This window comes from Panthera uncia, chromosome D2 (genome assembly GCF_023721935.1).
Source record: "Panthera uncia isolate 11264 chromosome D2, Puncia_PCG_1.0, whole genome shotgun sequence".
NCBI classification, from domain to species: Eukaryota; Metazoa; Chordata; class Mammalia; order Carnivora; family Felidae; genus Panthera; species Panthera uncia.
In genome coordinates, this window is record NC_064818.1 from 12,588,157 (window position 1) to 12,649,233 (window position 61,077).

The window sequence follows — 61,077 nt, forward strand, 5'->3', positions numbered from 1 at the left end:
AATTCATTAGATATGTACTAAGTGGAAAACTCCCATCTTCCCTGAGGTTATAAAAATGAGCCTAAAAATTCCCTATTCTCAAAAGAGCTGGTAGTCTAGAAAGGAAGAAAATATACAAGCACCGTTGTTTGAATACCAGAGTACAAAGTCTAAGATGTTGAGGACGATAAAAAGTCTAGAAGCATCACAGTGATGGAGGGTGGGGCTCAGCTCCAGGGACCAAGGTGGCAAGCCAGGTCAAGACACTTTTGTTTGAGAGGGTAGTAGCATCTGAATGAGACCCTGAAAACGTGTAAAGCAGCTTTTATCAGGAAGAGTTGGGGTGGTGAATAAATAAAATAATGAAAGCAAACGATGACTGTGGAAACATTCCAGGCACCAAAGAGTAAACTCAGGCAGCCAACTCTAGGTTTGGATCGGAATTACAATAAACCTTGGTTTGCAAGTATAATTCGTTCCAGAAACATGCTTGTAATCCAAAGCACTTGTATATCAAGGCGAATTTCCCCGTAAGAAATGGAAATTCAGATGATTCATTCCACAGTCCAAAAATATTCACATAAAAATGATAATACTGTAACATAATTTAGAATAATAAAGAAAATATAACATACATAGAAAAAGAAATTAATTAATTCCACTTACCTTTGAAAACCTCCGTGGCTGGTGTGAGGGAGACAAGACGGAGGAGGGTGATCGTGTAGGACAAGTTTCACTGTTGCTAACGGAATCATTGCTGTGGAGTGGCTCAATGGAATCTTTTTCTTTTCTGTGCGACTTTAATAAGGAAACTATCCAACGACACTTGCTTTTGCCTCCTTTTGAGGATTTTGAGGAAATGTGACATTGCATTGTCGTTAAACAAATTCATTGCTTGCACTGCTACGGCCTTATTTGGGTGGTGCTTTTCTATACAATTTGCACTGTTTCCCACATTTTACACCTCTCCCTAATCTCGTTCGAAGTGAGGGATTCCTCTGCCTTTTCCTCCCCCTCCCCTGCAGACGAGATCTCCTCCGTAACCTCTTGGGGTTGCTTGCGATGCAGATCCGGCAGTGTGTCGGTGGTCAGCTCCAGGCCATGTGTCTCCACCAGCTCCCAAATGTCATCCTCATTCACCTCCAGTCCCATGGTCTTCCCCAAGGACACAATCTCAGTGACAACCGGTGGCTCCCGTTCATGAGCAAGCCCCTCCACGTCATGCCCAAGAGCACAATCAGGCCACAGTTTTCTCCAAGCAGAATTGAGGGTTCTCTTGGTGACCCCATCCCATGCTCTATTGATGATCTTGAGGCAGTTCACGATGTGGAAATGACTTTTCCAAAACTCTCAGAGGGAAAGGTTTGTTCCTTCGGTCACCTCGAAGCATCGCTGAAATAATGCTCCGGTGTAAAGCTTTTTAAAGTACAAAATGACCAGCTGGTCCATGGCCTAGAGGATCGGAGTGGTGTTGGGAGGAAGGAACTTGACCTTAATAAACTCGAGCGCTTCCAGTAAGTCATCCTCAAAGCCTGGAAGATGAGTAGGAACATTATCCATGACCAGAAAGGCTTTGAGTGGCAGATTCTTTTCAAAAAGATATTTCTTCACTGCAGGACCCAAGACCTCGTTGATCCACTAATCGAACAAGATACAAGTGACCCAAGCCTTGCTGTTGGACCCTCCACATAACGTTTAACTGGCTCTTCTGCACATTGCATTTCTTTTTTTTTTTTTTAATTTTTTAATGTTTATTTTGGGAAGACAGAGCATGATTGAGAGAGAGAGAGAGAGAGAGAGAACAAGCAGGGGAGGGGCAGAGAGCAAGGGAGACAGAATCCTAAGCAGGCTCCATGCTCTGAGCTGTCAGCAGAGCCCGATGTGGGGCTTGAACTAATGAACTGTGAGATCATGACCTGAGCCGAAGTCGGATGCTAAACTGACTGAGCCACCCATGCATCCCATGCACCTTCATTTCTTGAAGGCTCGTGGATCCTCTGAATGATACACGACCAGGGGCTTGACTTTGAACTCCTGACTTACGTTAGCACGAGAGGGTGAGACAGTCTTTCATGGGTTCGTGACTGGACATTTCATTCTCTTCTGTAATGTAGGTCCTCTTTGGCATCTTTCTCCCCCCAAAAAACGCCATCTCGTCACAGTTAAAAACTTGCTCCTTCAGGTAGTGCTTGGAAACCATGAGTTTCTGGAACTTGGTGGTGAACACCTCAGCTGCCTTAGCATCTGAACTCACAGCCCCACCGTGCCTCACAACAGCATGGATGCCACTTCTCCTCTTAGTTATCAAACCATCTTGCCTTGCAGCCTTTATTTTCTGTTGACGTACCTGGCAGTTTACTTACAAGGTCGGTGTACAAGGCCTTTGCCTTCTCCCAGATAAAGTTCTCGGTCACAGTGTCACCTGCTAGTTGCTTCTCATTTATATAAACCAGAAGCAACTTTTCTACATCTTCCAGAACACGTGGCCATTGCTTTGATATTCTCGTGACTCCTTTGGCTGCACCTAGCCCCCTTCTTTCTTCTTTCTTCTTTAATATTGTGCAAATTGTCAATCCAGACTTCTTATAAAGTCTTGCAATGCTGGCCACTTGCATACCTCATTCGTACTTGTCAATGATTTCCTTCTTAACTTCTCCTGTAATCGTCTTCTTGCCTCCTTTCTTTTCAACCCTTTACTGCATGGGGGCCATTATATACACTCACATGGATGTTGACTACAGTGCAGTATTAATAAACTCTTGTCATGCACTGTATTTCATGTAACCGGCAATAGTGTGGCAGAGGAAAGGGTCTATATCTGCAGGCAGCCTGACCTAGAACGAAGCAAGCATTCGTAAGCTCACTCTTGTCTGGAAAAGCAAAGGACTGTCCACAGGTGCTTTGAGGTGACAACAAATACATCAGTGCCAGTCGTGGGCACCTTCCGACGTTCTGAAAAATCACTGATTTCTGCCAAACACCACAGCCTGAGACCGAGCATCTGAGCATGGGAGGTGATTACCCACAATCCCGCAGTGAGAGAGAGACAGAGAGACAGAGAACAACCACTGCCTCAGTTGTGATCACGTGACATTCGGCGTCACGTACTACGCGTATCACAAGACGTCGCTCATTTATCAAGTTACAATTTATTAGAAATGTTTGCTCGTCTTGTGGAACGCTCGCAGAACAACTTACTTGCAATCCAAGGTTTTACTGTATTTGATTTTGAATATTGTAGGGAGGAAGTTTGGTACCAATTTTTTAAAGCCTCTCATATTTGACGTTTCAGAAGAGTTCACGCACCATTACATTAAATATGGTTTCAGAAATAAAATCAAAACAGCTTGATCTGAGCCTCTGCTTTTTCTTGCCTTATATGAACGTCAGCCTCACCTATTTTACTAATGAACTCCTGTGTGAAAAATACCAAGCAGGTGTTAAACTTCATCACTTCCAAATAGAGCAGATGCCATTTCTGCTCAGAGAGGGATTTCATGGCTGTTTCTGGTCCTGCTCAGTTCTGTGAGGGGGGCGGGGGGGGCACTGGCATAATTAACATGAGGGCACTCTGGCTGCCGCGGGTTCAGTCACAAAGATTCCAAGGAAACAAGCCTTCAAAGAGGCAGCTGGTAATAAATGACTAGTGAGCTACAGAGGAGGCCAGATGAGATGGTGAGAGCAGGCGCCCTTGACCAGGGACTTGCATGAAGCCCCAGAATCAAAGGAGGCTGAGGACTCGGATCACAAAAGTGGAGGGAAGCCGCTGAATGAAGCACACGGGACAGGAAGCTGGGCCTGCAGCAGGGGAGCCGTCATTAACACGGGCCACCGTCCAGCGCCGTGAGTCAGAGTGAATAGGGCTGGTGTGAACCTCAATCCACAAACTCTGGTGCGGGGGAGAAAGGCGATTCTTCTGATTTTCCAATAACTTGACTTTCACTGAAGCATGCATCCTTTTGGCTGGCAAGGAACTTTAGTCTCAGTTTTTACCAGGTGTCCCCAGCCTCCCTGGGATTGCCTCAGGGTCTCCCCAGGACTTAGGAAAGGCCAGGGTGTGGGAGAGGTGCCCCCTTGGTCCTCGAGGCATCTGTCCACCAGGTGACCAATGAGACACTCACCAACTGGGCATCGGCCCGTGAGGTGAGTGCCTCTTGGTGGCCTCGGGTCCTGCCTGGGGGCACAACACTCCCCTCTGGGACCCTCTCTGCTTCAGAGCAGTAGGCGGCCAGTTTGTTTTTGGGTCTTGCCACCACCCCCCCCCATGCCCCACCTAAGACTCCCACCCCCAGCCCCAGCCACGCTGGCTGTTGGTGAGGGTTACCCTCTAGTCCTGGGGCAACTCCACTCTTCGCCCTGCTCTGGTGAAGGCATTGCCCTCCTATCTCCTGAATTCTTTCCCACCTCTGAGGCTCAGGCTTTGGAAACAAAAGTCTAAGACTCTTGGGCGTGTCTGTCGTTTAACCTACCACACCGGTTCCTCCATGGATTGGGAGGTGTAGGTCAACATCTGTAAGTGCGGTACGATCCCTGTGTTTGAGGTTACTTGATTCGGGTTTTCTTTCAGGCTTCACCCTACTCCAGGCAGCCTGGCTTTCCTCCCTGACAGGTTAACACACACAGAAGGCTTGCACTTCCTGACAGAGCCCTGGGGAGAGCAGATGGTCCACATCACAAGCCCCCTGGCCCAGCCTGCTCCCGCGTGCCTCCATCGTACTGATAACTGCCACTTACCGAGGCTCCCACCCCCACCCCCACCCCCACTGTGCCAGGCAGTTTTCTAGACCCCTCACTCACATGATCTCATTTAATCTTCAAAACTGTGCCATGAAGGCAGGTATAATTACACCTCATCCTCAGAGGATTTTTAGGGCGGTGAGACTATTCTGTGTGACACTCTAATGACGGCCATGTGTCATTATACATTTGTGCAAACCCATAGAAGGTATAACACCAAGAATGAACAACGACAGTGTGAACTGTGGCCTCTGGGTGCTAATCATGTGTCAGTGCAGGTTCATCAGTTGTAACCGATGCACCAGGCTGGTCAGCGGTGCTGGTGGTGGGGACGCTGTGCAGGTGTCGGGGTGGGGGGGACACAGGAGATCTCCGTACCTTCTGCTCAGTTTTGCTGTGAAACTAAAACTGCTCTGAAAAACGAAGTATTTTTGTTTAAAAGAGGTTGAGAGGGTGGCAAAAGAAGGTTTGGAAGGTGGGAAAGAGAAGTATAGTCCTAAGCAAGAGGAGAGAGACCAGGGAAGGGGCCGCATGCCTGGAGCTGTGTGTAGGGCACAGGATCATCCTGCCAGAGATCCTTTCACCAAGATCCCTGAATACCTTTGTCATGCGGGGGCCTCACCTGCCTTCTGGTCGTTCTTTTCTGGGTCCTGCTGGGGGCTCCCTCCCAAGTCAGCTCTTCCCCAGGGTGAGAAGGTCAGCAATGTGTTACAGATTTTCCAAGAGCTGCAATTTACTAATAGTCTTCCTCTGAGGGTCAGGAGCCTGTTTGCCAACAGCAGTCTTGACCAAGACAAAAACAGGTTTCTAGAGGTGAGAGGGAATCGTGATGGAGACAAGGACGACAGAGAAACCTTATTTGATCTGTCTTCCCACTAAAAATCTTACAGGAAGCCAATGAGGTGGGAAATAAGTTTGCAAACACACACACACACACACACACACACACACGATGTAAAGTTAAATCCTGATGCTTTGGAACAAAATCATGTCATTTCTTAAAAAGACTAATGTGCCAGTTAGTGGCTTGCTGAAGAATGTTTATAGGAAAATTCATTATTCTTGAATAATGCTCAGAGCTGAAATAGGACAGCGTTTGTCCTTTCCTCAATTAAAAGTCACATGGACAATTCAAATGTGTCATTTTTCTCTGACAGTCAGACACTTCCCACCTTGTGAAAATAGCTTTTCTGTTGAAATAATGTCGCGAAGATGGGATTTGACATAGTCTGAAGAACCACACTGTCTTTCAGAGGACTCGCTTGGGGCCCATGACCGCTTTCTTCTTTCTGCTTTCTCCCTTTCGGCCTGAAAAAGTCTCTCCTAGGCCACCGTTGTGTTTTGGAAACAGATAACTTGTCTGATTTCACGGGTTCACAGCTGGAGTGGAGTTTTTGCCTCAGGATGAATCATAACTCACGTCTCCTCCATACTTGATTTAGATGAGATTTTATTTTTTTTAATTTTTTTTTTAACGTTTTATTTATTTTTGAGACAGAGAGAGACAGAGCATGAACAGGGGAGGGTCAGTGAGAGGGAGACACAGAATCTGAAACAGGCTCCAGGCTCTGAGCTGTCAGCACAGAGCCCGACGCGGGGCTCGAACTCACGGACCGCGAGATCGTGACCTGGCTGAAGTCGGACGCTTAACCAACTGAGCCACCCAGGCGCCCCTAGATGAGATTTTAGAAGAAGATTAAGACTTTGGGGCTGTTGGGATGGGGGTGAATTTACTTTTCATGTAAGAAGGACATCAACTTTGGGGGTCCAGAGGGCGGAGTATTATGGACTGAGTTGCATCCCCCACCAAATTCAGAACGTTACAGAATGTGACCCTATTTGGAGAAGGCCTTAAAAGAGGTAATTAATGGGGTCATGTGGATGGGCCCTAATCCAATGTGACTGGTGTCCCTATATGAAGAGATTAGGACATGGGGCGCCTGGATGGCTCAGTCACTTAAGCCTGTGACTCTTGATTTCAGCCCAGGTCATGCTCTCACGGTTTGTGAGTTCGAGCCCCACTTCAGGCTCTGCGCTGACAGTACAGAGCTTGCTTGGGATTCTCTCTCTCTGCCCTTCCCCTGCTCCCACACACTCTCTCTCTCTCTCTCAAAATAAATTAATAAACTTTAAAGAAAAAACAAGATTAGGACACAGACACACAAAGACAGAGGCCATATGAGGACACAGCAAGATGACCGTCTGTAAGCCAAGGAAAGACACCTCAGAAGAAACCAACCTGCCAGCACGTTGACCTTGGACTTGTGACGCCCTGAACTGTAAGAAAATAAGTGTCTGTTGCATAAGCCCCTTAGTCTGTGGTACTCTATTATGGCAGCCGGGGCAGACTGATACAGCTGGAGAGTGCCGGAAGCGAGGCTGAAGGAGATAGGGAGGGGCCGGCTGTATATCAGGCGTGGGTGAAAGGGTCACACACCCTCTTCCCCTGCTGCATAAGAACCCAGCCTTGTTCACCACCTAGCTCTCTTACCCTGCCTTGCAGCTGTAACAAACAACCACAGAATGAGTGGCTTAAAACAATCTATTCATCATACTGCACTTCTAGAAGTCAGAAGGCGGAAAAGGGTCTCGCTGGGCTAAAATTAAGGTGTTGGCAGAATTGCATTTGTTTCGGCTCTGAAGGAAAGCCTGTTTTCTCGCCTTTTCCAGCCTCCAGAGGCTCCATACGTTCCTTGAGGCGTGGCCCTCTTCCATCTTTAGAACCAGCAGTTAGCGTCTTAAAATCTCAGACTTTGACACTGACTCTCCCACCTCCTTTTCTCCCTTATAAGGACTCTTGTGATTGTATTGGACCCATCCACATAATTCAGGATAACCTCCCTATTTTAAAGCCAACTGATTAGAGGCACCTGGGTGGCTCAGTTGGTTACGTCTCTGACTTTGGCTCAGGTCACCAACTCTCGGTTTGTGGGTTCGAGCCCCACATCGGGCTCTGTGTTGACAGCTCGGAGCCTGGAGCCTGCTTGGGATTCCGTGTCTCCTTCTCTCTCTGCGCCTCCCCCATTCGCACTCTGTCTCTCAAAAATAAATAAGTGTTAATTCTTTTTAAGTCAACTGATTAGCAACCTTAATTCCATCTGCTATCTTAATTCCTCCTTGTCATGTTACATAGTGTATACACAGGTTCTGGGAATTAGGACATGAGCCTCTTTGGGAAGCCACTCTTCTGGCTTACTCCGGAAGCCAGATAAGACAGCATATGTCAACTGTATTGTCAGGCAGCATCGTTCGTGGTAAAAACGTGCCCTGATTGGTAAATTACTTATGGACCGGAAGCAGCCATGAAGGAGCTTCAAACACCTGATGTGGACACGATACTTTGGCTTTCCCAAGTGTTTGGTGACTTCTGTAAGTGGCATGTCCCTGCGGGGACCCGGAAGCTCTTTTGAAGAGATGCTGCTTCTGCGGGCAGGGCTCTGTGGCCCCAAGGTGGACCCTGCCCCTCCACTGTACATCTCATCCCTGAACGCCATATAAACTGCAGTAGGAACTTCTGAAGGACTCCTCGTGCATGTGCCGATACTGTTGTGCTGGCCAGCTGGGGCTTCTGTCCTAGCTTTCGGAATAGATTGGTCTGTGTTGTGTTACAGTCACGTGAGTCTGAAAGTGTGGTCGGTCGTCAGCATCGTACTGGACCAAAGTGGTTGGCTTTCCTCTTATGACCAATGAGGAGCTATAGTCGCCTTCCTTGGCCACCAACAGAGTACCACAGAACAGGTGGCTCACACAGCAGGAATTTATGTTCTCACGGTTCTGGAGGCTGAAGTCCAAGACCAAAGTGCTGGCAGGGTTGGTTTCATTTTGCCGTGAAGAACATTATTGGTATTTTTTGTTTGAACCTTGCATGAAGTCTGAGGCATAGATGAGAGCGATAGAGCAGTGCAAACTTCCTGCCTGGGACGGTCATATTGTGGTTATGGGAGAGAATGTCCTTGTTTTTCGGAAATGCATAATATTTTTTTTAAGTTTCTTTATAAATTTTGAGAGACCGAGAGCATGAGGCGGGGGGAAGGGCAGACAGAGAGGGAGAGAGAGAATCCCAAGCAGGCTCAGGTCCCAGGTTCGCGGAACTTGAACTGAGGAAGCATGGGATCGTTGATCTGAGTCGAAATCAAGAGTCAGATGCTTAAGCGACTGAGCCCCCCAGGTGCCCCAAGAAACACATAGGATTGAGGAGTAATAGGGAGTCAGCTGGCAACTCACACTCAGGTGGTTCAGAGAAAAAAAATCCTCTGTGCTACACTTGCAACCTTTCTGTACACTTGAGATTGTTACAAAATGTTTAAAGTTTGACATTAAGGCCACTCTTAAAAAGTAAGTGATGCCAACAAGCACATGAAAAGATGCTGGGCATTGTAGCCCATAGGCAAATGCAAATGAAAACCACAATGAGGTCCCACCTCACGCCTACTAGGATGATTATAATCCCCCCAAAATGGAAAGTAACAAATGTTGGTGAAGATGTGGAAAAATTGGAACCCTCCTACATTGCCGGTCGGAATGTAAAATGGTCCAACACAGGTACTCTGACAAATATAGGCATATGCCTGTTCAAAGCAGAAGTAAGCACAATAGTCAAAAGGTAGGGAGAGCTCAACTGTCCATCAAACAAAGTAAGGGCAAAAAATTGTGGTATATCCATACAGTGGAATATTACTCAGCCACAGAAAGGAACAAAGTACTGATACATGCTGCACCCTGGATATAACCTCAAAACATTACATAGTTCAGACACAGAGGGGCACATCGTGAGTTATTCCATTTATACAAAATGTCCAAATAGAAAAATCCATAGAGACAGAGAGCAGGTTGGCTGTTGCCAGGGGCTGTGGGGAGAGCCACTTAATGAGTATGGAGTTTTATTCTGGAGTGATGGAAATGCACCGAAACTAGACGGAGGTGGTGTTGTGCAACATTGTGAATGTACTGAATGTTCACTTTGAAATAGTTACTTATGCCAGGTGAATTTCACCTCCATAGAAATTCACGTCGAAATCCCAGCATTTCCCTGTAAATGGTGTCTTAAAAAATGGTTAGAGATAAAATGCAGTTGCCAGCAGCTGGAGTCTTTAGAAACAGTGTTTCCTGGAACCGGTCCCAGAGGTTGGAACTGCCTCATCTTCATTGGGTAGCTTGGCCTGTCGCCAAGACTACTGCTTCCTAACAGGACACAGGCTGTGGCATTTGAAGCCCATGTTAGAGTGAACCACCAGAGTGAGGCGAGAGGCCTGTGCTAGAAACCCTCCCAGAGAGGGAGGCAGTGCATCCGGGCTCACGATAGCCACTGGTTTTACTCAGATACTGGAAGCTTCGCCTGCACCCTAGAAAGATGGCTAAAATACCAAGGGGCGGAAAGGGTCTGGCTGAGAGAGGCCAACAGACAAATCGGCATGAGCTGCTTCTCTCCCATCAAAGAGCATGACCCACTGAATGTGTGCTGGCGTTTCTGATGGCATCGTGTGGGAGGCGCAGCATACAGCTGACCCTTGAACTGCACAATTTGAACTGTGAGGGTCCACTTCTATGGGGATTCTTTTCGACAGGTACAGTACCGTACTGTAAATGTATTTTCCTTATGATTTCCTTAAAAATATTTCCTCTTCTCTAGCTTACTTTACTGTAAGGATACAGGGTATAATGCATATAAGATACAAAATAAGGGCTAATCGACTGTTTATGTTACTGTTAAGGCTTCCGGTCAACAGTAGGCTATTAGTAGTGAAGTTTGGGGGGAGTCAGAAGTCGTATGCAGATTTTTGGTTGCACGGAGGGTTGGCGCCCCTACCTCCCACGTTGTTCAAGGCTCGAACGCATATAGTTCAGATCGTTCCCAGAGCCAGCTGCCTGCATGGCTACCTCTGTTTCTGCAAGAGCAAGCTCCACGTTCTACCCAATGGCCATGGCCAACAGCCTCATTTAAGACTGCGCTCTCGGGGCGCCTGGGCGGCGCAGTCGGTTAAGCGTCCGACTTCAGCCAGGTCACGATCTCACGGTCCGTGAGTTCGAGCCCCGCGTCGGGCTCTGGGCTGATGGCTCGGAGCCTGGGGCCTGTTTCCGATTCTGTGTCTCCCTCTCTCTCTGTCCCTCCCCCATTCATGCTCTGTCTCTCTCTGTCCCAAAAATAAAATAAACGTTGAAAAAAAAAAAAATTAAAAAAAAAAAAAAAAAAAAGACTGCGCTCTCTGTACCAACTACATAATAGCTGGGGCCCTTCGTGACCCAGAAGCTCTGCTGTCACTTCTCCATTCTGCAGAATTGCACTTTACGGAGCCTCAGACACAGTCCTAGCAATTCTGTGCCCTTTGGTCCATGATGAGTAACTTATTGGGTTTTTTGGTATTTTTCGCTTTTTACATTTTCTTGGCCACAGGGGAGGGGGCCTCCTCCCTGTCCCTTGAGGTATTCACAGTTTCTTCCACCACTGCAGCCTCCCCTGGGGGCCCAGGGGGCCGCTGGGCACATGGGGTGGGGTGTGTTCCCATGATCACAGACGGGCACTGGGTAGTTCTGGGCATGGCCTTGTTGATGATAGTGGAGTATTTGGTGAAGGGGCTGAGGGGGGGGGTAGAATTACAGCGAGCCCCCCGATGGCAAAGGACGCAACCAGCACCAGCTCCTTGGCCCAGGCATCCTCGCGGAAGGTGGTGCATCTCCCGGCCATCTTGGCCTGTCAGCCACAGCCAGTAATTTGTGGGTTCTTTTCAGTATTAAATCTTCTACAATTCTGAAAACACAGACTGAAGATCAAAGAAACAGAGCAGAGATGAGCATAGGGGTCTCCTTCCTGTGCCCAGCCCTGCCACGCTGGTTTGAGCCAAGGCTCCCACCTGGCCCTGCCTTCTGACTCCTGCCCCCTCTTCCTCCGAGCCCATCTTCATCTCAAGCTCACTTCTAAGCTGCATCCCCGTCAGTCCACCTGTCTGCCGGGCATGGTCTCTTCGGTGTCCTCAAGTCGCTCCAAGTGCAGCCTGCCCCACGTGAGCTCACTGCACACCCCTGAGAACCCCGCTTTCTCTTTTTTGAGCCTGGTGAGTTTCCCTGAAAGTCGGCCAGCCACCTTCCTTCCCCACCTTCCCCAGCGTTCAGATCCCGATGTCGTCCTCTCCGCACTTCCACCCCGGTACTAGCTCTCCATCACCCCCCGTCATCTCCCTGCCAGAGCTTCAGGTGCGCAGAGCGGGTCTCTCTTCTAGACTCGTGGAGCTTCCGAAGTGGTCTGCTTGTGTGTCTCATTCACCTCTCGCACATTCTCCACACTAGGTTGAGGTGATCTTTCTAAAATGTAAAAGCCGCTCATTACCTCTCTGCTTCAATATCCTTCACTTGATTCTAACTGCCTACTTGATTCAGGTCTCACCTCCTTCGAGTGGCATTTGAGACCCTCCGTGATCGGACCCTGGGCTCCAGGAATAAAGAAGCACGCAGCTTTTAGAGCATGCCAGGCTTGTTTACACCTTGCCTGCCTGTACACATGCTGTTCCCTCTGCCTAGTGGCCTCCTATTCGCCTTCCCAGGTTCAGAGTGAGGATGAAGCCCTCCCACTCTTCTTAGCACCCTGTCCACCCCAAGAAGAATCCATCCTCTCTTTTTGGGCCCCACTCCCCTTCACAGATTCTGTGGTGGCTCCTTGGATCTATGATTGCATATGCTGCTGTTAGTCTGTCTCCCACACTAAATAGAGGGCAACAGCCATGTTTGAATCACCCCCTCATTTCTTGAGTGTTGTGCCTGACATAGTAAAGGCTGAATGAATGACTAATGGGTGATTGATTTGAGGTTCTCACTAATTAGCTGCTTCCTGACTTTGGGGAAATAACTGGCTAGACCTCAGTCGTGTCATTTGTGAAGTAAGGGAATTGAGACGGACTGTAGGTGGTTACTTTTGTTCTACAGACTGCTTCTCAGTCCGTGCTCCCGTCACCCCAAGATGAGTTTCTTGCACACATCCATGAAACACCATGCCATTCTCAGAGAAGTGTTTCCTTATGGGTCTTACAAAGAACAAAACATAATGACTCTTTGTAAAAATGATCATAAACCTACGGCCACAGTCTTGGGTTCGCAGTGATCCTGGGTTGAATTCCCCTCCCCATTCCCACCCACCTGGAACATCACAGTGTGATATTATCCGGAAATAGGAGATGTAATTGGTGAAGATGAGGTCAATACTGGATTAGGGAGGGCCTTATATCCAGTATATGGTTGGTGCCCTTGTAAGAAAAGCAGGGGACACAGAAACTTGGAGAATCGGGGGCCGTGTAGATGGGAGCAGAGATTGGAGTGATGTGTTTATAAGCAAGGAATGCCCAGGATCACTGGGAGGCCCCAGACCAGGAAAAAGAGAGGAAAGATCCTCCCCTCAAGCCTTCAAAGAGAACGTGGCTCCACGTGGTCTTAATGGTCTTAACATGGGCTTCATTTCAAACTTCTAGCCTCCAGAACCATGGGAATAAATGACACCAGGTTTCAAGCCACCGAGTTTGTGATTTGTTATGATGGCCCTAGGACACCAGCACACTGGCCCGGCCACATCACCTCTCAACCGCCTCTTCCTCCTTGGTGCAGTGATCTCCCCACCAGTAGAGTCGCCATGAGACAAATGAAGAGTATCTCATTCTATATTGTAAGATACCACACACAGGACATGAGTCTTTGGGCATGGTCAAGGGCATGGTCCAGTTCGAGTAATGAGTTTGTAATCCGGCAGGCAGTAAAAGAATTAACTTCATACTCTATGAAGTCTGGTGGAAAAGCAACAGCTCTTGGCCCTTTTAATGCTTGTTCCTGTCAAATAAGATTTTGGGACCCTATCTGCAAAGCCAAAGAAATGATTGGAGGGTGGCTGGGGTGGCCACGTAGATGAGAGAGTGGGAAGTATTAAGGGTCACACGGAAGACGGACGTGGTTTCTCTTTCTCTTGTTTATTCTGCACCGACTTGTCAAATGCCCTTAAATATAGCAGCTGGTCTGCCAACCTTTTCTAATTTTCTTGACCTTAATCAGGGCCAGATAAGGAGGGCAGTCACGTGGTGACTGGTGACCAGCGGGTTCCAGCCTCCTTCAGACTCCGAGTGCTCTCCTAAGAATCTCTTGCCCCTTGGGTCCATTACAGTACGTGCCAGGCTAAAGGCTCCTTTAACTCTGTGCTTGTTTGGCATCGGTGTGATGAGATGTTATCAGATCAGGCAGATGCTGTCAGGGAATCAAGATGTAAATTGAGTAACTGAGACCCAGATTGTAAAATGCGCCAAGCTCCACCATCACCGTATCTACTTTGCAGAGTGGAAGTTCAAGCAGAGGTGGGGCTGGCCATGGCCTTGTTCCCTACCGAGGGGACCGAGGGGACCATGCTCCCACTGAAGACGGGTGTGACAGCACCTGATTCTCTGCTCAGGGCCCAGGATATCCAGCTCTGTCCTGGAATGGCCGTGGGAAGAAGCAAAATTTCCCTTGAGAGGCTCAAATACCACTTTATGCTTCTGCGTGGTACATAAAGCCTCTGCCCTTTGCTACTACAGTGGTTATGACCTTTCACGTGAAAGATCTCTCTCCCTTTTACATCCCTTGTTTTGAAGCTGATGTGACCTCCGTTATTGGGGGGACACTCCAACATGTTGACTCAGTATATAAAATCGTTGTGGCAATCCAAAACCGATTTATCTTAAAGCTAGGGAAGAGGGATCTTAACTAAATGATTTTGTGAACTCCTCAGCTTCTATGCCCAAAGCAGTGCCACCTGGCATCTAATAGGATTGTAGGGTGAAAACAGCAGCATCCTTACATTCCTATTTGTAGCCCCCCTAACCTGTGGGGACTGGACCCAAGAGCAAATCTGCATGACAGGTACCACGCAGTACTGGAAAGAGTGACTCAAGGCCAAGGTGTGGCTAGTGATCCAGGGCTGTGTGTTGGGCTCTGTCTCCAGTGAGCTGCTTCCTGGGGACGTGTGGGACCTGGCAGGCCCACGCCACCAGTCTATGCCCAGAAAGTGAACGTGGCTTCCCAAGGTGGAATCTTTGCTGTAATTTATGCCTCGCATTTGGTTTTCCAAGTAGGATTTCTTAAATTACTACTTTTGTGTCAAGATTTGAAAGTGTTTTCAAGTTTTTCTCATGAACGGCAGTGAATTTTGTCAAATGCTTTTTCTGCGTCTGTTAAGATCATCCTCTGATTTTTATCCTTCCTTTTGGTAATGTGGTGCATCACGCTGATTTGCAAATATTGAACCGTCCTTGCATCCCTGGAATAAATCACACTTGATCATGGTGAACTGATCGTTTTAATTTATTGTTGAATTCAGTTTTCCAATATTTTGTCAAGGATATTGGCATCTGTTCATCAGGGATATTGGTTTATAACTCTATTTTGTAGTGTCTTTGTCTGGTTTTGATATTAGGTTAATGCTAGACTCATAGAATGAATCTGGAGGTTTTCTTTCCTCTTCTATTTTTTGAAATTTTTTAAAAAATATTTTGAGGAGGGGCGCCTGGGTGGCTCAGTCGGTGAAGCGGCCGACTTCGGCTCAGGTCATGATCTCGCGGTCCGTGAGTTCGAGCCCCGCGTCGGGCTCTGTGCTGACAGCTCGGAGCCCGGAGCCTGTTTCAGATTCTGTGTCTCCCTCTCTCTGACCCTCCCCTGTTCATGCTCTGTCTCTCTCAGTCTCAAAAATAAATAAACATTAAATAAACAAATAAATAAATAAAAATATTTTGAGGAGAATAAGTCTTAACTCTTCTTTGAATGTTCAGTAGAATTCATCTGTGAAGGCATCAGGTCCTTCAGTTTTGTTAGGAGTGTTGATTTGATTACCGATTCAATTTCATTACTAGTAATTGGTCTGTTCAGATTTTCTCTTTCTTCCTGATTCGGTCCTGGAAGATTATATGTTTCTAAGAATTTATCCATTTCTTCTAGATTGTCCAGTTTGTTTGGACAACTATGTGTCCAATTATACGGTTGTTTGTATAATTTTTTGTAATAGTCTCTTAAAATCCTCTGTATTTCTGTGATGCTAGTTGTAACTTCTCCTTCTGATTTTATTTATTAGAGTCCTCTCTTTGTTTTCTTGATGAATCTGATAATCTTGATTATCAATTGTGTTTATCTTTTCAAATAACCAACTCTTAGTTTCATTGACCTTTTTTATTGGTTTTTGTTTGCTTTAAACTTTTTTTTTTTAGAGAGAGAGAGAGTGCAAGTGGGAGAGAGGGGCAGAGAGAGACAGAGAGAGAGAGAGAATCTCAAGCAGGCTCCATGCTCAGCGAAGGGCCTGACATGGGGCTCGATCCCATGACCCTGGGATTATGACCTGAGCCAAAATGAAGAGTAGGATGCTCAACCAACTGAGCCACCATGGTGCCCCATTTGTTTGTTTGTTTGTTTTCGCCTCTTTTTCATCTATTTCTTCTCTGATCTTTATTTCCTTTCTTCCTACTACCTTGAGCTTTGGGGATTTTTTCCCTAGTTCCTTGAGGTATAAGTTAGATTGTTTATTTCAGATTTTTCTTGGCTTTTTTTGAGGAGGGCCTATACCTCTAAAACTTCCTCTTTGGACAGCTTCTCTGCATCCCAAAGGTTGGGGAATGTTGTGTTTTCATTTTCATTTGTCTCAAAGTATCTTTTTAATTTCCTCCTTGATTTCACCATTGACTCATTGGTTGTTTAGTAGCATATTGTTCAGCCTCCACGTGTTTGTGTTTTTCCAGGTCTATTTTCTCATAATGAAACCAGTCATTTCAGTTTCATAGCATTGTGGGCAGAAAAGATGCTTCAGATGATTTCAATCTTCTTAAATTTTTCTTCGAGACTTGTTTTGTGGCCTAATGTAATCCATCCTGGAGAATGGTCCGTGTGCACTGGAAAAGAATGTGTATTCTGCTTTTGGGGAATGGAACATTCCATATGTACCTGTTAAGTTCATATGGTCTAATGTGTCGTTCAATGCCACTGGTCTATATTGATTTGCTGTCTGGATTATCTAGCCATTGATTTAAGTGGATGTTAAAGACCCCTACTTTTATTGTATTACTGTCAGTTTCTCCCTTTATGTCTGTTAATATTTGCTTTATGTACTTAGGTGCTTCCATGTTGGGTGCATAAACATTTACAATTATTATATCCTCTTGTTGGGTTGATCCCTTTATTGTTACCTAATGTCCTTCTTTGTCTCTTTTTACAGTATTTTTTTTTAATTTTAAGTTTAGTTATTAATTTTGAGAGGAGAGAGAGGAAGAGGAGGAGGGACAAAAAGAGAGGGTGAGAGAATCCCAAGAAGTCCTCATACTGTCAGCACGGAGCCCAGTGTGGGGCTCGAACCCACAAACATGAGATCATGACCGGAGCCGAGATCAAGAATCAGACACTTAGGGGCGCCTGGGTGGCTCAGTCAGTTGAGCGTCCGACTTTGGCTCAGGTCATGATCTCACGGTTCATGAGTTCGAGCCCCGTGTCAGGCTCTGTGCTGACAGCTCAGAGCCTGGAGCCTGCTTCGGATTCTGTGTCTCCCTCTCTCTCTTCCCCTCCCCTGCTCATGCTCTGTCTCTCTCTGTCTCAAAAATAAAAAAAATTAAAAAATAAAAAAACATTAAAATTAAAACAAAAAAAAAAAGAATCAGACACTTAACCACATATGGGCACACCCTTACAGTCTTTGTTCTGAAGTCTATTTTGTTTGCCATAAGTATTGTTACTCCAGCTTTTTTTCATTTCCGAGGCATGAAATATCTTTTTATATACCTTCACTTTCAGTCTGCATGTGTCTTTAGATACGAAGTGAGTCTCCTGTAGGCAGCATATAGATGAAACTTGGGTTTTTTATCATTCAGTCACTCTCTTTCTTTTGATTGGAGCGTTTGTTCCATTTAAAGTAGTTGTTGATTGCTATGTTTTTATTGCCATCTTGTTCATTATTTCGGGTTGCTTTTGTAGTTCTTCTCTGTTGCTTTCTTCTTCTCTTGCTCTCTTCCCTTGTGATTTGATGACTTTCTTTAGTCTTTGGCTAAGATTCCTTTCTCTTTATTTTTTGTAGATCTATTATAGGTTTGTGGCTTTTGGTTACCATGAGGTTCATATAAAACACCATATGGAGATATAGCAGTCTGTTTTAAGTTGATAGCTGCTTAAGTTTGTACACATTCTAAAAGCAGTACATTTTTACTCCCTCTCCATGTTTTATATATTTGATATCATATTTTACATCTTTTTTATTTTTTATTTTTTCCTTGATCATTTTCTTTTACTTCTAGTTATGGCCTTTTCTGCTTAAACAAGTCATTTTAACACTTCTTATAAGACCAATTTAATGGTGATAAACTCTTTTGACTTTTGTTTATATGGGAAACTCTTTATCTCTCCTGCAGTTCTGAATGATAACCTTGCCAGGTAGAATATTTTTGGTTGCACGTTTTTTTCCTTTAGCACTTTGAAGATATCATGCCTGCAAAGTTCCTGCTGGAAAATCAGCTGATAGCCGTATGAGATTTCCCTCGTATATAACTGTTGTCTTTCCTCTTGCTGTCATTTACGCTGAAGGAGGGCAAGAAGAATGCCACCTGCCAGCACTTCCATTCCCAGAGAAAGTTCCTACAGAACCCTGGCCCTGTGGCACATGCCCTAAAATTAATTAATAAATCTCCACAGGGCGCCTGAATGGCTTGGTCAGTTAAGCGTCTGATTCTTTTTAAATTTTTTTTTTAACGTTTTTTATTTATTTTTGAGACAGAGAGAGACAGAGCATGAACGGGGGAGGGGCAGAGAGAGAGGGAGACACAGAATCGGAAGCAGGCTCCAGGCTCTGAGCCAACAGTCCAGAGCCCGACGCGGGGCTCGAACTCATGGACCGCGAGATTGTGACCTGAGCCGAAGTCGGACGCCCAACCGACTGAGCCACCCAGGCGCCCCAAGCGTCTGATTCTTGATTTCGGCTTAGGTCATGATCCCAGGGTCGTGGGATCGAGCTCCACTTCAGGCTCCATGCTGAGAGTGGAGCCTGCTTGGGATTCTGTCTCTTTCTCCTTCTGTCCCTCTCCCCTGTGTGCGTTCTCTCTCTCTCTCAAATAAACAACAACAACAATAATAATAATAATCAATCTCCTTCACACATTACCCAGGTACTTTTCAAAGTTCTGGTTCTCAGAACATGAGAGATTTAACAGTAGAGGCTCGGTTTCCTGTAGCAAGTCAGCTCCCAGAGTTAAGCCCTGCTGATTTTCAAGGCTGGGTGTATTGGGGGCTTGTCTTCTTGGAGGTGCAGATCCCCAGGGCAGAGGGGTGCCTGGTATGGATCTTGAGCTCCTCACCCCCCAGGGAGGACTTCATGCCTTTGATATCCCTCCTGATGTCTTTAGCTGTGGAAGATCTGTTCTATCCGTCTTTAGGTCGTCCTCAGGAGGGTTGTTCTATATGTAGTTACAGCCTTGGTGTGTGCATGGGAGGAGGTAAGCTCAGAATCGTCCTGCTCCCCTCAGAATCAGCCACAATTATATTATTATGAGAAAAGGAGAGAATGGCTTCAGCCCCGCATACACCTACCACACTATGACCGTTACTTATTTACTTGTTCCTGCTCAGACACTGAGCTCTGTGGGGCCGGCAAGTCTCATTCCTCCTTCTGGCTTCAGAATCTCCCATAGAAACCAACATAGATCTTCAGGTCAGGTCAAGTTCTTTGGTTATACACCCCCTAAGAATTGCATGCCTCCGTGTATGAGAATGAATTCACCAGTACAGTTTTTTGAACAATGCATGATATGCCCCACCGGACTGTAAGCCTGGTGAGAACAGAGACTATGATTTTTGCCCCTCAAGACCCAGCACCACGCCATCAGCAAAGAGGCGTGACTTTAGGTCATTACACTTCACAACTGGGAGCTGAATTGGCTCCGTTTTAAGAATCGAAACCACAGCAGTCATGGAGAATCAGCATCGTTGCTGTGAAGCCCGAGCCTGTTCTTTCACATATACATGAGTCACAGTTATATGAACGTGGATAGTGGGCCTGTCCTGGGATGGTGCTGGGCACACAGACATTAGTAAAACCACCCTCTGCCCTTGAGGGCCTCCCAGCCAGCTGATGGCCACGTGGTAGAACTTTCTAGGCCTCCACAATGAGACTACTACAGCATTTTGTCTACAGATAAATATGTTTTTCCTATTTAAGGGGGGGGGGGGGAAGCCATGAGAACATCATGGCAGCATATTTAGGGCCATTAAAAAGCAGTGTTTTTCAGTGACAGATCAAGCAGACCAGTCAAGAGCTAATTCCTGCCAGCACCAATAATTTGTCTCGCTTTGAGAAGCAGTAGTGGTACTGGGAGGTGTCTACAGCTCCTTCCTGGGGCCCAGGGCAACTTGGTGGGATGACATCTGAAGAAAGCCCCAAGCATTCGATACAAAATGCTATGCAAGTGGCAAGTGGACAAGGAGAAATTGATCATCTTTCCTCGATACACAGTCTCTCAAAGAACTACCAGAGTCAACAAAATCATCTGTAAGAGCAGCCCAAAAGGCTGGATGGGACCGCGAATAGTAACGGGAGGGTCAGGAGAAGAGTGACGTTACCATCCCCCACCTACGGACTCCTGTGTCTTCAGTCAAGTCTCTTCACCTTGGGCTCAGACTCCCTGCATAAAGTGGCACTGCCCCCCCCCCACCCCCACCCCAGCCCTGGCACAGAACATCTCCAACTCTATTTTGCACATGAATCGCTCCGGTGAAAATGTGGCTGTCATTCCAAAGGTCTGGGTGGACCCTGAGATTGTGTGTCTGTCCCCTTCCCGGACCCACCTGGATCTGTCCATGAGAGTCTGAGATCTGCCTGCAGCACGTGACGGGAGTATGAAAAGCACCAGCTTAGATGCAGACTAGCGCTGTGTCTTTTCAGATGCGGCTTGCACCCCGGAATTACCTCGAAAGTCAGTGTGGCTTAGTGGTCTGGGGTGTGACCGCGGCATCTCATCTTTTAAGGCGCCAGGTGATTCACATGCACAGCAAAGTCTCGGAACCAATGGACTTGGGCAGTGGTTTGGGGACTTGAGGTGTCAGAATCCCCTGGAGAGCCCAGAAAGAGCACCGGGGCCCAGGGTCGTGGGAGTGGAACAGAGCCGGGCCTCGGCGGTACTGAGTTCCCGGGTGCTTCTGATTCTGCCAGTGTAGGGACCGCCGAGAGAGGCAGACCTACCCACGGTGGGCTGGAGAACAGCAGGTGCACGGAGAATGGTGTGCAGGTGCGCTGCCGTTATCCGTCCCCTCAGCCCCCTGGGCAGCCGGTGCCAGTGCAGCCAGCTGGCTCACTGGGTCCCTTCACCCGCCGTGTGTGATGACAAAGTATGAGATGCATTGTTCATTCCAAACAAAAACAAAACCCGAGTGTTCCTGAATCAGTCCTTTGGGGAATGGTGGGTTTCGGGCAATAGGTTTCTTCACCGCAGGACTCCTCAGAGACTTTATGTGCCAGTGTGCAGCACGGCCCTCCAAAGGCACAAGTGAAATAATGGCCATTTCTCAAATGTCTGTGACCAGGAAACCCTTTTTCATGGAGCCAGTCCAGAGAATTTGCTGCACAGGGGAGCCTGGGTGGCTCAGTCTGTGAAGCGTCCGACGTTGGCCCTGGTCATGATCTTTGGATCCTCTGTCCCCATCTCTCCCTCCCCCCAGTCTCTCTCTTGCTCTCTCTCTTTCTCTAAAATAAACACTAAAAAAAATTGAGGGGTTGGGGCACCTGGGTGGCTCAGTCGGGTGGGCATCTGACTTCCGCTCAGATCATGATCTCGTGGTTTGTGAGTTCGAACCCCGTGTCAGGCTCTGTGCCGACAGCTCAGAGCCTGGAGCCTGTTTCAGATTCTGTGTCTCCCTCTCTCTCTGCCCCTCCCCTGCTCATGCTCTGGCTCTCTCCATCTCAAAAATAAATAAAAACATTAAAAAAAATTGAGGGGCGCCTGGGTGGCTCAGTCAGTTAAGTATCCAACTCTTGGTTTCAGCTTACGTCATGATCTCACGATCTCGGGGGTTCGAGCCCCACATCAGGCTCCGTGCCAGCAGCATGGATTCTCTCTCTCCCTCTCTCTCTGCCCCTCCTCCACTTGCACTGTCTCTCTCTCTCTCAAATAAACTTAAAAAAAATTGAGAAGAGAATTTGCTGCACAAAGCCTTTAGACCCCTTTGACAGGATGTGTCCAGGTACAAAATATCTAATCTACTCAATAAAGCAAATATCAGCATCATCTCCGTATTTTTCTGGTTCTGTCCTAGCTTTCCTCATTCCATTTGTAGCATTTATTGCAAGACGTTTGTGGGGACCCGTGATGTGGACCCACTCAGAGGACTCTGCCTTTTCTTTTAAGGATGAAGACACTGAGAGTAGAGCGCATTGTCCTGGGCACATCTGATTTTAGGACAAAGATCACATAACTGGAGCAGAGGTCAGGACCTGGAGGGGGACTTGGGATGGTCTGGTGGCTTGTTCCCCAGCCCCCCACGCCCATCCCAGGGGTTTCCTGTCTGTCCAGAAGGTGGGCAGGGAGGACTCCTGGAGCCCAGCTTTAAAGTCACTTGCCTAGGGGCGCATGGATGGCTCAGTCAGTTCAGCGCCCAACTCTTGATTTCAGCTCAGTCATGATCTCACGAGTTCGTGAGTTCAAGCCCCACGTGGGGCTCTGTGCTGATGATGCAGAGCCTGTTTGGGATTCTCTCTCTCTCTGCCCCTTCCCGGCTCGCTCCCCGCCTTTCAAAATAAATAAACTTAAAAAAAATTGCAAAGCCACTTACCTAGGGAGCAGGCTTGACGCTCTGACCCTGCAGGACAGCAGGCCTCCTCTCTAGGGCTTTGTCTGTCTGCCTGTCTCCCTTTGGAAGATGGTGGGGGTGAGGGGAACACCGTGGGAACTGATCCACCCTCAGCCCTCGACTGGGGAAAATGCACCGGGCACGACTTCACCCATCCTTCCCCCAAGTCCAGCCCATTCCTGGCCAGCCTTTATATTGCCGCAGGTTCACGGGGATCCCCGGGATGTGGATGCTGTAGGGTGGAGTGGTCACAAAACCCCTGGGGGACGAGCCCGTTGTCCCAGAGAAGGGAGGCAACAAGCCAGGCGCCTCTCCACAGAGAGTCCCTGGCATTGAAGAGACCTTTAAAGCCACCCGATTGAGTCATCTCTTCTGTGCTAGATGTCTTTTGGTTGGAACCAGGTTATTCTAATATGCGTAGGGATAATGTTAATGGGAAGAGGCACTATAATTGGTTTTTATTTTCTTTGCTGTAATTTTCTCTCTCTTCACATTTTCCTCCAATTGGCCTAGCTCTTTATAATAAGAAAAGGCATCTAAACTGTTTCCGTTGGGCAGAGGTTGGCTAGAAGCGGGTCGCCGCGTGGGGCTGGGGGTGACCGGCAGTCCGGGAAGGGAGAGCCGGGCCAGCCCGTGGCCCCGAGGTGTTCCCGCTCCGCTGTGTGCGATCGGGGCTTCCCTTCCTGCCCGTAGCTCACCGTCTCCCGTGTGATCTGATAAGGAGACTCCGCGGGCTGCAGAGACAGCGCCAAAGCAGGAGCAGAGGGCCCTGGGGGCCGGGCGGTTGGGGGACAGCCGGCTTCTGCCACACCTGTCGACCCGTCTCTGGTTGCGTCCCCAGGTGAGCCTCAAAGCAGGAGCCGCGCATCGGCCTCTCCTCTGACAACTGTCAGCCTCTGCTGCCACCTGCCCAGGCCTGTCACTGCGCCTCTCAGCAGGTAAGGAAATGGTGTGTCGTGTCCAGGAGCGGGTTCCCTCTGGAGAGCAGGTGTCTTTGCCTGCAGTGCGCGTGTGGGCCTGGGTGAGGCTGGGCTGTCAGGATCTCCGTGTGTGGCCCGGTCCTCACACGTCACTTTCTCCCAGCAGCTGTCACCATCCTGTCCCCCTGCCCCCTTCCGTAGCAGATGTAGGGCCCTTATGAAGCCACCCCGTCACGTCCTCCCCCATGTGAGTGGATGGGCCCCCTGTTGGGGGAGAAGGGAGGAGAACTGGATGACTGGATGACCACAGAAGAGGCCCACGGCCTTCTCAGTCCTAAGTTAGGCAAAGTTCAGGATCACTCGAGGGGTGAGTCTGTGCTGGGAGAGTAGGAGAGACCAGGTGGCAAGAGGGAAACCCTGTTCCTGCCCCAGATGCCATACTAGGCCCCGGAGAGGGGACAAGCTGGGAGCCACACTAGGGAGGTGCTTCCTCCCACTTTCACTAGGAGTTCCACGCAATTAGGTTATCGAACCTTCCTGAATAGGTTTCCTCATTTGAGAAGGTAGGGGATCGGACCTGGACCTCTACGCTCCAATGTTAACATTGAGCAATTCAAATGTCACTTGCTACTCAAGATGTGGTCCACGGATCAGCCGCAGCTGAAAGCTTGTTAGAAATGCAGATTCTTGGGGGCGCCTGGGCGGCTCAGTCTGTTGAGCATCTGACTCTTGATTTGGGCTCAGGTCATGATCCCATTGAGCATGAAGCCTGCTTGGGATTCTCTCTCTCTCCCTCTGGCCCTCCCCCACTCACGCTTTCTTTCTCTCTCTCTCAAAAAAAAAGAAATGCAGACTGTTGGACCATACCCCAACTCACTCCATCAAAATCTGTGTTTTATCAAGCTCCCCAGGGATTCATACATTCATTAAATTTTTTTATAAGATTATTTATTTCGAGTGAGAATGTGTGTGCCCATGAGTCTAGGAGGGGCAGAGAGAGAGAGAGAGAGAGAGAGAGAGAGAGAGAAAATCCCAAGCAGACTCCACGCTGTCAGCACAGAACCCGACGCGGGGCTCAGACTCACAAACTGTGAGATCATGACCTGATGCTAAATCAAGAGTCAGATGCTTAACTGGCTGAGCCACCCAGGCCCCTCCTACATTTTTTAAAGGGCTGATTCAGAGAGTCCCGAAGGTGCGTGGAACACCTCACAAGGTAATTTGGTGGACGCCGAGGAGCAATGGAGCAGCTTTAAAGCCAGCCATGGTTCTCCCCCTGTGGCCCATGCCCAGAATCCCCTCGGGAGGTTGTGAAGTACAGGTGTCTAGATCGGGGGTCGGTCGCATTCCAGGTCCTGGGTACGTGTGCTGGGAGAAAGCTTACCGGCCACTCGGAGAGAGAGCATGAACAGACATGAAACAGTATGGGTCACTGATGGCAGTAAGAGCAACGTCCTATAAGGGGGTCTGACAGGGCCAGGGGGGAGCAGGGCAGAGGAGGTGGAGTGGAGCAGGCTTGTCATCCTGTGTCCCAGGAAGAGTGCCTTCTGCCCTTATTTTCTGCATCTCCACTCTTAGTTACGGGCAGCTGTAGTTACTCGTCCTCTTCTTTCTTGAGCGAGAGCGGAAATTGGGGAGAGCAAGGGATTTCCATTTCGTTGTTGGCTATTTGTTTTCATGTGTTGAAAAAGACTATTTGTATATGCTGAGGAGAGGGCGCCCAGAGACACCAACGTTACAGGAGAAAGAGGGCGAGTGACAGGGCAGAGCCTGAGGAGAGACGGCCCCACCACACGGGCAGTGTCAGCCTTGGATGAGGCCGGGCTTCCAGCCACAAGTGCCAGATGACCCAGGAGACTCCTGCGAGTCTCCTGACTTTGCCCTGGGTCAGTCCCCAGTGGCCAGTATGGCAAGACCCAGTCAAGGCAGCCAGAGAGGGGGTATCTCCTCTCATGCCTCAACAAGGGAAGTAAACACGAGGTAACCGGGAATGGGAGTGAGATGGCGGGCAGCTTTGAGGACCCACTAAGGCTGGCTGTGTGTGATGGCACCAGTCCCAGCACATGGGGGGCTTCCACGGAAGCACCTTGCAGCCCCTTAGTGTGAGTGGAGTGGGGAGGGTGTTGGATTGGTATGATGGGAAAGACAAAGGAAAGACGACAAGTCTTGGGAGAGAGGGACCATGAGTTGGGTTGTCCACTAGGCTGACTGTGGCTCTGGGTGACACTAGGGAAGGCTGTCACCGAGGAGACAGCCATGGAAGGACATAGCACTTTGAGGCTGAGAGGGAGGAAAAGGGTGAGCAAGGAAGGCTCAGAGGTTGTGGTGAGAAGGTGACACTGGGGCTGTGGACAGACATGGTCTGGAGGGGACACGGGAGGGGCCACCAAGGAGGTGGAGGCGCTGACAGGACGGGGCAGGGTTAAGAGTCCATGCATCTCAGGTTCTGGAGCCCCCACCCCACCAGCCTATTTTATCTCCAGGACACAAGAAGCCAAACACAGCTCATTGGGATCTTTCTGAATATTAAGCATTCAGCCAGAGTTCTCCTCTGTGTTGCAGAGTGGAGTAGTTGAAAATGTGCCCCTCTTTGTAAACAGAGGAAGAATGAGAAAATAGTGGGGTGGGATTGGGGTGTTCTAAATGCAGCCAGTCAGGGGCCAGAGGGAGGGAGATGGCCGCTCTGGGGTCTGACGAGGCTCTGATTCTGCTAGTAACAGTTCCTATACAGGGACACCTGCTCTCACTTAAACACACTCACACCCACCCACCCAGTGCAGAGCCCCTCTCCTCCTCCTTGGTTGGCCCTTCCCCCGTGTCTTCCATCTTCAGTCCTGCTGACCCTGGCCTCGGCTTCCTTCTACTCAGCCATCGCTGTGCCCTGCTTCGGTGCCTTCCCCAACTTCTAAAATCCCAAGATCAAATATGGGGAAGGAGAAGGATGAATTCTGGAATGGGAAGAGAGGATCAGGATCTGAGAGCAATGATTTGTGGGTCCTTTTTTCCTTGCATCAGGCCGGGGAAGGTTGAGAACCAGACTGTTCTTCCTTTTGTGTGGATACAGAGGAACGCAGATACACATCAACACCCACACCCACAGAGGAACAGCTACACACACATGGACTGGCACAGGGCACGTACCACAGGCCTGTGGGCACACACAGGGACACACACAGACCTGAACACACATGCAGAACACATAAGCGCATCTCTACATAGCAGGGTTTAGGTGGCTGTCCCCCTGGGTTTCCAAGCCCCAACTATTCATTATTCTCCTTCTCTTCTTGTTGAGTAGAAGTTCCCAAGCAAGACAGGAACACCTACCTGTTAAACTCTAATTTAGGTGACTGATCTATATCTTAGAACAAGAAACTTTTGGGGGTACCTGAGTGGCTCAGTCGGCTAAGCATCCGACTCTTGATTCCAGCTCAGGTCATAATCTCACAGTTCATGAGATCGAGCCCCGAGCTGGGCTCTGTGCTTACATCATGGAGCCTGCTTGGAATTCTCTGTCTCCCCCTCTCCATCCCTCCCCCACTCATTCTCTCTCTCTTTCTCTGTCTCTCTATCTCTCTGTCTCTCTGTCTCTCAGTCTCTGTCTCTCTGTCTCTCAAAAGAAACATAAAAAAAAACAAGAAACCTTTATTTTTCAAAACACTGCCTGTGGACAAATGAGGCTGCTGCCATGCCTCGCCTGAACCACAGAGTTAGCACGTATGTGGAAACCCCACAGAGCGTGGCCTATACACCAAGATACTGGGCGGGTCTCCTCAACCCTCACTATGTGCCTTTGGAAGCCACTGTCACCTGTGCGACCCACCTGCAGCTCTGAGGTTGAATGATTAGGCCCCTTCCAAGTGGTCTCTCATTAGATGGGGCAACTGGAACTGTGGGCACCTGTGTAGAAGTCTGTGCTTTCTTGTGGAACAGTTCGCATTCCAGTGTTTTCTTAGTCATGTGGCACCCTTACATGTCAGATCAGGGAGAATTTCTTTCTTCTACAAATACAGATCTCTGCTTGGGATAGGGTGTGTGTGTGTGTGTGTGTGTGTGTGTGTGTGTGTGTATCTGTGATTGTTTAAAAACAAACTCGGGCACCTGGGTGGCTCAGTCACTTGAGCGTCCGACTTTGGCTCAGGTCATGATCTCCTGGTTCACGAGTCTGAGCCCCGCATCGGGCTCTTAACTCTCAGGGTGGAGCCTGCTTCCGATCCTCTGTCCCCCTCTCTCGCTGCCCCTCCTCCATCCCTCGCTTGCATGTGTGTGCTCTCTCAAAAATAAATATTTCTAAAAGTTAAAATAAATAAAAGCTCCCAGCATCAAGTCCGTAAAATTTTTCGAATGAGGGCAAATTAACATTAATAATAAAGCGACTGTATTCAGGGGAAACTTGTACTTAGAGCTGTAGAATGCCAGGAGGGCCGTTAGGAAGCTATAGAAAGACCCCTTACCTAGGCTTCAAAGCTTTGCGTTTGGGTTCTGGATCCACAAAGTTTGGCTGTGAGACCTTTAGCTATTGGCTTAATTTCTCTGAGTTTTGCACTTTCCTGACTCAACAAAACCAAACTTAATTTGTTCTGCCAGCCTTCGGGGCTGCTAGGGGAATGAACGGACAAATGTGTAGGGAAACGATTTACTGCTAACAAAGTACCACACAAAAGTCAGGGGATTAACGCTGGGACCATCTAGTATCTTCCGCTCCCTCTACTCACGGCTGAGAAAGTCTCCCCAGGCAAAAGCCTAAGGTCTTGCTCCCGTCCCCCTCGTGAAGCATTTCTTCCGCTCGTCCCGGGAGGGTTTACTCACAGATGCTCCCTGGCGTGGACAGAGACGCTGTGGGTGGTGGGAGCGGGGAGAAGAGCGAGGGCTCCGCCCGAACTTGGGGAAAAGCCGCACTTCCAACCCTCTGACTTTGCTCGTTGCAGGGGCAGAGAATGAAAGAAGGCATGTCGAATAACAGTAATACCAGCATCTCCCAAGCGCGGAAGGCCGTCGAGCAGCTTAAGATGGAAGCCTGTATGGACAGGGTGAAGGTGAGCACGCCCGAGCCGGCCTCACCCCCTGCCCCAAACCCAGCTCGGAGCGGTCCTCCCATTTCCTCGCGAGAGTTATTAACACGCTACCCGGCAGAGCGGCCAGCCGGCCTTGGCAGCTGTAACATTTACAAATGAGCGTTTGCCTCAGAGTTCCAAGTGTGCTCAAGGATCCAAAGGATGCAGAATACACAGTGTGCATGAATTCCGTAAGGAATGGCCAAAAATAGACTCATATTCGTCTCAGCTCTATTTAGCCCTGTTGTCATGCCAATAAGCGAGAGAGTTTAACAGTGAGATCAGTCAGAGTTCTCCCGCCTGATCCAGTGACTTCGAGGTTAGGCAGTGTCGGGTGTTTTGACAGGGGCGCTGTTGAGAGTGGAGCATTGAACCGTGCATCGTGTTTGTCAAATGTTCCTTTGGGGAAAGTGAAGGAAGGTGCCAGTCGCCTCCTACCGTGTTCATTTCGCTGCTCAGCGTAGGTCTGTTCGTGCTGGGAGAGCTGGAGCAGGATGAAGCCACCTATTTTCCAGATGTCACTTAGATTTGCAGGAGGCCGGGCAGAGCACGTCGCTCTGAAATAGCATGCGGGGCCATTGACTGTGATAGAGCTGGAACCCCGCCAGGAGTCTGACACTAGGAGGCTCAAGTCCAGCGGCCTTTGGGCACCTGGAATCAGGGGTCTCGCCCAGGCATCCGGGATTCATAGAAGACAGGTTGCAAGGGGGCAACGGGTGCCTCCTAAAGCCTTCCGCTGGCAGAGCAGACAGTCCCTCCCCAAGGTTCCCATCACCAAGACCCCTTCCCCCCACCTCACGCTGCAGTTACGGCCAGCTAGCACCAGCTCCTGCCTCCATCGCGACAGTTATTCCCTCCCCCGGGGCCTTGGGGTTCGAGCTATCCAAGGAGGCAGCGGCGTGCACAGAAAGTGACATAATGATAGAAGACACGGGGAGGGGGTCCAGCGTGATGCAAATTGGCATAAGTGGACCAGTATCATGGGCCACCTTGCACATTCTTTTTTTTTTTAAACGTTTATTTATTTTTGAAAGACAGAGTGCGAGTGGGGGAGAGGTGAGGGAGGGGCAGAGAGAGAGGGGGACACAGCATCGGAAGCAGGCTCCAGGCTCCGGAGCTGTCGCCACAGAGCCCGACGCGGGGCTCGAGCTCGTGAAGCGTGAGAGCGTGACCTGAGCCGAAGTCGGATGCTCAACCGACTGAGCCACCCAGGTGCCCCAACATGTATTTTTTTAATGTAGTAAGATACACATAACATGTACCCTTTTAACCGTTTTTTTTTTTTAAGTTTATTTATTTTTTGACAAAGAACAAGCAGGGGAGGGGCAGAGAGGGGGGTGGACAGAGGACCTGAAGTAGGCTCTGAGCTGTCAGCATAGAGCCCGATGCGGGGCTCAAACTCACAAACCAAGATCATGACCTGAGCTGAAGCCGGTCGCCTAACCGACTGAGCCACCCAGGCACCCCTTCACACGTGGTTTTAAGCACTAGACCCCCCCTTGCTTCTGAACACAGCATGGCTTTGGGGAAAAATCTAGTTAATGCAAGTCCTGGCAAAATGAGGTGCGTATTGTTATCAATTAGCCAGACAATAAAGACGGAATCTGGAGAGAAAGAGAAGCCATCAAGGACACTCCGAACTGACTTCGATAAGGGCTTTGAGGAGGGAGGAAAGAGGAAGAGAGTCACCAGGGAGAAGAGGTGGCCTTTCTAGAATGGGCGAGAGGTCACTGCAGGAGGGGGGAAGGAAAAGGGGAGCCTGGACGGTAAATGACAGAGGGAAGCCCCAGGGAAGCAGATGAGCGGGTCATACAATTCGCTGAACTCATACAGAAAGGGACGGGAATCCCAGGTCCACGTGAAGGAGGAAAGGACAGGCTGAGTGTGTGGGGAGAACGCGGAAGAGGTGACTGGGCAGTGCCTTTCATGGGGCCCTGGAGAGAGGAAAGAACACGCTGGAGGGAAACCTCTGGAGGCTTCATGGAAGAAATCATTGCGACTGCCATCCCACAGAGCTGGCCCCCAGGTGGAAGCCTCCGATGACGACCGGAGGACAGCGCGAGCTCGGGCAGGTGTCGGGCACGAAGCAGGAAAGGACACGGCTGCCAAGGTACATAGGCAACTGTGGAGCCCCCCTCTGGGCTGTGTGGTTTTACCGTGTTTGGGGGAGTGTCTTATGTGGAAGGAGAGGAAGGCACGCTCGCGGTTCATGAGAATAAAGGAGAGGAGAGAAGAGAAAGTAACTGCGTTAAGCAGCTGTTTGGGTTGCAAAGGTAAGAAAAAATAATAGCGTGAACTCAGGTCTGAGCAGTTCATGGCGGAAAAATGCAGCCAAAATACCCACTATGGTCTTGAAGTCCTGTTTGTCCCCTAAAAACATCACCTGCATAAGAGCACTTGTGCGGGTGTCGGCTTTGTCCTCAATGATGCAGGGGGCATAGGAGGGACGCTTTATAAAGGCCACAGCCGGACCTCAGGCCCTCACACGGTTGGGTTCAGAGACCCCCTCCCCACCACCTCAGTGCCCTCTCTACCTTCATTTCATGTTTATTCAGTTCCTCCCCCAACTCAGCCCTGCTTCCCAGCATCCATGGGATTCTTCTCTGTCCGACCTAGGAGCTCATCAGGGCATTTCTCAACAAACATGGGTGCTGTCTTTGAGAACCTGTATCAGCTACTAATATTCCCCGTGTATCACAAGAGCAAAGAAGATTCAGCGCAGAAGATCCAGCATAGCTTTTTGCCTCCCAAAAAGCGAAAGTCTTGGAAAATAATACTCGGGATCCTACAAAAGAAGTAAAGAACACATTCAGATGACATCCTGGAGACTGTTTTGGTCCTAAGGAAAAGAATACCCCATAGCCTTATTCTTTCGCTCACCCGTTAGAGGCTTACGCTATACAAAATTCTACCAGGAAGGTACGTAAATGACATTGATCACCAAGCAGTGAGAATTTGTCGAACAGTTGTGGCAGATACAAGCTGAGCAAAGCATAAAAGGTTTAAGTGGAGAAAATGGTCCCTGGAGCTGGCCGGTCAGCCCGAGAGGAGAGCAGCTGGGGAGAAGGTGTTGTCCCAGGGGGAAAATACAGAGGTCCTGAGCCGGCTGGGTCACAGGCTCCCAGGAAGGGTTGTGGAAGCTGTGTCTCCACTGGGCACTGCTGAGGGTGCTTTGATTTCCCTGGTCCCGGGGGGAAAAGGAATTGCCAGGGGCTGTGACTTGGTGGGATCTGGAGGTAGACGACACCCTTTAGCAAACCTAACTCTCCAACGGGACCAGGAGGAAACAGCTGACGGACTTGCCGAGTGATGATATGCTCAATTGTCTGTCTGTCTGTCTCTCCCTTATTTGCCCTAAGGCCTGTGGCAGATGATTTTAAGAGCGATGGGATGTACTCACCATCCCCAAGGGGGCTGTCATTAGACTGAGATTAATTTTGTCAGCACAAGCTTGATGTGCAGATTGCTGACACATCAACCGGTTTTATGTCAACTTGCGTTCCGCAGATGGCTAAAAACAGGGCAGCGGGAACGTTGTCGGTTGATGAACGGTCCGAAAGACGACGGCAGGAGTAGATTAGTGTGGGAGGTTATTGACATGGAAGAAGAGAGAGTATATCATGACAGGTGATGACAGTCCTTCTCCATATCAGCGAGACTCTGAGTAAGTGGCCTGTGCGGGAGGCCGTAGTTCCTATTTCGAAAAGAACAGCATTTCCCTGTTCATGAAAATGGTATTCATTTACTTGCGAGAGTTTTGGTAGATAAAAGTATAAGGAAGAAAATGTGAATGATTTATAACCACTACATTTCCGTACTCTTCCATCTACCTGTTGGCCTAGTTTTCTTTTTATAAAATTGTGGTTGTTACCTTTTGCAACCTGGTTTATCACCAAACAGTATATTGTGATGGTACATCCAGGTCAGTAAATACTCTCCTAAAATGTCATTTTTTACTGTCCCTTCTCTTCCTCACCTGATGCACAATCATTTATTTAACTGGTCTCCCATCCTTGGACATTTCCCTTATTTCCAATTTTGCAGTACTTCTTTTTAAACAACACTGCAGCAACCACACTGGTAGATAAAATTTGCACATGTTTCATTGTCTCTTTAGGATAAATTCCTATGGGCTGAAATTGCTCAGTCAAAGGATATGTTCTATTCTAAAGTGTTTGAATCCATATCAGATTTCCCCATGAAAAGTGGTACCAGTTTAGGAGCCCCTGAGTGGCCCAGTGGGTTGAGTTTCCAACCCTTGATTTCAGCTCAACCCTTGATTCAGCAGCTCAGGGCATGATCTCGTGGTTCATGGGATCGAGCCCCATGCCAGGCTCCAAGCTGACAGCTCAGAGCCTGCTTGGGTGGGATTCTCCCTCTCTCTCTCTCCCTCTCTCTCTCTCTCTCTCTCTCTCCCCTCTCCCTGCCCCTCCCCTGCTCCTTCTTTCTCTCTCTCTGCCCCACCCTGCATTCAAGTTCTCTCTGTCTCTCAAAATAACTAAATAAATAAACATTACAAAATAAAAAGAAAAGTGGTACCAGTTTAAAATCTTACCAGCAATGAAGTCTGTTCCCCAGACTCTCCTAGCACCAGACCATTCTTTGAGCCAGACCATTTTGATTATGGGTACATATTCCCTTCATCTGCATCCCCCCCCCGCCCCCGCCACATTCAGAGAGCTGGGGAGTCAGTGGAGGAGGGGAGGGAAGCCTCCAAGAAGCCTCAGTTAATGCTTTTGCACACTACTCTGGGAATACATTTCTGTTTCAAACAAAATTTTGTGAAGATTTTGTTTTCCGTTTTTTTAAGTTATTTATTTTGAAAAAAAGAGAGAGTGAGTGAGAGAGGAAGGGACAGAGATAGAGGGAGAGAGAGAATCCCAAGCAGGCTCTGCACCCACACGGGGTTCAATCTCACAAACCGCGAGATCTAAGTATTTCATTTCTAAGTAATCTCTACACCCAACGTGGGGTCGAATTTACAACCCCGAGATTAAGAGTCACACGCTCTACAGACTGAGCCAGCCAGGCGCCCCCAAAGAATTTTTTTTAAATCTCATATTCAAATCTTTACTCCATTTTGAGTTAATTTTTATGGATGTTATGAAATAACTGTCCAGTTTCATTTTTTTACATGTGGCTGTCTGCTCCACTTTAAGAGCACATTTTCTGTTGTGGTGCTTACCTTCTTATTGATTATACCATCAAGGTCTTATTGATTATACCATCCATAAGGTCCATTGGTGTTGTTGCAAATGGCAAAATTTCATTGTGTGTGTGTGTATGTGTGTGTGTGTGTGTGTGTGTGTGGCTGGGTAATATTCCATTGTACGTAAATACCGTATCTTCTTCATCCACTTATCAATGGAAACTTGGCTGCTTCCCTATCTTGACTATTATAAATAATGCTGCTGTAAGTATAAGGGTGCATATATCTTTTCAAATTAGTGTTTTGTTTTCTTGGGGTAAATACCCAGTAATGAAATTGCTGGATCATATGGTATTTCTGTTTTTAACTTGTTGAGGAGCCTCCGTACCGTTTTCCACAGTGGCTACGGCAATTTGCAGTCCCACCAACAGTGTGTGAGGGTTCTTTTTTCTCCACATCCTCACCAACACTTTGATTCTAGCCACTCTCACAGGTGTGAAGTGTGACACCTCACTGTGGTTTTAATTCCCATTTCCCTGATGATGAGTGATGTTAAGCATCTTTGCATGTGTCGGTTGGCCATCTGGATGTCTTCTTTGGAGAAATGTCTAGTTAGGTCCCCTGCCCATTTTCTAATTGGATTATTTGTTTTTTGGTGTTGAGTTGTACAAGTTCTTTATATATTTTGGATACTAATCCCTTATCAGATAAATCATTTGCAAATATCTTCTCCCATTTAGTAGAGTGCCTTTTAGCTTAATTTTGCTTTTTGTTTCTCTTGCCTTAGAAGACCTATCTTGAACAGTGTTTCTATGGCTGATGCCAGAGAAATTACTGCCAATGTTTTCTTCCAGGAGTTTTATGGTTTTGTTTTCACATTTAGGGCTTTAATCCATTTTGAGTTTATTTTTATGTATGCTGTAACAAAGTGACCTGTTTCATTCTTTTGCGTGTAGCTGTCCAGATTTCCTGGCACCATTTGTTGAAGAAACTGTGTTTTCTCCATTGTATGTTCTTGCCTCCTTTTTCATAGATTAGCTGACTATATAAGCATGGGTTTGTGTTTTTAATTTTTTTAAGTTTATTTATTTATTATGAGAGAGAGAGAGAGTGAGAGCAGGCGGGGGACGGACAGAGAGAGAGAATCCCCAGCAGGATCTGCACTGTGAGTGTGGAGGTCAATGTGGGGCTCAGTCCCACAAACCATGATATCACCACGTGAGCCGAAATCAGGAGTCGGATGTTTAATTGACTGAGTCCCCCAGGCGCCCCAAGTGTGGGTTTATGTCTGGGCTCTTTATTCTGTTCTACTGATCTATGGTCTATCTTTGTGCCAGTACCATACTGTTTTAATTACTACAGCTTTATAGTATATCCTGAACTCTGGGATTGTGATTCCTCCCCGTATCAAAAAACCTCCAGCTTTGTTCTTCTTCTTCAAGATTGCCTTGGCTATTCGGGGTCTTTCAGGGACCTATATTTACATAGCTCCATACAAGTTTTATGGACCTATGTAAATATACTGCCAGAAAACCTCAAACTAGGCTATGGCATATAAAGGACCAATAAAGTATTCATGTAAGAAAAAGTTTTCTTCCAGAAAACCAAAGAAAACTTTAGGTAACTGTGTTATAGTCAAAAAATGTAAAACAAATATAGAATCTATGAAACCCTAGCTCAAAGAAGAGAAAAAAGAATGAGTTGGAAAAGGAGGAGGTGGAAAAACTAAGGAAAAAAGTTGACAGGGGAGAGGGAACACCATTAAACGCAGCAAAGAGTGTAACACACACTATAGAAAAACAAATTATTGACACAGAGCACAGGCTTAGGAAACGCCTACATAATGCAAAAGAAAAAGATGAACAGTCAGATAAAAGCAGTTAGAGAGAGAGTGATACAAATAAAGACTGACAGGAACATTCCAAGATTTGAATGCTGGTGTTCCCGGCAGAGAGAACAAATGGCATAGAAAACACTCTTAAGGGTAGAATATAAAAAGGTTTCATTAGGGACGCCTGGGTGGCTCAGTCAGTTGAGCGTCCGACTTCGGCTCAGGTCATGATCTCGCGGTTCATAAGTTCAAGCCCCGCATCGGGCTCTGTGCTGTCAGCTCGGAGCCTGGAGCTGCTTCGGATTCTGTGTGTGTGTGTGTGTGTGTGTGTGTGTGTGTGTGTCTGCCCCTCCCTGCTCACACTCTGCCTCTCTCTCTCAAAATTAAACAATAAAACATTTAAAAAATATATAAATAAATAAAAAGCTTTCATTAAATAAAGGAAGACTTGAATCTGCAGATGCAAACAGCTCATCGTGTTCCGGGACAGACGATAATAGGAGATAATAAGCCCATAGACACATATACTGCTGAGGTTACTTAATCTCAACAGTGAAGAAAAAGCCCATTAAGTGTACAGGCAGAGGAAGCGATCCTTTAGGACAAGTACCCCTAATTTCATATGTATTAAGTGCTTGAATCCTCACCCCACCCCTGAGATATTGGTGCTACTCCACCTTACTTCACAGACAAGAAAACTTTGGCTCACAGTTATATGATGAAGTGGGGACACCAACGCAGAACCTCAAGTCTTATTATTAAACTATAGGGCCCTACCTACCAAGGGCAGAAATATCGGTCTGGACAGCATTGCATCTCCGTTCATTGCAGCCTAAGATTATGTAAAAATTCTCAAATTCTGCAGAGAATTCTCCACGGAGCCGAGTGGTCGTTGATGTCCTAGGCAACAGAAAACGAAACTCTCAATTAGGCAGAAAGTTAAATATAATGCAAATTTGTGCTTCTTTTCTTTAGCAGAATTATTTCATTTTATCCAATTGGGTTTCACTAAAGGAGATACAGATGTGCACAGTTTCTGTTAATTTATGCATAGTAACATACATTAAGACTATAAGACATTTTCTAGGGAAATTCTCACCGGGTCAGAAATTTCATCTAAGCCGGGGCTGAGTATCTTGTCCTTGCAATCCGCACACTACGTGGGTCATAGCAGGCATTGGTCACGCTGAAGGATGGATTTAATCTATTTAGAACAGCTGTCAGTGCAGAGCCAGCTTCAGATCCTCTGTCCCTTTCTCCCTCTGTCCCTCCCTGGCTCTCTCTCTCTCTCTCTCTCTCTCTCAAAAATAAATAAGCATTAAAAAAGAAAACAATCTATCACTGGTATACAAAGTCTTTACCAGGTTATGGTTTCTAGGTCAATATTCAGTCTTGGAATTCTGCTGGATATTAATGAGATAGGGTCACTCTTTTCAATTTTTACTCTTTATAGACTTCAGATTTGGGCATCAGAAAACATTTTTACTCCATTAGGTACCAAATGATTAAAGAGATCTCTGCCCATCTATGTCAGTTCATAAACTATATAAACATCAACAGCAGCAGCCAAAAGAATACTAGATGTCTTATAGTGTGAACGTCACCAGTGAGGCAGAGGGTGAACTTCTTCCATAGGAATGACCCGAGAGTCCACTTACTTCAACACTACCTTTCATTACAAAAGTTAGACCCTAACATAGGTTGATCATAAGCAAACATAATCTGATGAAGAACTTACACCCACCCATTGTGGTTATTCTTTTCTCCCAACCTTCGAGGTTATTCTAGTCATGTTGTGTATTTTTCATTAGATGGTGCTTTGGGCATTCTAATGTTTAACAGAATCTTGCAGTTAGTTTGACCACACAGTTCTACCTAGAAAACAAACCATCTTCTCAAGCCCAGGTTACCAATGGGCTTTGGTTTACTAGATTGTATTACATTAATATCACTTGAGTTGAGTGTTATTGGAGACTAAGCTGCTTCAGCTGAATAGTCCACTTCCTCCAAATTTCTCCAGAGCTATTATGGTCCAATAGCCCAAATTTCTCCAGAGCTATTATGCTGTGCATTACTTGAAACTGTCACAACTCCAACTCTAACAGGAATAGGACCCACCCTCTTTCTTGTATCAGCAGCCACGTCGCTCACAACTTTTCTCCCAATCGACTTTGACGCAATTGATTTCAGGGTCTACAGCTATCACTTCAGGTTTAATCCACTCACCTTCACCATTTCAGGTCAATCATTTGTAACCACTGGTTACAATATGTACAAGATATACATGAGGAAAAACTGCAAAACCTATGAACGAGATCAAAGAAAATCTAAATAAATGAAGATATTCCATGTTCATAGATAGGAGGATCAATATTGTTAAGATGTTGGTTCTTCCCAACTTAATCTGTAGATTCAAGACAATCCCAGTCAAAATCCCAGCAAGTTGGCTTTTTTGATACTGATAAGCTGATTCTAAAGTTTATATGGAGGGGCATCTGAGTGGCTCAGTTGGTTGAGCATCCAACTCTTGATTTTGGCTCAGGTCACAATCTCAAGGTTCAGGAGTTCAAGCCCCATGTGTTGGGCTCTGCACTGACAGCATGGAGCCTACTTGGGATTATCTCTCTCCGTCTCTCTCTCTCTGTCCCTCCCCTGCTCCCATGCTCGCTTGCTCTCTCTCTCTCTCAAAAATAAGTAAATAAACTTTAAATTAAAAAATAGTAATAATAAAACAGAATAGCCAACACAATATTGAAAGAGAAGAGGGGCACCTGGGTGGCTCAGTTGACTGAGCATCTTACTCTTAATTACAGCTCAGGTCATGATCTCATGGTTTGTGGGTCCAAGCCCCGCTGTCAGCACAGAGCCTGCTTGGGATTCTCTGTTTCCCTTTTTCTCCACCCCTCCCCCACTCATGCTCTATCTGTCTTGCTCAAAATAAATAAATAAACATTAAAAAGAGAGAGAGAGAAGAGAAAGATGGAAGGCTGACACTACCCAATTTCAAGACCTACTATAAAGCTGCAGTGATCAAGACAATGTGATATCAACAAAAGAATAGACAAATAGATCAGTGAAACTGAATAGACAGGCCAGAAACAGACTCACATAAATATAGTCAACTGATCTCTAAAAAGGCAAAAGCAATACAATGGAGAAAGGATAGTTTCTTCAACAAATGCTGCTGGAATAACTAGACAACCCCATGGAAAATACTAAATCAAGACACAGACCTTACACCTTTCACAAAAATGAGCTCAAAATCAATCATAGACCCAAACTAAAAGGCAGAACTAGAAAACTTCTAAAGGACAGCACAGGAGAAAATCTAGATGACCGTGGGTCTGGCAATTAGTTTCTAGCTATAACACCAAAAGCAAAATCCACAAAAGAAAGAATTGCTGAGATGGACATCATTCAAATTAAGAGCTTCTCTGTCAAAGACTCTGTGGAAAGGATGAGAAGACAAGCCACAGACTGGGAGAAAATCTTTGCAGAACACATATCTGATAAAGGACTGGTATTCAAAATATACAAAGACCTCTTATAACTCAACAGTGAGAAAACAAACCACCCCGTTGAAAAAAAGAAAAAAGACCAAAGATCTGAACCCACGCCTCGCCAAAGAAGATATACAGATAACAAAGGAGCATATGAAAAAATGCTCCATATCATGTGTCACTAGAGAATGACAAATTAAAATAACATTGGTATTCCCCAACACAACTATTAGAATGACTAAAATTTAGAAAAATGAAAACATAGTCTAAACATAGTCTTACCATACGGTCCAATTATGTCAAAATATACAAAGCAAAATTTGAAGAAATGTCAAGAAAGATGAACAAGTTGTGTAAGAGTATAGTGTGTCTTTCGTAGTCCATGGTGGATCAATTAGACAAAAGAGAGGTAATCATATATTAATAATAAAATTAATTAGGTTGATCTGGTAGATAGGTAGACAGATAGATGATAAGGTATAGGTCTTTATCCAGAAAACATTAAGAACACTTTTCTCTAAGCACCACTACATTCTAAAAAGTAAAAATGGTTCATACTACATTCTTTGACCACAGGGCCATACAGTGGTGGCCATAGTATGAAATAAATGTCAGCCTCAGGAACCTTTTCAGACTGTCTCTTGGGGCACCTGGGTGGCTCCGTAGGTTAAGTGTCCAATTTAAGCTCAGGTTGTGATCTTGTGGTTCATGAGTTTGAGCCCCACGTCAGGCTCCCTGTGGTCAGCATAGAGCCCTCTTCAGAGCCTCTGTCCCTCTCTCCCTCTGCCCCTCCCCTGCTTGTTCTCTCTCTCAAAATAAATAAACTTTAAAAAATAAATAAATAAAAATAAACTATCTCTTAGCGAAATTGATTTTGAGAATGCCATATGTAAATCCATTAGACATATATTTTTTTAACAAACACTCAAAACAGAAAAGGGCATAAGACTTGAAAACAGGAAGGTAAGACAATTTGATTAAAGGAAAGTGTCCTTGTTCTTGAACAGGCAGGGTCTATATTGTAGAAATGTCTGTTCTCTGTAAATTAACATAAATTCAACACAAATCTAATCAAAATTCTATTTCTGTTTTTGGAGGAAGCAAACTGAAAACTATTCTAAAGTTCAATTAGATGAATAAATGGTGAGAGTATCCAGGAATATTTTTTTTAAGCATATATGTGCAAGGAGGAACATATGTAGAATTTTCCTGCCAGGTATTAGAATTTATTTTAAAATCAGAGCACTTAAAGATTTATGATTAGATAGATCAACAGAACATAATAGGAAGTCCTAAATAGATCCAAGTGTACTGGGAATTTGGAAAAGGATACAGATGGTATCTCAAATCAATACCACAGACTGTGTGGCTTAAACAACAGAAATTTATTTTCTCACAGTTCTGAAGGTTCAAAGTCCAAGATCAAGGTGCCAGTAGGGTTGATGTCCGGTAAGGCCTCCGTCCTTGACTTGCAGACAGCTGCCTTCGCATTGTGTCTTCACATGGCCTTCCCTCTGTGCTCAGGGGAAGAGAGAACTTTCTGGTGTCTGTTATTCTTTTAAACAGACCCAGTCCTATCAGATTAGGGACCTCCCCCCCCCTTATGACCTCATATAACCTTAATTAGGTCCCTGAAGAACTTATCTCCAAATAGTCATATTAGGGTTGATGGCTTCAAAATATGAATTTCACTAGACACAATTCATTCCTTAACTTTGATCAAACATTTAAATATAACAAATATAGGGGTGCCTGGGTGGCTCTGTTGGTTGGGCGTCCAACTTTGGCTCAGGTCATGATCTTGTAGTTCGTGAGGTCGAGCCCCGCGTCCAGCTCTGTGCTGACAGCTCAGAGCCTGGAGCCTGCTTCAGATTCTGTGTCTTCCTCTCTCTGCCCCTTCCCTATTCATGCTCTGTCTCTGTCTCTTTCTCTCTCAAAAGTAAACATTTAAAAAAATTAAAAAATAATAAATATAACAAAGTACTAGGAAAATAGGAGCAAATGCTTTTATAAACATCTGAGAAGGCCAAACATACCACAAAAGTGGTTCCTAAAGTAAAAGTGGTTTATTTTAAGTTTATTTATTTATTTTTGAGAGAGCGAACGTCAGTGGGTGAAGGGCAGAGAGAGGGAGAGGGAGAATTCCAAGCAGGCTCTGTGCTATCGACACAGAGCCCAACGTGGGGTGTGAACCCGTGAAGCCATGAGATCATGACCATAGCCGAAACCAAGAGTTGGATGTTTAACCAACTGAGCCACCCAGGCACCCCACAAATTAGAAACTTTGACCTTATTTTTTAAAATTTGAGATGGTAAAAACCCCCCAATTCACAAAATAAGAAAAACATCTGCTACCTGAGTAATAAAAGGTTAATTTCTCTAAACCTCTCTGAAATTTCTCTGGAAAGTCAGTAAGAAAATAAAATATCCTCTGTTTCTTTCATTGTATGAACAACACCAATGGGTAGCTTAAAATAGAGAAATATAAACATGGTCAAATACAGGAAGAGACATTTACCTCCTTAAATAATACAAGAATTACGCTCGAAACAACACTGAGATCTACTCAAAAACAAACAAGCAACGCTGAGACCCAGACTGGTTTTGTTTTGTTTTGTTTTGTTTTGTTTTGTTTTTAGTATAGTTAACACACAATGTTACATTACTTTCAGGTGTACAAAACAGTGACTCAGTTTCTCTATATGTGCTGTCATTTCACACAAATGTAGCTACCATCTGTCACCACATAGTACTGTTACAGTATCATTAACTATGTTCCCTCCCCCATGCCTTTTATTCCCTGGACTTCATTCCATAACCGGAAGCCTGTATTTCCCACTCCCCTTCACCCATTTTGCCCCCCTTCCCCTCTGGTAACCCATCAGTTTGTTCTCTGTATTTATAGGTGTGATTGTTTTTATTTATTCTTTTGTGTACTTAGGTTCCACATAGGAGTGAAATCTTGTGGTGTTCATCTTTTTTTAGACTGACTTAGTTCTCTTACATAATGCCCGCTAAGTCCATCCATGTTGTCACAAATGGCACGATCTCATCCTTTTATTTGGCTGAGCAATATGCCATTTGTATGTATCTATACCTATCTATACCACATCTTCCTTATCCCCTTGTCTATCGATGGACACTCGGGTTGCTTCCATATCTTGATTATTGTAAGACTGTCGATGTTTTTAATCTTTGATGAAATCCATTGTCATCCATCAGCTGTGAAGCAAAGAAGTCAGAGGCTTTCGATGGTCGAGTGGAAAGTGATACACTCTTCCAGAAGGATAGTTTGGAATATGTATCAAAATGTTCGTTGTGTCTATCTTGACCCAGTATGCTCCCTTCTAGGAATTTACCCAGAGACAATCTCGCAAATAATGATGGGAAGTAAGAATTTCATCAGAGCACTATTTACAGTGTCAACAAATTATAATTTTTGACTGTCCATCAGTAGGGACTGGTTAAGTAAGTTACATAGAGACAATGCTACACTATACTCTAATTACAAACAACGACAGACATCTGTGTGTACTGAGTGACAAATAGCATGTTACAGAACAGCATCTGAAATTGCATGTGAAGGCTGAATAGTAAGATACCTAAAAAGATGTTCACCAGAGCGCTGTCACCAAGTGGCGGTTGACTTTTGCTCCCAGCTTTGAACTTTTGGGGGGTTATTTTATGAGCAAATAAGGATTATTATTGTAAAGATAATAAAGCGGTTTCAAAATTAAATTTCTTGGTAGGAATCACCCTTCCACAGAGATGCTACCACACCCCCAGGACCCAGTTACACACTCCCTCCTCTGAATTTATTACCATTGGTTTGGTATGATACTATGTGAAGGGGGCAGAGGGTGCCATGGGAGGTGACCACATAGTGACCGTAAATGGAAAGGGAGACCCTTTCTGTTCTTTCCGCCTAGGTCCTCTCCACCACACCATCAACGTAAGCAACTTATGTGGTGACCCAGGAGGTTGCTTTTTACTCCTGTAAATTAAATTAAACAAATGTGATTGCATGTATGCTGTTCATTTTGTATACAATCTGTATCTTCCTCCTTATTCCCTTAGGCACCAATAGGCAAATGCAAAATAGGGCCATATTTTCATGTAAACACACTGCATAAAAATTATAAATGATATTCCAAATTTAAGTGTAAATTAGGCTGTGGTTATCTTTTCTACTGGTTTCTCCCATCAGCGTGGATAATCCAGAGCTATTTAATAGAACCAAATACTAAATAAGTGTCCAGGCTTGCTGAGACATTTCCATTGGGCAATCAGCCTTTTTGGCTCTTGCTTCAAATTTGTATTTGAGCCAGAGTTTTTCCTCATAATCCTTCTAACAGGTAAGTATTCCACATGTCTTTTTTTTTTAAGTTTCTTTATTTTTGAGAGAGAGCGTGAGCTGGGGAGGGGCAGAAAGAGAGGGTGACACAGAATCCGAAGCAGGCTCCAGGCTCTGAGCTGTCAGCCCAGAGCCCGACGTGGGGCTCGAACTCACTGACTGCGGGATCGTGATGAGTTGAAGCCAGACTCTTAACCGACTGAGCCACCCAGGTGCCCCACGTCTTTCACATGTCTTACCCTTATTTTTTTTTTTTCTAGAACTTCCTAGGAGTCATGACAGTGCTGCTGGCTTGTGAGTTCTTTTAAAAGAACAAAATGTGTTCTTTATGGTTCCATTTTTTCCCCCAAGATAAAACACATACAGCTGAGTTATCCACAGCAAAAAGAGAAAATTCTAAAGCGAAAGCCAGTCATTGTTAAAACAGAAGATGAGCGGGGCTCAAATATCACAGTGTTCCCTGTGGAAAATGGAAAAAGAGCAAAATCGGGGAGCCCATCGTGTTCTGATAGGTCACTGACAGCTGATTCACAGGGTCCAGAGAAAGTCCAGGGAAGGGATATGATTAAGATGATAAATGATGTGAAGTTTGAAAGAATGACATTTCTAAAAGAAAATAAATATAAATGATGCCCTGTGACCCAGCCAGAAGTCAAGGCAGTGCTTACCAATTTTGCCTTTCCCGTGTGCCTCGTCTGAAGCCTGGCGGTGGCCCTCCGCTGCCCCACTTTCTGCTAGTTTAACAATTCAGCTGTGAGCCTTTCCTTTGCTGTCTCCTCCTCTCCCAGACACGTCCACGGATCTCCCCCGGACCGCCTTACACGGTAACTTTCTACCATCAGATTTAGAAATCAATTCAAAGAGAGGGGGTTGTGAATGAGCAGCTCTAGAACAGCCATCAGATCAAGGGAGGAAAATCTTTGACTTAAAACAAAGAGAAGAACATTAAATAGTAGAACAAGAAGGCAAAAGGTGTCTTTTGAAAAAGACAAAAGACGCCTCCTGTTGGAGAGGATTCAGGGTCGGGGCACTGTGGGTATCAAATTGCCCCAACAATTTCGGAGAAACCTCCTCATGTCTGCTTCTCAGTGCCCTCCCAGAAAGTAGCCAGATGACCAATGAAGTAAGAGCCCACTGTGCGTGTAACAGCATCCATTCTGTCACTGAGTCACAAGCCAGCAGGTAATGCTATCCCCATTTACAGGAGTGAAAACTGAGTGCCAGGGTCTTTGTCTTGCCCAGAATGACACAGCTCATTAGTGCGGAGCGCAGCTCCGTCAGAGAGGTCGTTTCTTGACTCACAACCCAGTCCTTTTTCTAGAAGAGATGCCTCTGGCTTTCTAGAATCCCTAGAGCCTAGAATCTACTTGTTACATTCGTCTTTCACCTCTGAGTAAGTCACAGAAACCTCTTCAGTGACTCACTGGTTCCCATCACCAAATAAATTCCTCTTGTGGTGAACTCACAAAATGGTTGAATTATGGTTTCCTTTCTGGAAAATCGGGATATGTCAAAACTGAGAGGTAATCGGAGTCATATAGGACGTGTACCAACCTCTTTCAAGGGGCGCCCGGGTGGCTCAGTCAGTTAGGCGTCTAACTTTGGCTCAGGTCATGATCTCACGGCTCGGGAGTTCCAGCCCCGCATCCGGCTCTGTGCTGACAGCTCAGAGCCTAGAGCCTGGAGCCTTCTTCGGGTTCTGTGTCTCCCTTTCTCTCTGCCCTTCCCCTGCTCATGCTCTGTCTCTCTCTCTCTCCCTCTCAAAACTGAATAAACATTAAAGATTTTTAAAAATAAAATAAAACTCTCGTTCAAGCATCTTGGATTTACCTCTCAATGTACAGTCAACTTTTCATGTGGAGGAAAAAAAAACAGCTTTATGCTGATAATAGTAAACAGCAGCTAATCCAATATTATGAACATTGGACTTCAGAATTCAGAGAGGGCCTCTCTGTTATATTATTCATGTGTTCACACATACATCTTCTACTCCCTCTGGTATCCTCCAGGAATAACCTTACCCATCCCCAACTAGCTGCTATATCTGTGGCCTAGGACCCAGCGATAGTATTGCCTATAATGAAATGGATCAACACAAGCCACTGGAAGCCAAATACCTTAGTCAGCTCATGCTGCTATAACAAAGCACCATAGACCCAGTGGCTTAGACAAAGAAATTCATTTCTCACTGCTCTGCAAGCTGGGAAGTCCGAGATCAGGCTGCCTGCATGGTCAGGGTCTGGTGGGAGTTCTCTCCCTGGTTTATAGATGGCCACCTCCATGCTGTGACTTTACATGGCAGGTGGAGAGAGATCTCTCTCATGTCTCTTCTTATAAGGGTGCTAATCCCCTTCACAAGGGTTCAACCCTCATGACCTAATTACCTCCCAGAGGCCTCACCTCTAAATACAATTACATTGAGATTGAGGCTTCCACGTTTGGACTGGGGTGGGGGAGGACACAGGCATTCCATTCACAGCATCATAATATGGAAATTTCTTGAGTGTGTGCTTGGGAACCGGTGTGTTGATCTCAAATACTTCCCAACATTAGAAGAAAGACGAGATTCACAAGGATTCACCCTGCGGTGTCTGTTCAGACTTTAGAGGTGAGGTATAGAATGTCCCAAGGGTTCCACTAGGGAAAACAGGCACATGATTTCTTCTGTTGGGCGTGTGCACCAAGTTTGACCTTGTCAAAGATACTGTTGCTCCATGGGGGCTGCAACCTGGCTGTGCCCTCGACAATTAATCCTGCTTTGTTTCCTCGGGGTGGAGGGAGGAACAGGCAGAGCCAGTCAAAGAGGCTTGAAATTGATTCCAAGTAGTATTGTTAAATAGACCAGGACTGCTGAGAACTAGGTGTGAGGGCTCCGCTCTGGATGCAAAGGATAAATGCAGTGGGTGTCACAGGCAGAATAGTAATTATGTCATCTGTCTTGTCGAAGAATTTGACTATAGTAATTGCAACATTTTCTCCCATCATTGAAGCTTGTAATTATAGTGCAACTAACAGGATTATGTGCTAACTTGGGCTGTTTTAATCACCTCTTTTACTCTGAAATGCAATGGTAAAATTCCACAGTTGTTCCCAGGCTGCCGATTCTTTTCAACATCTGTTGTCTTATAGCAGTTCGGTACGAAGGAGGCAGAGATGCTCTGGGCATTTCATAATAGAGGACTTTAGGTAAAGCCAACGTGAGGCTTGACGAGAAAGCATAAACAGCAAGGGAGTTTTCAATTTCCAACCCAAATAAAATTTTCTCTTTGAAAGCAGATCATTTGGTTTTTTTGTTTCAAAGATGGCAGATGTTTTATGCAGTTTGGCAATGGCTGCAGCCCAGACTTGATATGCGTTGAAGGAAACTTTCAGCTATAAAAATCAACCTAGGACTGATTAAGAAAACCCTCCCGCTCAACCTAATGAGCAGGTTGGGGTTAATTAATGCCTAGATATTAAGCTGTGTGTCACCTTTCACGTGTAAGGCTCATTAAGATGCTCGTTACGTATGTTTATCTTTCCAGAGATCCCATAACAAACTCAAGGGTTATCCAAATACTTTGTTTATACAGGAATAAAGGAACATTGGACACTGTGTGAAATACGAGGGCTGACGGCTGAGGTAGAAACCTCCCTTGATTCTTCCCTTGTAACATTCTCTTAGAGTGTTGTTTCAACAACACGAGGGCTTCTAGGATATTAATATTACATGGAACCGACCCAGATCCACACATCTGGTCTGAAAGTGGGCGCTTACTACTTAGCTCCAATACAGGCTACCTTCCATATTCATTCCTGTTGTACAGATGCCCAGAGAGGACTCTGCCGTCCGGAGGAGTGTAGTTATAACTCAGCAAGTGCATTTGTGATCCTAAAACAACAGCAGCAAAAGGAGGCAATCGAAGAACAGCCTGTTTTCCTGAAAGGAACATTGTGGAATAAGTGCAATATCACCTTTAGAGGTGATAGAAAAATGCCTAGATTAGATCTGCTTAAAACTAGCAAAGGCCAGACATAAACAACTTAGTTGTCAGGGTGGTGTAGACAAGGAGCTGTGTGGCAGCAGATAAAATGATAGGAGACGGGAACACGGCCCAGCCCCATCTCTCCCTCACCCAGCTGTCCTACAAAGCCTCATGTTTTTAACTGAACTATAGCTGACGTACAATGTTAGGTCAGTTTCAGGTATGGAACGGATTCGACAATTCTATCCATTACAAAATACCACAATAAGTGTTATTATCATCTGTCACCATACAGTGTTATTAAAATATTATTTGTATTCTCTGTGCTGTACTTTTCATCCCTGTGACTAGTTTATAACTGGAAGCTGGTACCTCCAAAGTTACATGTGTGGGGCCCCTTCCCCCAATGCCTTGGACAGATAGACTGCTTAACTCTGCAGCAGCCCCCAGCGAGGCGCCCCCTTGCGGTCGCTTTCTGGAAATTCAACTATTCCCATTTGCCCAGGAAGGATGTTGACAAACACCTGAGCAAGTATGATCCAGGGGAAGGAAGCTGTGATTATAATTTAGCAGGCTAGCTTCAGGCCAGCTGGATCGTGTCGTTAAAAGGTAAATGGAGGCACGGTCAAGGTTTTCAAGCGTTTGTTTGGACATACATCGATTCAAATGAGGCAGCACAAACCAAAGTGAGTAGGAGTGCTCAACCCACAGGAGCTGGGGCAAGGTTTCATAGAGAAGATGCTGAAGCAAAGCAAATAAATTATTTGGTCATGTGGGTTCCCAGGTAGCTGGTCTCCAAGGAGAGTGTGCTGGTCCAGTGGAACATTCCAGTCCACTTGGCAGTTACAGTTTGATTATCAATCAGGGGGCTACTGTGGCATAAAAATTCTGTGGCCAGACAGCTTAGCTTCAAATTCTGGCTTTCTCGGGGCACCTGGCTGGCTCAGTCAGTCAGTTAAGTGTCCGACTTCGGCTCAGGTCGTGATCTCAAGGTTTGGGAGTTCAAGCCCTGCGTCAGAGCCTGGAGCCTGCTTCCAATTCTGTGTCTTCCTCGCTCTCTGCCCCTCCCCCGCTCATGATCTGTGTGTGTGTCTCTCTCAAAAAATGAATAAATATTTTAAAAAATTATGGCTTTCTCTCCAAGGGACCTTGGGCAAGTTTTTTAACTCTTGTGCCTCAGTTTTCTCACCTGTGAAGTGGCTTTAAGAATGTTACTTAAGGGACACCAGGTTGGTTCTGTCGGTTAAGCATCTTACTCTTGATCTCAGCTCAGGTCATGATCTCACGTTCCATGAGTTCAAGCCCCGCGCTGGGCTCTGTGCTGACATCGTGGAGCCTGCTTGGGATCGTCTCCCTCTCTCTCTGCCCCTCCCCTGCTCGCGCTGTCTCTCTCAACATAGATAAACGGTTTCTTAAAAAGAAGAAGAATTTCTGGAAAAATTTGGAAGCTAGGTCAGTTTTAAAAATCTGTAGGGAGTGTATGTGGCTTGTATACACTGGAGGCTCTAAAACATTTTTTCACTCATTTGTGGAATGTTTTTAACATTCTACAGAAGATTAAGACCTTGAATGTACGGAAAGGACCTCATCTGCCTGCTGTATACTTACCCCGCCTGTAGCCCATAATAAGCACTTGCGGGCGGAACCACGTAATTGGCAGGAGGCATTAATGCACAGGCCGTTCATCTGCCCAGCACGTGACCCAGACCTTGGGTGAAATGAGCTGGGAACTTCATCTTCCTGTCAGCCAGTGTATCTCAGCCCTCTGTCGCCTCCCACTTGTCTCGTCCTCGAAAACCCCTGGGCTTGAACGAGGGGGATAGTTCAGTGCGCAACTGCCTCGTGTCAGCAGGGCTTCAGGTAAGAGTGGAAGGAACGGAGGAGAGGGAGCATTCTGGTCAACAGCAACTCCCTGCACAGGGGAGTGGCCGCTGTGAGTTAAAATGTGTGCTGAGAACTGCTAGGAATTTACCCAAGGGACACAGGAGTGCTGACGCATAGGGGCATTTGTACCCCAATGTTTATAGCAGCACTTTCAACAATAGCCAAGTGATGGAAAGAGCCTAAGTGTCCATCAACTGACGAACGGATAAAGAAGATGTGGTTTATATACACAATGGAATACTACTTGGCAATGAGAAAGAATGAAATCTGGCCATTTGCAGCAACGTGGATGGAACTGGAGGGTATTACAGTAAGTGAAATAAGTCAGGCAGAGAAAGATATTATATGTTTTCACTCATATGTGGATCTTGAGAAACTTAACAGAAGACCGGGGGGGGGGGGGGGGGGGGGAAAAAAAGTTACAGAGAGGGAAGGAGGCAAACCATAAGAGACTCTTAAATACTGAGAACAAACTGAGGGTTGATGGGGGGTGGGGGAGAGGGGAAAGTGGGTGATGGGCATTGAGGAGGGCACCTGCGGGGATGAGCACTGGGTGTTGTATGGAAACCAACTTGACAATAAATTATATATAAAAAGATAATAAAATAAAATAAAATGGGTGCTTAGAGGAGCACCTGGGTGGCTCAGTCAGTTAAGCATCCTGCATCTTGATTTTGGCTCAGATCGTGATCTCACGGTTCATAAGTTCGAGCCTCATGTCTGGCTCTGCACTGAATGCATGGGGCCTGCTTGGGATGCTCTTGCTCTCTGTCTCTCTGTCTCTCTCTCTACCTACCCCTCCCCCACTCGTGCTCTCCCTCCCTCTCTCTCTCTCTCTCAAAAATAAATAAATAAGAAAAGTGCACTTAGAGTACATAACTTATGTGTGTGATACAAAATATGCTAATAACATGTGTTCTGTTGAGGAGTATGAAGTGACTCACTATGTGGTCATGAGAGGGGAATTGCAATCAAACAATTCACAATCATAATACTGAATACGATCCCACTGGCCTGCCCAGGGCCAGCACTCGGCTTTACCCGCCTAGAAATGGATTAGCAGAGTAATGAGAAGCTAGCGGCCTGGGGACTCCACTCATCACGCAGTGGAGAACAGAACAGGGATGTCTGGGCCTTCCCTGCTGGCTTCTCCTTCCTCTCTGGAGGTCGGTCCGCCATCCCTGGGCCACATCTCTTTCCCCAAAGGCACATTTGAAACCCGGTCTCCTCTGGGTTTGCACAGACCCCGTCTCTCCGGGTCGGGAGTGGCCTGTCCTTGCGCTGGTCCACCCGGCCGCCTCTGCACCGGACCCACGGGAGCTGGCCCCTAACCGACACCTGTGCTGTGTCCCCCGCAGGTCTCCCAGGCAGCTGCGGACCTCCTGGCCTACTGCGAAGCCCACGTACGCGAAGACCCTCTCATCATACCGGTGCCTGCGTCAGAAAACCCCTTCCGAGAGAAGAAGTTCTTTTGTACCATTCTCTGACTCCGTTCGTTATGAAGCGTCTCCCTGTGCATCGGGAAACTCCCCGGTAGAGCCCGCATGTTCTTAGCTTTAGGGGTTCCAGTCACTCCCGTCCCCGGCCTCTCTTCATCGGTTTTCTTCTCTGCGTTCAATTTCACTACTTCTTGCCCTTCTCGTGTTATTTGCGTCATCGGCAAAGAAAATCGACGTTTTTGTAACAAATAACAAATAAGTATGGGTTTAAGGGTTGCATTTCTTTCTAAACAGCCACTCCCGTATTTAAATACATCGAGCTAATACATTGTACATTCAATACTACCGTATTTATTGAATAAGATAATTTATTGAAAAGAAAAACCGTACTTGGCAATCCCCCCTTCACAAATAGTTCACTATCGAATGAGAGCAGTTTGACCAACTAGAACACATGGGTAAATGTTCCTCTCTTTTCATCCACCGGCTCTATGTTCCCTGCTTTTCCGTCCTCCTGTTAGGAAGGAAATGACCCACAGCGTCAAAGGGTTTCCCTAATATGTGTCTCACTGGGACCGTGTGGCCCGAACCCCGATGGGGACGCAGGTCCCCATTTCCCCCTGATTATCACGGGCCACTTGGGAGGTGGGCCTCCTACGAATGTCGACACCGGGTGAATATTGCAGCCAGCTCAACTGTCAATGTGCCCCAGCTGGGCCAGCCAGGGGCACCGGCTCCCCTCTCCATGGGCCACCGCTTCCTGCTCCCCTTTTCTGGCTCCTCCTCAGTCATTCTCACGTGGGCTGCACGGGGCCCCGCGGGGTTTCACCAGGGTGGCCCAGCACAGTGATCTGCAGGGACAGCAGCTCACTAACCCGCTGTCCGCTGATCTGAGCGTTGACACGCATTCACTTATTCCGTCCTCCGGCAATCCGTAAAAGGCCACGAGGGCATGTCTGTTTTACAGAGAGGAAGACGGAGGCACGGACAGATTCTGTGCTTTCCCCAAGGCGATCGTTAGTAAGCAGGAACACCGGGGCTTGAGCCTGGCCCCGGGGCTCCCTGAACCCCCCAGCCACGCTGCCTGCAGAGCGCCTGTACCACGGGCTGTGCGGCACCTTCGCCGGGCCCACTCTGCAGCAACGCCTGTCCCCCCATCTTTGCCGGGAGGAGGCATGTGGGTGCACGTAGCTTACGGACGATGATAGATATGCGGATGCTGCAGCGGCAGGCCGGACGGCTCTTGGTTTTTCCGAGTCAAACTTGCAGACCCCGCCCGAAACAAAAATGACAGAGGAGAATAAACCATGGGGATAGAGAGCTCCTTGTCCAAGTTTGTGAGGTTCCTCTTGTGTAGAAACTGCCTCACTCCCTGGGGCTGACAGCAGCTGGCTGTGTGATGCGGGGCAAGCCGCTGTGTGCCCGGAAGGTTCTAACCTGCTAATCGGGGATAACGGTCATTGCTCCTCCTGCCTATCTGGGAGGGCACGGAGAGGTGCTCCACGGATGGACGCTCTGCTGTATCATTTAAATAAATTGCTAAATGCCGCAATGTAATAGTGGCAGGAAAGCAGGACTTCAACGAGGCCCCGGTTCGGCCGGAGGAATACCGTCAAATTGCCCACAAAAAGCCAAATATAATTTCAGATCAGTGAATAACTTGCCACCTTGCAAATGGCTGTAGTACATTTTTATTCTTCGCTTCTCTTGCTGACAGCTGCTCTTTATTTCACTAAAGCTCGCTCACACAACTAGTGAGGTCAGAAGCTGTGTGCTCAGGCTGTGCGGAGTTGTATGCCGTGTGTGATAAGACTTCAAACCCTTCTGTGTCTCGGTTTACGACCAGGATCTCTTTATTCCGTGGTCCATGTCAACATCATTAACCTGATAAAGCAAAGCACAATTCATAAAAGCGCCTCAGAGAAACCGAGAAAGTGGGGCAGCACGGAGGCTGGCTAAATCGGGTCAGGAAGAGACTGTGCTTCTAGGCTTCCTCTGAACTTTCTCTCCTTTGTTTTTAACTTTCACTGTCTCTCCTTTCTCCCCCTCTTTGTCCTTTTCCTCCTCTCTTCCTTACCTTCCTCCGCGAGATGCTTTTTTGCCTTTGTACTCACACCTTTTCCTCCCAAACTTGCGGCAGTGTGGGTGGTTTGTCCCTTGTCCCGTCTAAAGTGTCCCTGAACTCAGTGCCATCTTCCTAAAGGCAAGGTCATGCACGTGGGCTATGAGATACACAAACATGTGAATGAGCCCTTCGCCCCACTAGCAGTCACTGGGGAGTGAACAAAAGGGGGTGCCTCTACAGTGGACAGTTGTCACTTTGTGATCGCAGTCCGGCCAGCGTCTGACCTCCTTTCCTATAGGGGGAGATCACCCCCTACATATAAACTTAGTGGGGCGCAGTAGAACTCCCGTTCACTGTGGATGCTGGAGGGGGGACGTCTTCCCTGTCTCTCAGGGGCACCCCCTTTCCAACACCAGACTGGCCAGGGAGGGGCCAGTGACCTGACGCGAACTGCTAGGACTCCTTTGCCTGGACCTATAAGCTCAGAGCAAATGGCACAGCAGTGAAAAGATGCTGAGATTCGTTTTATGGGATCTGCGGTGGTCCAGCAGGGAGGCATCTAAGACGGGCAGGGATTCTGTGCCCACTGCTAACAGTGTCCAGGGATGGCAGAGTCCTGAGTAGACCATAGTCCTGCTCCATTGCTTGGTCCCACAAGCTGTCTCGCGCCCCTCCCCCACATCCTTCTAGGTCCCCTTTCTAGCTCCTTTCTAGCCTCCAAGCTCCATCCACTAAATTTCTTATTCCTCCATGAAATAGCCTGGGTTGGATGTACCTATCCTATGATCTAAAAACCCCGTATGTCAAGGGCAAAACCCAGCAAGCTGATCTATGCTGTTGCAAGTAGGGGACTATTAATTACTCTTTGGGGGATGGGAACCAGAAGGAGCACAAGGGGAGCTTCTTGGGATGTTCTGTTCCTTGATCTGGTTGCTGGTGACCTGGGTGTGTCCGGCGTATGAAAATTCTTCGAGCTGTACCCTTCTGATTGTGTGCTTTTCTGTACGTATGTTACACTTCAATAAAAACTTAGTTTTTGTGGCTAGCAATCAATCCTACTGGGTTCTTTTGTTTCATTTTTTGACACTTCGCTCAACTTTTTACTCCTCTTTAGGTAGAACATCATTAATGGAGCATTTACAAGTGTATTTGACAACATTTTGAAATTTGAAATACATCTAATCCGCAGCTATCTGGCCAGAGAACCGGCTTTCAGCAGAATGCAGACGGTTCCTTGGCAGTAAGACTTTTCAACTGGGCTCCCGCTTCAAGGTCCCCTTCCCAGCCTCTGATTGCTTCTGAGGGTCCCCCAGCGCTGTCTCCTTTGCTCCCAGCTACCACGTGGCCAGTGTCCTTGCATAGAGTGAATGTTGACTCCCGGGGTGATCACAGACTAGCTTCGCGCTGGGACTCCCGCTACACGAGTCAAGACATCTTCCTGTTGATTCGGAACTCCAGCCCCCACAGAACACAATGCTGAGTCCAGGAATTGTCAGCAGCCTCCTTCAGAGGAAGCCACGGGAGGGGCACAGACCAAGGTCGAAGGAATTTTGTTCTGGTGACTCTTCAAATTCAAGATGAAAATGATAATAATGGCAATAACTAACATTTTGACCTGGAAAGAATAGGGACCGTGGAGATAGCTCAGACTATTTATTCACACTCCCATTTCCTTCAGCTCCTCAGGATGCTGGGTAGATGCCAGATCACGGGTATCTTTTATGGAGGACCAGAACGAGGCTCCCTACCCTGGCCCGGGAGCTTCGGCCCCTGGGGGCCATGCCGCTCGGCCCTCCCCGGGTTGCACAGCCAGTAGTGGGCCATAAACTAGGCGTGTGCCCAGGTTCAGTGTTTCTGGAGATAAGTGTGGATGAGCCAGTGTCAACCCCCACGCGTCAGAACCCAACATCCCATCCGGGTTCTGATAAAACCCTTACACCTGATTCTGTTTTAGCTGTAAGTCACTAGTACTAACTTTTAAAATTTTTAAGCCCGTGTATGGTAATTAACCACACACCGATGTTACTCTAACCACTTACCTTCAAATTCGCATTTGAAGGAGTGGCCTCTATCAGCCCAGCCTGCCCTGGCCTCCACTAACTCCCCAGAGTGGCTTTCACACCTCACTCCCCCTCCAAACCCTGTGCTCATCCACACTGGCCATTATTCAAGCCTACCTCACCAACCCTGATCCCTGCTGCCACAGGGCCTTTGCACCTGCTGCTAACTCTGCCTCGTACACCCTTCACTCCTCCCTTTGCCAGGTCTACTTACTTTTTAGATCTCAGCTTGAACATCAGTGAGGGTTCAAGCTTTCCTGACCCCTCAGACCAAGTCAACGGTGTTTATAGGTTCTTACTGCACCGTGGAGCTCTCCATACGGTGCTTTTTTTTTTTTTTTTTTTTACATTTGTATATGTGATCACTCTGCCCACCTGCTTCCCCAGCTACACTGTAAACTCCATGAGGGCAGGGCATTTATTCACAGGAAGCCCCAGCACCTACCATATCCGCTGACACATGAGAGGCACTCCATAAGCATTATCTACATAAATGCATGTTGTTTCTCGACACCAAGCACTTTTCTTTCAGGGTTCTCCAGAAGCTGCTAACTCCTGAAAGAACCCTCCGAAGACCCCGTGAACCAGAACCCAAGGGAGGGAGGGAGGAAAGCCGTTATTTGTTGAGTGTTTACATCTGCCAGGCACCAAGCCAAGGAGTTCACTTTTTAATCCTCTCAACCACGGTGTTGTGAGATTTACTGCCCTTATTCTGTACATGTATATTCCTCATATGTATTTGAGGAAGCTTAGTTCAAATGAAGGAACTTGCCCAAAGTCAGACAAGTTCTAAGGGGCTGAATTTGATCCCAGTCAGTGCCCCTGACTTAACGCCTCCGTACTTCTGCCTGGAGTCAAACCAAAAGCCTCAGAGACAAGTCTCCAGCTCCTCCATCCCACATTAGAAAAGATACATAAAAGTTTGGGACACTTGGGTGGTTGAGTCGGTTAAGCATCCGACTCTCGGTTGCGGCTCAGGTCACCATCTCACAGTTTCATGAGTTTGAGCCCCCCATTGGGCTCCATGCTGACAATGCGGAGCCTGCTTGGGATTCTCTCTCCCTCTCTCTCTCTCTCTGCCTCTCCCGCACTTGCGCTGTGTCTCTCTCAAAATAAAAAATAAAATTAAAGCTACTAGGAAACCATGAAGCATACTCTTGACTTTATGGAATGGTCACGCTTTCTGGCTGTTTAAAAACCATACAGCACCTGCATGCTGAAAAGGCACCCTCCCCCTGCACAGCTAAAGCGGGTTCCATCATGGTAATTAAGGTCAGGGTAGGGCTGCTGCTAGGTCAGCAAAGAAAGAAGGCTTGAGGAGGAAGGAAACATTGTTTCGTGAACCACGAAGGTCACGTTGGTCGACTTAGTTCACTCCTAATACCCATTGTTTGGAGTAGGGGGTATTTAAGTGTTTCAGTGAGAAAAGCAACCTATTATTAACCATGGCCAGGTGCGTGTACAAGTATTCATTGTCTGACTTTTCTTTCCAAGTTATTTGGTAAAATTCTTATCATTGACTTGGAGCTTTTACATTTTTTATTATACTTTCTTTTTCGCTTTTAAGTGAGACTTCATTCAACTCAAGAATAAGCCAATCCTTAGGGCAGAATAAAAGAAACCATTGTCCCTGATGACGTCAGTGCTTTGCAGCTGACGCTGCTCTTAATACTACCTGTTTTCTGATCAAGTAACTTGCTTCATCTGAGCCCTTTCTGGTCTCTGACACTGGAAGTACGGATCCACAACGGCACATCTTGCCTTGGTGAAAATGACATAGGAACGAGACAATGCAAGAAGAAACGAGGGGCCCGCTTGGTAGACAAGTAATGATCAAGCCAGGAGTTATTTTAGGAGATTAAAAAAAAAAAAAAGCAAAACAAAACAAAAATGGAGTACTGAGGAACCTGACTCTGGAGTCAGAGGGACTCGGGTTCAAATCCTGGCTCTGTCACTTACTAGCCCTGCCGTTGCTCTGAGCTCTCATTCCCTCTAGTGAACTGAAGATAACACCACTCGTGAGCGTTCAGTGAGATAGCATGACTAGTTAGCATTGTCTGGAATGCAATACATGCTCAACAAATAGGGGACTAAACTATATTTACCCTGTTCACAATTATTGTGGAAACAAGACCGACAGAGACTCGGAATTTACAATAAGACTGTCATTTACAATAATGCTTTGAAAGAAAGAGAAGGTAAAAACTTAGCCTGTAACTGGGCATCCATTACATTCCAAAACCTTAACACATCAAAATTATAAGTTTTTTTTTAAGTTTATTTATGTATTTTGAGAGAGAGAGAGAGAGCATGAGACAGGAAGGGGCAGAGAGAGAATTCCAAGCAGGCTCCATGCTGTCAGCACAGAGCCCGATGTGGGGCTCAATCCCATGAATGGTGAGATCGTGACCTGAGCCAAAAAATCAAGAGTCAGACGCTTCACCGACTGAGCCACCCAGGCACGTAGGCTGGTATGTATGTATGTATTTATTTATTTATAGAAAGAGAGAAAGAGAGCATGAGTGACCAGGGGAGGGTCAGAATCCCAAGCAGGCTCCATTCTGTCAGCACAGAACCTGAGGTGGGGCTCAAACTCACGAACCATGAGATCATGACCTGAGCCAAGATTAAGAGTGAGACAACCAACTGAGCCACCTGAGTGCCCCTATAGGCTGCTTAATACACGAAAACAACCAAGGACTTGCACATTCCAGAAACTGCTTTATGGGGCAGAGACCTCGTGATATGCAGGGAAGGCAGGCCCTCACCGTAACCGGCAGGGCGGAGGGTGGTCAGGTCTGTTGGTGTAAGTTTACAAACTTTCAGATTGCTGTTTGAAAGGGTGATGGTAACATTCATTTGAAGGAGGTCAAAGTATTTGGTAAAACACTCAGAGTCTCGGAAGGGATCCCAGTATTCACCCAAGGAAGTGAACCGTTAAGGGCTCTCTGGAACTTTACTTTGTAACTACTACCAAGAAGGGCTGTCTTTTTGTGGTGAGCTGTTTTCTCTCCATCTGTTATCTTCCTCTGGCAATTTTGAACGAATGCACACTGGACTAAGATACCAAAGGCTGGGCCCATACTTTGTGATGCCAGGTCCCCATGGAGTTGTAGCTCGAGCTAGGCTAGCCCGGAGTGCCCACCGGCCCCAGCCTGTCCACCCGTCCACCTGCCCCAGCCTGATGGCGGGGAAGGGATGGCTGTTAGGGAACTTGGCAGTGTCCAGGCACAAATTACTTAATTGGTGTTGTGGACTGAATTGTATCTCCTGGAAATTCATATGCTGAAGGGCTAACCCCCGGGACCTCAGAATGTGACTGTATTTGGTGATGGGGTCTTTATAGAGGTAATCAAGATAAAATGAGGTCTTTAAAAGGGACCTAATCCAACATGATGGTGTCCTTCTATGAGATTAGGACATAGTCACACACACAGAGGGGATGACCCTGGGAAGACACAGGGAGAAGGTGGCCATCTGCAAGTCAAAGAGAACAGCCTCAGAAGGAACCAAACCCACCGACATCTTGATTTTGGATTTCTATCCTACAGAAGTGTGAGAAAATAAATGTCCGTTGTTTAAGCCACCCAGTCTGTGATGCTTTGCTATGGCAACCCACCTCCTAAGCACTTTGCAAGTCCTCTTATCCTGTGAGTAGGATTAAAACCATTTTAAAGGTGGCAGAATGAGGCACAAAGATATCAAGTGACCAAGCGACTTGCCAAAGTCACCTGACAGGAACAGGCAAGGCTGGGACCCGGACAGTCTAATGCCAGAGTGCCTGCTCTTAACCACTCTGCCCTGCCGCCCCTTGGGGCAGGTGGGAAGTAGTCGATACTTAGGGATCCGGTGAAAATGGGAAGCTGAACAGGGAACCAGAGAGGCGTAGGGGGGGGGGGGCGGCGCTTGGCAGGTGATGCCGAAGAATCCCAGTGGGTGGTCAGTCATCATGGGGGACAGGAGACATGGGGATGGGGGACCCGCAAAACTTCGTAGCTGGAACAAAGCCACAGGACAGGGTCACAGGGCCAAGCCCCAGTCGTGACGGGCCTGGCTAGAGCAAGATCCGAAACCATGGGATGTCTGGAGAACTAGAATGTGCCATAAAGAATTGGGGTGGAGACAATCGTAGACCCCTAATCCTGCAAACTGGGACATACAATAGGCAGGAGAACTCAAGCCTGGAAACTCTGGGGCAGAAGTGTCGTGAGCAGAGCAGGTAGTGGGCAGTGTTCAGAACATCACCGTCTCAGCCAGGTTATGGGTACCACTTTCCGAGTCAGCCTTATCGGGAAGAGTGGGGACAAAACTTCTCAGGTGTGGCCAAGGGTACGTGAGCACGGATTGCAACTGACAGTATGGGACTCAGGAAACCCACTCAGGAGGCTGGAAGAAGCAGGAGCAGGGAAGAGTGGGGGGAAATTCCATGGGGCAGCCCCAGTATCCTCTGGGGATGTCCTTTCCTGCCTGAGAAGGAGGCAGTATCCATTTTCCTGACACTTGTCGCTGACACTGAGCTCAACCCCACTGATGGAGAAAGGCTTGCAAAAGGTTCTCAGCTGCAAGGGGGAAATTTTCCCAGGAGCAAAGTATTCGTTGATATGGGAGCATCTTGAAAGAGAAGGAGCTTCAATGGCGTGGGGTTCCAACTCAATGTTCCTTGGAACAGTGTTGTCTTCCTACACGTTGGCATCAGCCATTGTTTAAAATATTTTTTTAATGTTTATTTTTGAAAGAGAGAGAGAGAGAGTGAGCAGAGGAGGGGCAGAGAGAGAAAGAGAGAGAGAAGCCCAAGCAGCCTCCCTACTTCAAACACAGAGCCCGACGCGGGGCTCGAACCCACAAACCATGAGATCCTGACCTGAGCCCAAGTCAAGAGTTGGATACTTAACCGACGGAGTCACCCAGACGACCCATCATCTGCCATTTTTTAAACATCATACAAGCAGACTATTTTTGTTTTGTTGTGTTTTCTGAAGAGGACAGTCATTTGAAGGGATGAACTTTTAAATATCTTGGTTGAAGCGTTCTCCTGTACAACGTGTCCTGGGTGCAGAATCTGTCATGATTTTGTTATGAACAACTATGCATTAATAACACTTTTCTTAGTGGGGGAAAATGGGTGATGGGCATTGAAGAGGGCACTTGTTGGGATGAGTACTGGGTGTTGTATGTAAACCAATTTGACTATAAATTATATTCACAAAGAAATCATGACAGAAAGAAAGAGAAAGAAAAAAACATTAAAACATTTTTCTAAAATAACACTTTTCTTCCTACGACTGTTAATGCTGATAAAGCTAGATTGAGATATATATACATGTTCCATTAATCATGAAGACTAGTAGAAAATAAGGCCCTCAAACCTACTGGGGATAAATGAGGCACTCATTTAAGAAAACATTGAGTTTAGGATGTGAATCATGCATCGGTTTCGAGCTGTCAGCTCAGAGCCTGGAGCCTGCTTTGGATTCTGTGTTTCCCTTTTTCCCTGTCCCTCCCCTGCTCGTGCTCTTTCTCTCTGTCTCTCAAAAATAAATAAACATTAAAAAGGGTTTATTTTAATTTAAAGTCAGGCACTTAATTAAAAAAAAGAAAAAAAACATGAAAAAAATTAAAAATTAAAAATTAAAAAAAGAAAGAAAACATTGAGTTTAAGCTTTACCAGCATAACATTTATATTTAAATACACACAAAGAATAAATTCACAGATGATCAAGATAAATTCATTAACAATCAGATATATATATATATACATATTTTTTAAACTATCCAGCAAGTTTTTTGACAATTGATATAGTGTATTTTTAAATGAAAAAGAAAACCTCGCCATTGAATATTATTATTATTTGTGTCTGCAACGTCTAATTTCTCACATTGTTCCACTTACTCATACTATATAGCTAAAATACATTTTATACAATGTAGGTTTTTTTAAAGTAATTAATTAAAGTAATTAATATAAAAAGTGTGAACGATTTTTCAATATGGCATTTGTATCTTAGCTGGTGAGTGTTTGAGTATAATTTTCTACTTAAATAATATTTTTAAATTCCATTGTAGTTAACGTACAGGTGAACAGTATGGTGATTCAGCGCGATGAATGTGCTCCCTAATCTCCTCACCTATTTCACCCATCCCCCCCCCACCTCCCCTCCGGTGACCATCTGTTTGTTTTCCATAGTTAAGAGTGTGTTTTTTGGTTTGTCTCTTGTCTTTGTTTGTTTGTTTTGTTTCTTAAATTCCTCGTGTGAGTGAAGTCATATGGTATTTGTCTTTCTCCGGCTGACTTGTTTCACTTACATTATACTCTCTAGATCCATTCATGTTGTTATAAATGG

The 61,077-nt window shown here is 46.6% G+C and overlaps 1 protein-coding gene across 1 annotated transcript; it reads left to right on the forward strand.

Moving 5' to 3' along the window:
- The first annotated feature begins 23,363 nt into the window (after positions 1-23,363).
- Positions 23,364-51,691, forward strand: GNG4 (G protein subunit gamma 4). The gene is made up of 3 exons (XM_049644966.1): positions 23,364-23,456; positions 28,364-28,471; positions 50,531-51,691. Exons 2-3 carry the CDS (start codon positions 28,373-28,375, stop codon positions 50,657-50,659), a joined length of 228 nt encoding a protein of 75 aa, XP_049500923.1. The 5' UTR covers positions 23,364-23,456; positions 28,364-28,372; the 3' UTR covers positions 50,660-51,691.
- The last annotated feature ends 9,386 nt before the right edge of the window (positions 51,692-61,077 follow it).

Bases quoted from the DNA above. Each gene is read 5' to 3' on its own strand.
- GNG4 (XM_049644966.1), top strand. From the start codon at position 28,373: ATGAAAGAAGGCATGTCGAATAACAGTAATACCAGCATCTCCCAAGCG. The intron at 28,472-50,530 runs GTGAGCACGCCC...TGTCCCCCGCAG, and splicing joins CCTGTATGGACAGGGTGAAG to GTCTCCCAGGCAGCTGCGGA.